The sequence below is a fragment of the Ixodes scapularis genome, unplaced genomic scaffold (genome assembly GCF_016920785.2).
Source record: "Ixodes scapularis isolate PalLabHiFi unplaced genomic scaffold, ASM1692078v2 PGA_scaffold3__209_contigs__length_174095766, whole genome shotgun sequence".
NCBI lineage: Eukaryota > Metazoa > Arthropoda > Arachnida > Ixodida > Ixodidae > Ixodes > Ixodes scapularis.
This window is the reverse complement of record NW_024609868.1, coordinates 122,622,178-122,694,266: the sequence shown is the minus strand read 5'-3', so window position 1 is coordinate 122,694,266 and position 72,089 is coordinate 122,622,178. Positions and strand designations below refer to the sequence as shown.

Here is a 72,089-nt window from a genome sequence, read left to right as displayed (position 1 = left end):
ACTAAGTGGGTGTGTCCGCCGGAGTACAAGATCTCCAACTTCGAATTGCACGTCCCGGTGGCCACGATTGTACTGCTCAGCCTGCTGAAGCCGTGCGGCGTCCAAGCTCTCCCGGGCATCACGAACGATGTCCCTGAGTCTGCGTCGTAGGCTTCCTGCAAACTGACCGTAGGAGCGAGCAGCGCCACGGTTGTTGGTCGTGCAAGTGTTTTCCAGCGGGAAAGTCAGCTCTTTTCCGAAATTAAGGCAAGCTGGCGTAAAACCTGTAGACCGGTTAACGGTTGTGCGTGTTGCGAACGCGAGCTCTGGGAGCTTTGCGTCCCAGTCAGGGTGACGTTCGGTGTGAGCTATTAACATCGATTTCAAGTTTCGATTCACCCGCTCTGTGATGTTTGCCTGTGGGTGATAGGGAGACGTCCGCTTGTGTTGTATGCCCAATGCGGCACATGAGTCTCGGAACACTTTGCTGGCAAAGTAAGTAGCGTTGTCGCTAATCAATTTCGCCGGAAATCCGAAGCGTGTGAACGTCTCCATGAGACACGACCAGATTCTTTTCTGACGTCAGCGGCCGTAATGCAAATAGCTCCACCCACTTGCTAAAGTGATCCGTGACAACCAAGAAGTACTGGTTTCCACGCGGACTGCGCGGGAAAGGGCCCATGACGTCGACAGCAACGCATTCCCATGGGGACCGACTCACGACTGGCTGCATGAGACCAGGGGGGCTATGTTGCGCTTTTTGCACTCCCAGGAGACTAGGGAGAGGGAAGTGACGTCAACGACACAGCAAATGCAGATTGGATGTTGATTTCGTTTTCTTCTGTCAACGTCCAATCTGCATTTGCTGTGTCGTTGACGTCACTTCCCTCTTCCAAGTCTCCTGGGAGTGCAAAAAGCGCAACATAGCACCCCAGGGGGCTGACCACCGCGCGTTTGGGCTTTCTGACAAACCGGGCATGAACGAGCGTACCTCGGGAGGCACTCACTTGATCGAATGACGTTTTAGCGAACGCCCACGTTTCATCGAACGACACTTTAGCGAATAGTCGGACGCCGCGAAGCGGCGTTTTCGGGTGGGCCAAATGAGTTGATATTTTTGTAATGAGTTGCCGCAGACTGTCGCCGCGAAGCGGCGTAAAGCGCAGCGCGACGGATGGGTTAACGCGCGCCCCCGTTATTCGCTAAAACGACCATTCGCTCAAATGTCGCCGTTCGCTAAAATGTCATTCGCTCTTGTGATATGGACCCGCGTACCTCAGCACGTCCTGACGAATTCCTGGCCAAGTTGCAGTACGGCTTAACTTTTCAAAAGTCTTGCAGCCACTACTGTGACCAGCCAAAGCAGAGTCATGGTAGTATCTGATGAAGGACGTGCGAAGTCGGCGAGGTATCACGGCTCGAAATGGAGTGTCTGTGGAGCCACCTTCCTCGTCGTCGATCTGAGGTATGTATCGGAGGAGCAGACCATCTTCGGCCAGCAAGTACGAGTCAAAACCCATGTCAGCGTCTCTGTTGCCACGTCGGTCTCGTGAAGATAACCACTCAGAGACCCTGCGACAAAGTCCATCGTTCTGCTGTGCAGCACGAAGCTCATCTCGGCTAATCAAAGTACCCCAGCGCGAGCCAGCATCTATCGCAGCCACAACATTGGCATCCTCGGGCACGTGCTCTTCGCCGAGCGGAGCGCGCGACAAAGCGTCTGCAACTTTGTTTTGTGAGCCTGGCTTGTGCACAATGGTATAGTCATATTTCTGAAGCGTAAGTGCCCAGCGTGCTAATCGTCCTGCCGGATTTTCCAGCCGCTGAAGCCAAGACAAGGCGGCATTATCTGACTGGATCACAAAGCGCGCGCTCCGCTCGGCGAAGAGCACGTGCCCGACTCTTAATCTCAGGGTCGTGGGTTCCGGCCCCACGTTGGGCGCCAAATAATGTAGGGTTCGGTGCTACTGCTCACCCGCAAGAAGGACCAACGAGGCGGATCTCCGGAAAAACACACCTTTACTTTCTGGTGGCAGCCAACCGACTGCCGAGCCCCCCGAGCCTCGAGCGTGGCTCGCGCGCACGTTGCGCGCCGGGCGCGGAGCACAGGTTCTTTTGCCCGATGATGGGCCACAAATCCCACAATATATATATATATATATATATATATATATATATATATATATATATATATATATCCTGGCTCCGCCGTTTTTTGGCTTTCGGCGGGTTCCTGAAAACTTGGATTCTTTAATTCATTGGATTAAGTACGGTTCATTCATCTGCACAAATTCATTTATATCCTCCTCGGAGACCACGTACGATGGTGTGAAGTGCCCGTGTTGTATATTCAATAACGTGGCTCTTGATTCTCGCAGATGATGATGATACCGTGTCTCTAAAGCTCATAAAAAAAAAAACAAAGAATACTACTACATGTACACGGGGCGAGACAAACAGTGGGAGGATTTCTGGAGCACAAACGAGCACGTACCACGTGACACTAAGCGTCGCACCGCGTTCCACGCGGCGGCGTGTGTTTCCAGAACACCTCCGATTGGATACATTTCGTTTCTTGTGCGTTAATAAGACAGGTAGGAAACGCCAGAAAGCCAAGGTGGAATGGTGTAGTGGTTAGCACACCCGACCGGACATTGGGAGGCCCAGAGTTCATATCCTGGCTCCGCCGTTTTTTGGCTTTCGGCGGGTTCCTGAAAACTTGGATTCTTTAATTCATTGGATTAAGTACGGTTCATTCATCTGCACAAATTCATTTATACATATATATATATATGTTTAGTACTGTCGCATATTTGTATTTTTGTATTAATTTCAAGTTTATTTCCTGTTGGTTTTACTTGGGATATCATTTGCATAACCATTTTGGATCGTCACCGTTGATTCGGGAGCCCTGATTCTGGGCTCCCGAATGGTCGCATTTTTATTTGTCTGACTAACAAAAGGGAGTTTGTCCAATTTGTTTTCTTCAGCGATCTGGTGCCTTCGAGTAAATGAACTCATTTATTAATATTTATTGAAAATATAAGAACACAGTACTTTATTGCCGCTAATTGTCAAGTTCTATCGCTAATTCAACAAAACTCGTAAAAGGAAAGTACAATACGTGAGATTTATAAAGCGATATTTAAGCCTCCTCAAACATTGGGGCAAGGAATGAACGAATGTATTGGATTCTATACAACTCATTTAAAGTTATATGGCCAATGTCGGGTCGCTCTCAAAAATAGGTAAATGTAAAGTAACTGCATTACCTTTTTTGAAAACTAATTTGTAACTGTAATGAATTACTTTTCACGTAGTAGTAATTGTAATTGTAGTAAACTACTTTTGGAGCAAAGTAATTGTAATTTTAATTAAATTACATTTTGAAAGTAATTTACCCATGTATGCTAGCGATAGCTTCGAATCAAAATATAACTTCAAAAATATATTATTTTCGAATGTGCGGATTTATATATCCAAACTATATATCACATCTAATTTTTATTGGCTGTTATAAACCATTCAAAAACTCCTCATTCAAAACAAAAAAGAAATTAGAAATTACCTTTTTTTTAAGGAAGTTGATGTTGAAATTTGTACTCCTAGAGATTCCTCCCGTATTCAAAGGCGTTTCTCTCTGATAACATTATTTTACTATAACGATATTGTACTTGTTGAATAGGTATCTTTTTAAGCTTTCATTTGATATATAATTTAAGTAATAAAATTGAATGTAATAAAAGTTATCATCATCAAAACCAGGTAAATTATCGTCAAAGGGGCCAGGTTCTACATTTTTTATCGAAGATTAATAAAAACAACAACACATTTTTATCTACATTTGGCGCTTTCGATGTAGTTTAAAAACCACGTAAAACGTTTCTTTGTTTCTCGAAAGGTATCAAAGCCTGGCCAAGGTCCCAAATTCGCGACCTGTGACGATCCCCCCGAACCCCAAAAGCCGCCCTTGTTCCTTTAGAAGTTAAATATTCGAAAACTACAAACATAAAACATTTTTTTTTTTTTTTTTAGTTTTGCTTTACACTTGGTCTCACCTTACCGGGACTATTGTTAACCGCGCATGAGAAAAGCGTGCGCAATTTGCTTCGGATGAAGTTTCGGCTACTGCATGAGCGCTCGTGCGACGAGTGCTCCAGTCAGGGCAGTCAAGGCCACGGTGGTCAGGCCACGGTGGTCAAGGCTACCCACTAGCGCTTCCACAGCCTGCGCAGTTAGACCATGCTAACATGAGAAGAAGTATAGTAAAGAATTTGCCAATCATATATATATGTATATGCAGGCAATTTTTGGCGACGAACTGGATAAATAAATATACATGCATTTTGTGTCTCGTTATTATGGACTCTTTTTCCCTTTTCTTCTCTTTGGAAGGGGGGTGGGGAGGAGGAGACGTTCATTTTAACGCGACATGACTTATATTTCAAAATTTCTTGTGACATGACCCTTTCTAACTGCACAATTTGGAATAATATCGAGTTAGAAGCTTGAACGTCGTCTCTTGGAGAACTATTTTGGTTGATTGTGACCCTTGCTTGTAAATACGTCGCGAGCTAAGCACGTGCTTTGTTGTAACAATATATGTACCTTGCCTATAGAACCATATAAAAGTTGTTCGTTTTCTGGTGGACTCTGCCTCCGTCCTCTTCTTCACGGTGCAGCAGCCGGTGACCGCTGGGGCATCGAAACAAGGGCCACGCTCCGGTCTTTGCGCACGTGAAATACGTGGAAGTCTCAGCCGGAACTGCGTCACTTTCTGAGCAGGGCGCTTCTAGAAAGTACAAGAACAATAAACAATAGCCGCCGCAAAAAGAAAAAGAACGTTACATTCTAACCTCCGATTCCGAATGCCCCCAAAACTAGAAAAACATGTAGAAAAAGAAGTCCAGTATATATATATGTGTTCAATCCAAAACGTCGAGGGAAAACGCGCCCGAATCGCGAGCGCAGAGCGGCACACACAGCGCGCGCGGCCGTTTGAGCGAGGGCCCCTTACACTGATCAGTTTAATGCTCCGGAAATGAGCTCCGCGAAACACTGATTTCTCGACTCCGCGCCCTCATCGCGCATGCAAAGTGAGCGGGGCACCAATGGCGGCGAGGACGCGATTAAATTCCGCCAGGAGGTAATTGGGCTTTCCCCGGTGACCGCGCCGCGGCGCTCCTGGAGGAGGGCCAGGACCTCGCGGGGGGCGCCCACTCGAGCCCTAACGAGGCGCACTTAGAGAACAAACGGGCCCGCTCTCCGAAACACCTTATTCGCCCGACTGATTTCCCGCCCGCGGTAATTGCCCCGCGCGGCAGCAGCAGCCCGGCCGCGCGAGGTGATGAGTGCGGGGGCCTGCGGGGCACGAACGTGCTCCGAGCGAGGCGGCCGCCGTCGGCGCGGACGATGGGGCACGTATGTCCGCAGATCGATTCGCCCGCCGTCGAATCGTGCCGCGGACGGACCCCTGCCGTTGTCTCTGCGCTTCTTGCCTGCTCGCGCCCTGGAGCACCGGCACTGGAGCTACTTAGCCCGTGCGGCGTGCTCACGAGGAAGGGAAAAGCTGGCACGCCCGAAGACGTGCCACAATTAAGGGAATCTTGTGGAGTACGCTGGGAGACGTGGATGCTCTTCGACGGGAAAACTCAAGGCGATCACGAGAGTTGTCTGATCCCCTCGCTACACGGGTACACTTAACCGAAGTTACGCTAAACCACAATGACCACACTATAATTTTAGACGTTATGTGGCTGTACAGTGAAAGCTATGGGTGTGCGTGCTTGCGCACCTTGAGCGCCCATGAATGCTGAGCACACACACTCCTCACTTCTGAGCACTGTTGGGTAAAGTACACATAAAAAGTACTTGAAGTAAACTACAAAGTAAATGAGAGGTTATATACTTCAAGTAAAGTGGTAAGTACACAGGGCACAATGTACTTGAAGTAAAGTACTAAAAATGCAATGTACTTTCAAAGTAAAGTACAAGTACTTTTGAACGCAATCTTTTATTATGTCTTTCCAATCCACTATACGGTGTTGTTTAAAAAGGAAATGTAAGGCTTGCGCGGTTAACAGTTTGATCATCTGCATCCGATCCGCATCCGCAAAGTTTTTAAATAATTTTATCCGATCCGCATCCGCAGACTTTGTATCCGCATCTGAACCGCATGCGCAAAATCAGGAACAACATTTGACTCTTAATCTGCATCATAAAATCAAGCATGAATCAAAATTAAAAAAACAAAAACAAAAAAAGAAAAACATCTGGATGGTAGTTTATAAGCCGTCTGCTTAACTTTGTACAAAGAAATCTTCGTGTCAGAGTTACGGGGAAAGTCATTTTATCGTATTCTATTTTATCGTGTTTATAAAATAAGCGATCATCCTTCCAGAGAAGCTTCGCATCGCTAGAAAGATGATCGCAGTTATGAGATTGTCTTTAGAGTCCGTGACACTGACACTCATTCCAGAAGATGCGCTCAAAAGGGAGAAATTTGTAATATTTTTTTCCTTTTTGCCTTGTAAACCCCACTTCAAGCAGACACATACTTTATAAACATAAAAATAAACAAAGGACAGACTATTGTGTCATTTTGTTTATGATAGACAATAAAAAAAGTGAAAGTCGTTTACAACTCCCTGAAAGGCCAAATTAGAGCGCAGCTCTTGAGGAGGAGGAGGGAAGGGTACTGGGGGGGGGGGGGGGGGTCAACTGACCGGGGGAGGGGGTCACGTGACCTTGGGGGTCACGTGACGATGACAATGTCGATGATGTCATCAGTGACGTCACTGATGACGTCATCAGTGATGATGAGGATGACGATGCGGATGTCGGTGACGTGATCAGTGACGTCACTGATGACGCCATCAGTGATAATGACGATGACGATGCGAATGCCGGTGACGTCATCAGTGATGATGAGGATGACGATACGGATGTCGTTGACGTAATCAGTGACATCACTGATGACATCATCAGTGACGATGATGATGTAGATGCCGGTGACGTCATCAGTGACGTCACTGATGACGTCATCAGTGATGATGACGATGCGGATGCCGGTGACGTCATCAGTAACGATGACGTCATCAGGGGGTCACGTGACCTCGGGAAGGGGGTCACGTGACCTCAGGGGAGTCACGTGACCTCAGGGGAGTGACATGACTTCGGGGGGTCACGTGACCCCGGGGGGGGGGGGGCTCGCGCGGTGCATTATGGGCCATTTCCCATAATGCACCGCGCGATTACGATGACGCCGACGCCGACGCCGCTCAAGCTGGAAACGGGCGCCTAAGAGCTGCGCTCTAGAAATTGTTGTTTGCGGGTTTTATGGCGCAACAACAACGGAGACCATACTGCGCCAGACTAAATTAACTCATGAAGCTCTATGATTACTTCATTGCAAAAAGACGATCCTGAAAACAACTGGGGCTAGATCTGGTGTATAAGGCCAGTACTAATAATAAACGATAAAACTCGATCAAGAGGAACGAGAGGGTGCTTTCCCAGCAAAATAGCGGGATGAAATGGAATACAAAATCTAAAAAACTCTTGAAAATGAGCGCGTCGTTCAGTGTCAAATTCCGGGCAGAGCCACAAAATATGAAGAATAGTAAGATTGTCTCCAAAGTGCTCACAAACTGGTGGATCCTCCCCATAAACGAGATATCTGTGTGTAAAGAAGGAGTGCCCGATTCGAAGCCGGCACAATACAACTTCGTGAAAGCGGTTCTTAAGTGAGGAGCTCTTCCAAGACCCAAGGACTGGTTTGCTTACATGGAGCTTGTTATTAGACTCCATGGCCCACTCTGTCTGCCATAGACAAAAAAGTGACGACTTAATTAATGACTTGATATCCTGATAGGGCAAGCTAGCTTGATATTGAGAGCAGTTTCCGGAAAATGCAGCGAGCCTGTCTGCCTCCTCATTACCCTTTATTCCCACATGACTCGGAACCCAGCAGAATTTTATATTGTGACCTTTACGTAAAGCTCCGTTAAGTTTACTTCGCACCTGTTCCACAAGCATATTCTTAGTGGCTTTTAGAGAGCATATTGCAGTAATGGCACTTTGAGAGTCCACAAATATTACGGCCCGTCTAGTTTTAGCCTTCAGAATATAATCCAACGCAAAAGACAGCATAGATTTCAGCAGTAAATATACTCGCAAATTCCTCTAGACGTTTAACTTTTACAAAACGACCTGAATGCACGGCACACCCGACAAACGATGAACTCTTGGCACCGTCCGTGTAAAAGTGAGCATAATCTTTATATTTCTCTTCCAGGTCGAGGAATTCCTGCTGAATAACAAGAGCTGATATGCTATTCTTATTAAACTTAGTGAAAGTCCAGTCACCAAAAACACGCACCACATTCCAGGGCGCCACGCAGACTGTGTTCTGAATTAGGTTAAGTTCGTCCAGATGAAGTTGAAGTGAAAAACGAAATTGCTCTATACGAGAACTTAAGGGTCTGACAATGCTTGACTTATTTTCAAATATACGGTAGAATTGAGATCTTTGTACGGAATGATACGTTGGGTGATCAGGGTTTGCTAGGATCCTAGACGCGTAGGTTAGGTTGAGGTATTGAAGTCTTTTACACAGCGACATCTCATTTGATTCCGCATACAAACTAAGTACAGGCGATGTCCGAAAAGCACCTGTTGCCAAACACAAGCCAAGATGATGTACAGGATCCAACATCTTTAGAGCAGATGGGCGAGCTGATCCGTACACCACGGCGCTATAATCAAGACGAGATCGCACAAGCGCGGTGTACAAATGCAACAGACATTTCCGATCCGACCCCCATGATTTATGAGCTAAAACTTTCAGAAGGATTATGGAACGAAGGCAAATTTTCTTGAGAAATTTCAGGTGGGGAATGAAGGTAAGTTTTTTGTCAAATATGACACCAAGAAACTCGTGCTCCTTCCTAACAGGAATCAGAGTACCGCTTAGTTCCAAAGCTGGGTCTAAGGAAAGCCCGCGACGTAGGGAAAAAGGCACACAGACTGTCTTTGCAACAGAGAACTTGAAACCATTTTCGTCTGCCCACTTACAAAGTTTGTTTATAGCCAGTTTTAACTGCCGCTCACAACTAGAAAGATTGCAAGAAGATGAGGAGATCTGCATATCATCAGCATAAAGAGAGTAGGAAATAGACCGAGGTAGCATTCGTGCGAGAGAATTCATTTTCAGTACAAACAAAGTGACGCTCAAAATGCCTACATGTGGGACTCCGTTTTCTTGAACAAAAGGTTTAGACAGGGTGCTGCCAAGCCGGACTTGAAAGGTTTTGTTTGTTAGAAAGTTCTTAATGCATTGGAACATCATACCACGGATATCGCAAGCATACAAGTCTTTCAGGATACCATATCTCCAAGTGGTATCATACGCCTTGTCTAAGTCAAAAAACACTGCAACTCGGTGCTGCTTGTTCACAAATGCCTCGCGTATAACGGTTTCCAGGCGAACCAAATTATCGAGAGTAGATCGAGCTCGGCGAAACCCGCACTGATTTTTGTCAAGGACCTTTTGTCTTTCTAATATGTATACTAACCGCCTGTTTATAAGCCTTTCAAATGTTTTCCCGACACAGCTCGTCAGAGCAATGGACGGTAACCTGATGGTAGTGAAGGGTCTTTCTGTGGCTTTAGGAGCGGGATGACATGTGCATGCTTCCAGGCATGGGGAAAGCAGGCTTTTTCCCAGAATAAATTGAAGAACAAGAGGAGACGTTTCAGGGACTCAGGAGAAAGGCGACGAAGCATTTCATAATGAACTGCGTCGGGCCCTGGAGCAGAAACCCTCGTTATGTCAAGTGCCATTTCAAGTTCACACTGCGTAAAAGGCTGGTTATAAGGCTCAGAGTCTCCTCCAGATATGGAGATGTTTGGTCGCTCTGCACGAGATTTAAATATACTGAACGAATCACTGTAGTTTGCCAAGCTGGATGTGTTATAAAAATGTTCACCAAGGATGTTGCCGATGCCAACTAAAGATGAAGAAGGGGCATCAAAAGTAGGAATTGCAAAACACCTATAGTCTCCAATTTATTTTCCTGTATCTATCCCAAACATCCTTGGCTGGCACAAAACTATTTATAGAAGGAACATACTTCACCCAGGATTTCCATTTTGACTGCTTCCTGGTCCAACGGGCTTTAGCTTTCCGCTGCCTGAACTCTGCGAGATTACATGATGTGGGATATATGCGAAGTTTGCCCCAAGCCCTGTTTTGATCCGCTAAGGTTGTGGCACACTCCTTGTTCCACCATGGTTTGCATTTTTTTGGCACATTACCAGAGGTTCGTGGAATAGACACCTCAGTAGCATTTAGTATCTGCTCAGTAATATACAGTGTAGCATCTTCGGGTGACATAGAAGAAAGCAGAGAAGGGTCCAAGGTGGAATGTAACTCAAAAAGTGACCAGTCAGCTTTATCTAACTTCCACCTAGGGATACGTTTCAAAAGTGAGGGCAGCTGAAGAACGCTCTCTAAAACAATCGGAAAGTGATCACTGCCAAAAGGGTTGTTGAGAAAATTCAATGTAAAGCAAGGAAACAATGAGGGGGATGAGATCGACAGATCTATGGATGTAATTGTGGTGTTACCTGCTCTGAGAAATGTTGGTTCTCTCCCATTAAGAAGGCATAGCCCAGATGCCAATAAAAAAATGAAAGCCATTTACAATTCCCTGTAACGCCGTTTAGCGCGCAGCTCTTGAGGAGGAAGATGGAAGCGTACTGAGGGATAGTTTACTCCTTGAGGTCACGTGACCTCAAGGGGGTCACGTGACTTCAGGGGGTCACGTGACCCCCTTGAGGTCACGTGACCCCTTAAAGTCACGTGACCCCACCAGGTCACGTGACCTCAGGAGGTCACGTGTCACCCCCACCAGGTCACGTGACCTCGCGGTTACGCCGACGCCGACGCCGACGGCGACGCCGACGCCGCTCAAGCCGGGAACGGGCCCCTAAGAGCTGCGCTCTAAAACGTTCAACTTCACCTCCACGAGAGTCTTGACGAATACTACCCCATAGGGGGTGATGGGAATTAAAATCGCCTAGAATCACAAAGGGTTGTGGGAGCTGACCTACAAGACCCTGCAGTTCACTAAGATGTAATGGGGTGTTAAATGGTAAATAAAGTGATACTGCAGTTATGAGGTGGTCTAAAAGAAGGCGCACTGCCACGGCTTCAAGTGATGCGCAGAGTGGGACCTCAGAGCAGGCGACCGCACCCTGTACAACCACTGCCACGCCACCAGAGGGAGTGTCACTAAGACGGTCTTTCCTAAAGACCCGGTGACGTCTTAAAATATGAGGAGAGCGATCATGAAGATGAGTTTCCTGAAGAGCAAGAGCTATCGGCCGAAGCTTATCCATGAAATGATTGATATCATCAATATTTCTTAAAAGGCCGCGACAATCCCATTGCATAAAATTTACTTTTGCCATTCATAAAATTTGTTTATATCGGAAAATATAAATCAATAAAAACTCGGTAGTAAAAAGATTAAAACTCGGGAGAGAGACCATTTGGATTACTTCGGCGCAGTAACCGGTTTTTTTGTTTTCCCCTGCACGGGTCTGCGTCTGCCACTCCATGCTATCCGGGTCAGAAGCAGGAGCAGCCGAATCGTCCAACTCCATGAACAAGCCTGCCTCTTGAGTCGTGTCGCTGGTGTTAGCCAGCGTTTTCTTCCGACTTGGATCACGGGGAGCCAGGCCCCGGCCGCGACCAGCCGAAGAGGCAGCGGAGGTGCTGGGCAGAGCGTCTTTCAACTCTGCCTGCTCCGGCCCCTTGGGTGCTGGGAGAGCAGCACAAGAGTCGTGCCGCTCTTTGAGGAGGCCCTCTCCAGTGAGTTGGGGCGAGAGTGTCGCTCCTTCTCACCGGGGGAAGGCGTCGAAGTAAGGACAGGCAATGGCGTTGCCTGCCTGTCCTTAGACTTGAGAGCAGCTAGTGTGCTTCCTCCAGAAGGTGGGGGGAGCTGCTGCCCCTGCGGGGGGGTTGGGGCCCGAAGGGCCACTGCCAGGGCTTCCGGCGAGACCTGGGTGGCCTTCGATTCCGTTCGCGGTGAAGGGCCCCTGCGCACCGCGTCGGAGTACGCACCTTTCGAAAGAAAGGAGAATCTTTGTTTTGCCTCTGGATACGATATATTTTCTTTGGCTCTCAGGGTAAGGATTTCTTTCTCTTGTCGCCACAAGGGGCAAGAACGAGAGTAGGCAGGGTGAGGACCCCTACAGTTGGCGCAGGAAATGGCATCTTCACAGATGTCGGTTAGATGGTCGTGGCTGCCACATTTTGCACACATCTCCCTCCCTCGACAGCTGCGTGATCCGTGGCCTAAGCGCTGGCAACGGAAGCGCCGCTGGGGGTTGGGGACATAGGGGCGGATGCGGCAATTAAGGTATCCTTCCTTGATGGTTTCTGGCAGTGTGTGTCGTTCAAATGTAAGAATGACGTGTTTGGAAGGGATTTCTTCACCATTTTTCCGGAATACAATACGCTTAACGGCAACAACACCCACACCTTGGAGTCCCTCGAGGAGTTCTTCCTCACTAGTGTGCAAGAAGTCGTCCTCGGAGAGGACCCCACGGATGGTGTTAAGCGTGCGGTGAGCGCTAGCCGACACTTTGACATCGAGAAAACTGGTCAACTTCAGGATTGCTTCACTTTGTTTCTTGGTGGTTATCTCCACTAAGAGGTCTCCGGAGTGCTGCCTTTTAGCCTTGTAGGAGAACCCGACAAGGTTTTCCAGTACCTTTGCAACAACAAAAGGCGACATCTTTGCAACAGGTCTTTGTTAATCGAGCGAATGAACAACGAAAAACTTCGTAAATGTTTCGACTTCAGGATGTTTGCCAATGGTCTTGGGTTCAAGACAACGCCTTTTAAAGGCTTGCCCTGAACGGGGTTTGGAGGGGTGGGGCGCCATAGGAGGGCAAGAGTGTTCAGAATCCGCGGTGCACCGCCCACCACCGAGCCCAACAAGGGGTTAGGTAACGCACCATAACAAGAAGGGCTTGGCTGGAGACGTTCCACTAACAGTGCTGCCGGGAAACTATACCCAAGTGTGGGTCAAGACAGAGGTCCATCGCCACCCAAGGTTAGCCCTTGCCGCCAAAGAGGGTTGAAAAAGGAGTAAGATAAGTGAAAGAGAAGTAAGAGAACCAGAAAAGGTAAAAGTGGAAGATCAGAGGGATCGATAGTAGAAGAAAAGGCGACTAGAATGAATCATCCTGGCCGGGCCTTGACTCCCGTCTAAAAGAAGCGAGGGCCGAAGTGGTGTATTGCCTCACCTGGGGGCCCCGAAGGGTCCAAACCTACCCCGGGCTCGGCTCAACCACCAGGACGCCCTTTTCCCCAGACACGGAAAAGCCACGCACAGCCAGACGTGGGCGGGCGAACCCGCATGGCTCGGGGTCCGTGGAGACGCCACTCTCCAAACAACTGCTTTCACAGGTGCCCCCTGCGGGGTGCGCTCTAAAAAGAGGGGGAGGAAAGGTGGTCACTCACCGCAGCAAAGTACTCGTGTATTCGCGACTCCAGCGACCTATTAGCCCCGAGAGCGAACACAAGCGTCGCTGCGGTCGCCGCGTTCTGATTGGGTGAGGTGTACCGTGACGTCAGGAAAAGGACTCCGCTCCGCGGTCTCGCATCCGGCTCGCTTCTTTGCACCGGTTTCCTGGTTTGGAGTTGAGTGCTGCAAGCACTTCGAGGAGCGGGACCTCGTTCGTTTACCCGGTGTACAAGACGTTGAGTGCTTCCGTACATTTTATAAGCCTGCTTGTCCCTTTTACCTTTATAATTAGGTTACAAATCCCAAAAGCTATCGGCAGAGGCAATTCCGCTGATGAACCTCCCTGTCGGTCCACACGACACAAGGCAATTTTACGAGGGATCGGTGAAGCGGTGGCGCAAGTGTTTCAGATGCTGGAGTTCTGTTCCTTGCATGTTCATGATTTAGGACGATATTACATCCCGTTTTCAAGGCATTTGAAGTGGCATTTATATCATGGGCCTTTGGGTGGTCGGCAAATTAGCTGGCGACCCCGACTTTGCGCTGCCACTCTGCATGCGCTGGTTTGCAGATGTTTTAAAGGCCCTGTGTCTGATGATTTTGAAGTGCTCGTGGAACAGGGTTGTTTTCCATAAATATAGCTTCTTCGTGAATTAATTATATAATTTATACACCTATGCAGGCATATTTCTTAGAAGATGTACAATTACTGGAAATTATTTGGTATGGCAGCAGCAAAACGGCCGAACTGCCCCCAGTGGCCTGTATGATATGTATTGAACTGCCCCAAATATGCACAGCAATAGTACCGTAATTTGGAATGTTTATACGTTTTCCTGACATTTTTATTCCACCCTTGGGTATTCGAAAATACGCCATTTAGTCTGAATTGTCATTTCCAATTAAAAGAGACACTGCTGCAGGTCTCCAAAAGCTTCCTCAGCCTCCAAACTCCCTACAGCTGGACCCTGTGACAACAGAGGAAAACAGGAGTAAAAGCAAGCATTCGAACGTCTGTCCAGTGGTAGATGCAGCACTAGTAGCAGAAAATGTTGAACCTGTGAAGGGCGACAATCTGCGTGAGAAATGCTTCTGGTTATTTAGCTCCAGGACAATCCGATTTAAGTAAAATCTCAATTTTAGGGCTTAAGGGACTAATAACGAGCTAGACACCTTCGCTTACGTTTGTTATACATTACTTGAGGGTTGATACAAACAAGTCCACAGATACCACCAGTGTAGTCCATTAAAATACTATCCGAATCCAGCAAAGGTCAAATGCGAGCAATGTATATAAGAAATGTTCCTTGTTTTTTTACTTTGCCCCTGCACTTGGGCTGTCTTACTTGTGATTCTCTCCCCATGGCCCAGGCTGTATTTAGCATGTTGCTCGAGCAGCATGCAGCTTTTCTGTTTCGGCGATCTTGTTTAGAAACAGAGATACAAAAAGAAAAATAGTATACATAACCTGCCAAGTCATTCAGACCATCAGCAGCACTTATTGGGCGAGATGTAAATCTATAGTGATGCTCCTGCAATTGTGGCCATACTTCTTTATTTTCATATACCAGCTGCGATTCACGCGTTGCCTGCCCTGTCAACCATGCTTAAAATGTTGGTTGAAGTTTCGCCTGTAGCTACAGGCCATACCTCAATAAACGCACATATAAAAATTTGCACTTCCTACAAAAAACACGCCAAAAAACAATTAAATTGAAACGAGCGCGCCGACAGCTAGCGTCGTCACAACCTCCACAGGGCGACCGGGGCGAATCGGGGAAAAATTCTCTCCTCGCCGTGACGTCACCCCGGTTAGCCGTAAGGGGGCGCCACCCGAACTTCTCGGGGCTAATAGACCGTTCCATTAGGGTCATAGCAGAGAGGGTAAAAGAGAAAAAAATGCGCTCCCCCTCTCACCCCGCATGACGTCCGCCCCGCCGAGTGGGCAGTAGGTAGCGTCCGGCTGGCGTGCAAACTCTGTTTAATATCGCGTCATTTTGGAACTTTCAAGCGCAGATGCGCAGATTTTGATATGCCAGTTGTCGTGTAATATTATGCTAGATAAAAAAACTCACGGGGTCCAATTGCGCTGTTACCTGCGTGCAAATAAAAAAAAATGATTGGGAAAACTGTGTCTGATTGGCCGGTCTATTTGGTGAAAAGTAAATCCGGTGGCTGTACCTTTTTTACTATACACAAGTTCGTACTGGTGTAGGCCTTTAGCGACCGTGAGTGGAAGTCTGAAATAATAAATAAAACGTGCTCTCCTGCCACAATACAAGCAGTAGTTGAGGGTAGTACTGCCGGCTGACTCAACTGCTATTTAAGTAACGGAAAAAAGATATGCTAGTTGATCATTTAGCAAAATAGAACAACAGAGAGCTATAGGCTGATTTTGGAGTAGCCACAACTATTCTAAGAACGCGAACCACTTCACAACGGCAGCCACGAGCGAGAGTTCGATGTTCGTTAGAGCCCGCCGATACAGCCCAAAGATGGAGAACGGCAACCTCCCGGTTTGTCATCTGCTAGCGGAGTCGCGCGCGTGCCCTCTCTCTCGTAAAACATAAAATAGCGCAACAGAAACAAGGACAAGAAGTAAACAGGACAGGCGCTGTCCTGTTTACTTCTTGTCCTTGTTTCTGTTGCGCTATTTTATGTTTTACTAAGATGAACCAACTAGCCCAACAACGTACCTCTCTCTCGTTTTACCCCGCCGAACCCGCTGAACTTCCCGGATGTGTGGAAAGGGCGCTGCGGTCGCACAAAATGGTGCCGCCCAGAGAGCGCTAAATGGAATGGTCTATAGGGGGCGCCACCACCAAACAAACATGGCGGCTGAGTCCAGGTCGCGGCGGCTCGGCCGGGCCGCCTGAACAGGTGGCGCGTTCAATTTAACAGATTTTCTTTTGTTTAATGCCCAATTTTATAGGTATTTGAACTGAGACGGTTAAAGGGGCGGTGCAACAATTTGCGGACTTTGGCTAATTAATTGCGGGAATCGATCCCGGCCACATATAAAACGAAGGACCGAAAACTATTCTTTCTTGCTTGCCCTAGTTTTCATTAAAAAAAATAAAAGAAATTGGTATCTCTGGCACCCCTCAACTCAACATTGAAGCGGCACCAGCTTCGCCTGTGACGTCATTGGGAGTAGCGTTGGTTTCCGGTTGGGTTCTTCTGGCTTCCGTTTCCCCAGCGCTCGCCGGCTCGCCAGGCTCGCCGCTCTCCCGCCGATTCCCGACCAACATGGCGGCATGGGCGGACGGCCTGAGCGACGTCGAGCGCAAGATGCTTGCGACGCGGCGGGCAGTCGAAGTCGAGGTCGAGACACCAGGAACAATAACGATACCACGATACTACGGACCACGACCAACGCACTCCGTCGAGCGAGGGAAAGACAAAACGTCCGGGTTGCTCGTGTAGCCGCCATAGCCGCCTCGGGCGTCGACGGATGACGGCGACGGCAGGTTTTGTTGACTTGCGGTAGATGGCGCCACAAATAATTCATACCCTTTTAGCGGCAATATTAGGCTTTTGAAGCGTTTCTGCATGCCTAAACAACAAGATTTTTTAAACTTAACCTTAAATCAAGCTCAAAATTGCCTAACACTATCACTTACAAAAACCACTCCGAATGACGTCACACCACAGGTTCCATTTGCGGCCACCATGTGGCCGCAGGTTGGGAAAAAAAGTGTTTTTTATTTTACTATTACGCAGCGAAATAAAGGTATTTCGGGGTATGGTGGCACTTTTTCTCTTACTTATGCCGAAGTAAACAATATAAAAAATACAAGCTGGACATTCGTTCAGTGTTAAAATCATTGCACCGCCCCTTTAAGTGAGGTAAAGCGAAGCGAAAGCCTCCTGCACCATTCGTTGCTGACTAACGCGCTCGATATCGCAGCTACAACGACATATTATTTCCAAAGCGAGCGGCGCTCACTCGCTTGGACGCCGCCCATGTTTCCCCGCATCCCTACCGAGCCAGTCACGTGACTTCAAAATGCCTCTCCTAGGTACTGCGGCTAACTTTAGCCGCGGTTAGCGCTTCGAGCAAACGGGCCCTGATAAACGTATAAAAGCCTATTATTGAATATGTGTTCAAACACTTCCATATATGTTCTCTCTTTTTAAGGTTTTTCGACGTCGTGCTGAGTCATATGGGGGCCAACCGCCTTGAGGTAGCGGCCATCAACGCGATACAAGCCATGATTCCCGGCGCTAGGGTACAGCGATGCTTTTTTCCCTTATCCCAGTCAGTGTACAGAAATGTGTGCTCCAGTGGTCACCAGAGTCACTACAATTCAGATTAAGAGTTTGCTGTTCTGGTATACGGCATTATATTTATCTGTGTTATTTTTTTTTTCTTAATTTAAGCTAATTGGTCACTTTATTTCTTGTGGACCGATACCTCATTCGTGCCCGACTACTTCGAGCACGTGTATATCAGGAGACCCCGTCGAAACGGCTTGTCGTCGGCCACTTTCCCTCCTCTGGTTGGGTCAGTCAGATAATCAACACTAGCAGAAATGCCAAGGACGAACAACAGCATCGAAGCGTGGCACCGGGGACTGCAGGTGAGAACTAACCTAATCCGCTGAGAGCTTGGAAGTTTTCTGTAGCGTACTTTTTTTCATTTGTGGCTCAAAATTTCAGTACGGTGCCCACTCAAAAAGCTTTGTCCACGAGTGTGTGTGTTCTTTTTTTCTTTTTATGCCAGAGCAGCGTGGGCTCCAGTTCCCCAAGGTCTGGGTGTTCCTGGGCTGCATCAAGAGAGAGCAGTCCTTGACACTGATGAGGCTGACTCAAGCAGAGGGCGGCACGACATCGTCGAGGGTGTCCAAGAGGCACGCCGATTGCAACCGGCATCTTCAGATCATTGCGAGCCGCTGCGATGGTCGCTACCGTCTTGAAACCTTGAGGGCGGCAGCTCGGAATATCGCTTTTTAATTTGTTTTCATTTCGCTCAATAAACCTGTTGTTTTCTAAGTACAACGATGACTAGTTTGGATGTTCCCTCTCTTCAGTAAAAATGAAATATAACGTACTTATCTTTATTGCATGCAAAGTCTAGTGAATATAAGTTGTTCAAATTCGCGAATATCCGGTTCGCACAGTGACAAACTTTCCTAGTGACAAATTCCCCTATGACGAATGTTCCGCTGTGACGAACGGGCCTATTACCAGTTGGCCTATGACGAATGCGCACATGACAAACGGGCCTACACCCAAATAACAAATGTACATTATAGAAGTGGTTGCATTGTTACCAGTCAAGCGACCTCAAAGAAAGTGACATTTCGGACTGTGACCTGTCTGCGATAAGTAGTTGGTCTGTTGTTTTGTCAGGCTGTTGCTTTTCTTGACGACCACGACGCACGGCGCACGGCTAAAATCTTTGGCAGCGAGATTAAGCCGGTAGCGTGACACACACACAAAAGGAAATAGTAGCGATTTTATGAATATATATTACCCGAAAAAAAAAATTGGAGTAGAAAGAGTCAAATGTGCTGGGTCAAAGCGAGATATTTTTTAGAATGGTTGTTTTGAAATGGGCCAAGGGATGGAAATAAAAAGATTTATTATTATTATTATTAAGGGCGAAAAGGAGAACGGCCTCAGATGAGGGGTCTTGAAATACGAAGGGCAAAATGGGAAAGGGCCAAATGCAACAGGTCAAACCGAGAAGATCTTTTTGAGAATGGTTTTGAGAAAGGCCAAGTGAGAAGGGCGAAACGAGAACGGGCTCAAATGAGGGGGGTTGAAATACGAAAGACGAAACGGGAAAGGGCCAGATGCGAAAGGTCAAAGCGAGAAGATCTTTTTGAGAATGGTTGTTCTGAGAAAGGCCAAGTGGAGAAGGGTGAAACGAGAACGGGCTCAAATGATAGCCACCCGAAAAATTCATTGCAACTCGCAAAACACAATCGCGTGAGTGCTGCGATGAAGGGTGGAGTTTCGGATACACTTGTGGCGCAGCTACTTTTACGTTTAGGGCACAAGTCTCTGACGAGATGTCTTACCTCATTTTGCCATTTGTTAGAGCGAAGAGGTTGACGCTTGAGCGTGAGATCCAAGGATGTTTCATGTAAGCGTGGAGGCAGCATATTAAATTGGCTTGATATTGACACTCTATTGTTGTTAAAAAAATGAAAGCCGTTTACAACTCCCTGTAACGCCGAATTTGAGCGCAGCTCTTGAGGAGGGGGAGGGAAGGGTACTGGGGGGATCAGTTGACCTCGGAAGTGGGGGGGTCACGTGACCTCGGGGGTCACGTGACCTGGGCGATCACGTGACCTCGGGGGGAGGGGTCACGTGACCTGGGGGTCACGTGACGATGACGTCATCAGTGATGATGACGATGACGATGCGGATGCCGATTACGTCATTGGCATCCGCATCACCATCGTCATCATGACTGATGACGTCATCAGTGACGTCACTGATGACGTCATCAGTGACGATGACGATGGCGATGCGGATGCCAATGACTTCATCGGCATCTGCATCGTCATGGTCATCATCACTGATGACGTCATCGTCACGTGACCCCCCCCCCCCCCAGGACCTCGGGTTCCTTCGGGAGGACCTCGGAAGCACCTCGGGTTTCTTCGGGAGGACCTCGGAAGGACCTCGGGCTCCTTCGGGAGGATCTCGGAAGGACCTCGCGTTCCTTCGGGAGGACCTCGGGAGGACCTCGGGAGGACCTCGGGTTCCTTCGGGAGGACTTAGGGGGGGGTCACGTGACCGGGGGGGTCACGTGACGATGACGTCATCAGTGCTGATGACGATGACGATGCGGATGCCGATGAAGTCATTGGCATCCGCATCGCCATCGTCATCGTCACTGATGATGTCATCAGTGACGTCACTGATGACGTCATCGGCATCCGCATCGTCATCGTCATCATCACTGATGACGTCATCGGCATCCGCATCGTCATCGTCATCATCACTGATGACGTCATCATCACGTGACCCCCCCCCCCTAGGTCCTCTCGAAGGAACCCGAGGTCCTCCCGAGGTCCTCCCGAAGGAGCCCGAGGTCCTCCCGAGGCCCTCGCGAAGGAACCCGAGGTCCTTCCGAGGTCCTCCCGAAGGAACCCGAGGTCCTTCCGAGGTCCTCCCGAAGGAACCCGAGGTCCTTCCGAGGTCTTCCTGAAGGACCTCGGGTTCTTCGGGAGGACCTCGGGAGGACCTCGGGTTCCTTCGGGAAAATTTACCCATAATGCACCGCGCGGTTACGCCGACGGCAACGGCGACGCCGACGCCGCTCAAGCCGGAAACGGGCGCCTAAGAGCTGCGCTCTAAAAATGAAAGCCGTTTGCAACTCCCTGTAACGCCGAATTAGAGCGCAGCTCTTGAGGAGGGGCAAGGCGCGGAGGGGGGGTCACGTAACCGACCAAGGGGGTCACGTGACCTGGGGGGGCCACGTGACCTGGGGGCCACGCGACCTCGGCGGGAGGTCACGTGGCCGGGGGTCACGTGACCTGGGGGACCACGTGACCTAAGGGGTCACGTGGCCTAGAAGCTCACGTGACCTTGGGGGTCACGTGACCTTGCGGTTACGCCGACGCCGCTCAAGCCGGAAACGGACACCTAAGAGCTGCGCTCTAAAACATCTTGTAATGAAGCGGATAACAATAAGGAAGAACGATGGGTGGCTGCCCCTGTTCCGGGGCTCCACCGGCCTTGGATGCTATTGCCGCTCTCGTTGCCGCTCTCGTAGCTGTTGGCTCAGGTCCTCGCTGCGTAACGCGGCCTCCCATCGTACCGTCATCGGGTTCGTTAACGACACTAGGCCTGGGATCTTCCGACAGGCCCTCACGACGTGATACGCATCGGCCCGTTCGCACCAGCAGGGCGTGCATGCGGGAGACGGGTGGGACGACGGGTACCACGCGTTAAGTCTGTCTGTCGTTGGTAGTGAGACCGTCTGGAGTCTTCGTATAAGGTGTTCTTCTCCCAAAAGATTCTTGTGCTGTAGAGGGAACTGCCGCCTGGCGAGTCGAATGGCATTCAGTCGTTCGGAGTATGATGCCTCGTCGTCAGCGTCGTCGCCGCGGGAGGGGGAGGCCCGGTTGGGAAATAAACCTCGGGCAGTGGCGTGAGCCGCCTCATTCCCCCTGTGTCTCACGTGGCCCTGCGTCCACACGACATGTACCGACTCCGGTGGGTGCTTTTGAACCAGTCTTGCTGCTACGGGTCCGATGGAGCCCGCCGCAAAGTTTCGACAAGCTGCCTGCAAGTCTGTAACCACGGTCGCTTTCGTGTTCCAAGCGATGGCCAGAGCTATGGCCACCTCCTCCGCGCGGGCCGCCGACTCGATCTTCTTCACCGACTCTGCACTGATCGCCTTCTCGCCGTCCGAGGACATCACGGCCAGCGTGGCGATTCCGTCCTGTCCCCGGGCCGCGTCCACGTACACGGTTCCGTTCCTGCGATCCCACGTGTGCCTCAGGGCCTCGGATCTCGATCTGCTCCTGTCTGCGTCTCCCTCCGGATGCATATTCTATGGTATTCTGCTGACCTTGATCTTGGCTCTGACTTATAAAGGAAGGTCCTTAGATGGAGGAGCCAGGCTCCCTTTAGCTTCCAGGTTCAGCTTCCCGAGCAGCCACCTGCCGTTGGCCGTCCCGTCCATTAGATTAAGCTGCGCGGCAATTTGTGCGTCTCTCAGTTCCTCCAAAGTGTTTTGTATACCCAGCCCTATAAGCCGCTCGGTAGATGTAACGCTCTGGCACGCCCAGTGCCGATTTGAAGGCCTTCTTGATCACGACGTTCAGCTTCCCCAGTTCGGTCTTCGTGAGGCGATGGTAGGCCGTCCCGTACGTAATACGGGAGACCGCGAACGCCTGCATCATCCGGATTGCTTCTATCTCCTTAAATCCGTGTCTCTTGTCACCTGTTCGGTCGAGCTGGCCAGCTTCCGAATTGTCACCATGTTACCTCTGTTCTGGGGAATATTCTACCCTAGGACCCGGACCACGCTAGGCTGCGGTATCGGTAGGTCGTCGACTTTGATGTTGATGTTTCTAATGGATCTTTCCCGGGAATTACGGAACACGAGCAGCTCCGATTTCTTCAGAGCGCACTCGAGCCCCCTGCTCTTCGCGTACGCCGTGACCGCGTTCACCGCCCTCTGCAGCCGTTCTTCAACTTCGGTGTCGCTGCCCGTCTTGCATCAGGTGGTGACGTCGTCGGCCTAGATGGCGTGCTCGATGCCCGGTATCTCGTTCAGCTTGGCCGGGAGGTCCCGCATGGCCAGGTTGAACAGGAGCGAGGACAGCACGGCGCCTTGCGGTGTCTCTCTCGGGCCCAGGGTGATTGGCTGGGACGTGATGGTGCCGATCGTCAGAGTGGCCTGTCTCCACGTCAGAAAGCTTTTCACGTAGTCGTAAATTCTCTTGCCGCAGTGCACACCTTTCAGGCCCTCGAGGATGTTGGCGTGCGTGACGTTGTCAAAGGCCCCCTTCAGGCTCAACGGGAGGACGCAGCGCTCCTGGCCCTCTGGGAGGTTCTCCGGCAGGTCCTTCTACATCCACAGGAGGGCGTCAAGCGTAGACGCGTGTGGCCGGAAGCCGAACTGAGTGTTGGCCAGGAGGGAGTGCTTCCCGATATACCTGTTCAGTCGGGTGTTGTTCACCCTTTCGAAGACTTTGCCCAGGCACGACGTCAGGGATATCGGCCTAAGATTCTCGAGCTTCAGTTCTTTCTTGGGTTTCGGAATGAACCTGACGTCCGCCCTCTTCCAGCCGGTCGGGGTGATGCCCATGGCCCAGTGCTCGCAATGGAAATAGTCCCCCAGCCCCTTTTTTGACTTGTCGTCCAGGTTGTAGAGATGTCGCGCCGTGATCGAGTCCGGCCCCGAGGCGGCCGTTTTGTTCATGCATGCCAACTCTTCGACAAGTTCTTCCACCTTAACGGGCTTGTCGAGCTTCTCGTTCGATCGCCCCCAATTGTCGGGGTACTCCACCGGTGGGTCCAGGCACAAGTACCTGTTGGCGAGTCGCTTTACGATCGTCTCGTCCGGGCCACCGATGCGATACGTCAGCTCGGAGAGGCGGTTTCGGGCAGCCGTTCTCGTCCCTCCGGGATCAATGAGGGCTCGCAGCAGTTTCCAGGTGTTGGAGACGCCGAGCCTGTCCTGCATGCGGTCACACATCGAGTTCCAATTCTGCCTCGTCAGTGTCATCGCGTACGCCTCGGCCTTTGTGCTCAGCCTCTTGATCGTCTTCCTGAGCTTTCTTTTGTGTCTCTAGGATTTCAAGTGCTTGGTGAGAGACCTTCTGGCTTACCACAAGCGCAGCGAGGGGGGGGGGGGGGGTCAACTGCCGGGGTGTCTTCCGTCGTGTCAATCACTTTGGTGAAGCAGTCTATGCTGCTCACCAGGTCCCTCGTCCATTTGTCTACTTTCTCGATCGTGACTTCTTGCCGGCTCCTGGGCTCCCTCCATCTGTCCCACTGGGTGTTGGCTGCACAGCGGATCTTTCTCTTGTATCTCTCGGTGTCAACGTAATGGTCGCTGCCGATGTGCTCGTCCAGGTTTCACCAGCTTGGATCCTTGGTGTTCTTCGTGAGCGTCAGGTCAGGGCACTTGATCGGACCGATGCGCTTCGGGAATTCCGCTTCCGTAAATAGCGGAGGGCCTTCCCTGCTAATTGCGTCCGCCAGCTTTCTTCCCTTGGGTGAAGTGTAGGTGTACCCCCACGGAGAGGTGCGTTGAAATCTTCGGCTATGACAACCGGCTCTTTCCCGGCTCTCTTCACGCCTTCTCTCAGCAAGTGATGTAGGTCGGATTTTGTATCTTTGGGATTACATTAGACATTGAGTACGTATATGCCGACTCTCTTTCTTTCTACAGGAGTGACTACGGCATGACAGTGCGGCACCTCTATACCCCCCATGGTGTCTTGCAGCGCCGCTGAGTACTGCTTGTGCGCTAGTGTTGCTACGCAGCGGTCTTTCTGGAACGTTCTAAAGTCTTTAAGCTTAATGGGTTTCTTGTTTCCTGGCTCTTGAAGAAGGATGACTGCCGGAGGGACTTCCGCCTTTGACACCTAGAGGCTCAGCCCAGACTGCTTGCGTGTTAAACCCCGGCAGTTCCATTGCCAAATGCTTAGTTTGTTGGCGTGAGGCCTGATGATGAGTCGGTATCGGAATAAAGGTATTCTGCCGTGGGTCTAGAGTCCTTGCGCTTCTTCCGGTCATGGATGCCCAACATTGCCTTGATCCCAGCGATCTCCTCCACGACGCGCGCCAGGGTCTGCTGGGTAGCCACAACTGTCTGCTGCAATTCCAATTTTTGCGCATTGTGTCTTTGAGTTTCCCCTCTGTAAGCACGAACTTTTTGAATGATCGGTTGGTATACGTCGCCCGGCGCCGGTCGCTTGTTAGGCCGCGCGGCGGGCTCGGTCGATCGTCTCTTAATGTTCCTGATAGTCATCTTGAACGATTCAATTTCCTTCTTCAGTCTGAACTTCTCGTCCTTCAGGAGCGAAGGCCACTTCGTCTCATTCGACAGGCCGAGCGTCTTGCGAGGACGCGCCGCGGGGGACTTCTTGCTCAGCTTGTGGCTCGGCTGTCTCGCTGTGGAGGTGACGGGCTTTCGGCTCCTCGATCGACTGTGGGAGCTCACGCGCACCTGGCGGCTCTCCTGTTTAGGCGGGGTGGTTGTCTTCTGTGGCTTGTAGAACTTCAATTCACATTCCTTGCTATACGTGTTGTGAGGGCCCTTACACAATGCGCAGCACGGTGTACAGGGGTGACCTTCCGCCGGGTTAGGCGTGCCACAGGTCGAGCACGCGTACTCCTGTGGCTTGGAGCTGGGGTACACGTCGACTCTGTGGCCGACCGCTCCGCAATTCAGGCACGCTGCCCTGGTACGCGTGTAGATGTAACACCTCTCCTCCATCGATTTGACGGTGACCGTGCATGGAACCTTGGTCTCGGTAAATATGATCATCGCCGAGTTGGTTTTACCCAGCTTCCTCGCCGCTAGAATTTCGTAGCCCCACCCGTAAGTGTTCTCGGTTATTTCCTTGTTATTGTACTGGGGCTTAATTCCGTGGATGATACCTGTGCAGGTGGTCTCTGTAGGCTGCGTTAGGTATGCCTTGACATCCACGTCCTCCCCGGAAATGAGTAATTGTTTGACGTCTTCGATCCCAAAGGCATTATCAATGTTGTTTGCGCATGCAATGAGGATGTTCTGATCGTAGAGAAGCCTGAACTTGACTTGTGGCGTCGAGCGTAGAACCCCGAGGCATGGCTTCACCTAGCTCGTTCTCGTGATGCCTTAGGTTCAGCAACTATCTAGGTTTGATGACGACCTTGTATTTGTAGTCCCGCAGTGTGGGCAATCGTAGAATAGCCTTGGGTGCCGCCGGTTTCTCGCGCCTAACCCGAGTGGGAGTTTGTTATTTCCCCTGCTGGCCGGTTGACGTTCTTATGGTAGGTTCTGAGCCAGGTGTTGTCGCTCGTGTGGTCGTCCTGACCTTTGGACCGGTCATTTTTATTCTCCTGCCGTTGCTGCTGCTGCCGCTGTGAAGACTCGATAGAGCTGTGCTCCATCGCAGTGGGATCATATCCCCTTATCGACGTCGACGTCACAAGGCGTATGAAAAGGCTGTTTTTTTTTAATTAAAACGTAAATTAGGCTGAGCTCTCTCCAGGGACGCCGGAAGAGGGGGGGCAGGGGGGGCCAGAGCCCCCCCAAGTATTCTTATGGGGGGGCTCAGCCCCCTTGCCCTCATAAGAATAGTTCGCGCGCGTCCATGTTAGGTGCAAGCCACGGAGCAGCAAGGCACAGTCTTGTCGCTCGTAGAGATTTTAGACAAGAACAATTAATTTCGGGAGCGCGCTTTTTTTTTTCTTTTTAATCCAATGTTTGTTGTTTATCAGCACGGCGGCTACGAGGGTTTAGAGCAAGCTGGATCCGATCTGCCCGTGGCAAGGCCGGGGAGTGGCGCGCGGGTGCCAACTGGGGCTTAGTATGGGGGCCTCTAGAGCCCGGGGATTATAGTTTTGTTGGTGTTGCTGTTGTCGTAGCGTGGGGGATACTGCGACGAGACATGTGTGGCGCCAGATTGTCGCCTCGGACCGGACGCTTTCTGTCATATTTGACGAGCTTTGACGGTTGTTTTCGTTTAGGAAGGTCTCAAGATGTCCTTGCCGGCGACTGGTCCGGTCGAAAGCACTTGATGATCTTCAGGTTTGAAATTATTGGCTCTTCCTTCGAGAGCGAGGGAAAGTTAGAGTTGTGATGCGAAAAGCGAGAAATGAAATTAGCGGAGTTCGTCTTAGACTCGGAACCAGAGAGGTGGTCGTCCAAGTTGAATGCGCTTAGATAAACGTTGAAGTTTACGAGAAGCAGCGAGTCAGAGCATCATTCAACAACGTGCCCGCCACCAAGCTCCAAGATCATCGGGGCTGATCCTACCCTCTCAACGACATCGGGAGGGTCCAACCCGTCAGAGGCGTATGCAGTCAGCGTCAGTCAGTGTCTCTTCGACTCCAGCATTACATGCAATGTCTGGCCATCCAAAGAAGATCACCAGCTTCTTCCTACCAGCCCCAAAGCGTACATGCCTAGGAAGCGGAGATTCTCAAGGTAAGATATTGCGCAGTTCTCTTAGCTCATCATGAGTTCCGTTTGTGTAAATGCGTCAATTCAATCACACTGCTTGTTTCCTCGCTTTCCTATCGCTACCAGATGCCTGTTCTGAAAGGCCTCTCGAGCAGTGTCATCGTGAAGTTCTCATGCAGAAAATAGAAACCGCACAGGACCTAGTGAAAGGAACAAAAACGAACCCGCAAGGATAGTGTTTTTTCTCAAACGAAACTCAGATGGTAATATTTAAATTCTTTTTAGTAAAAAAAAAAAAAATAGTACATTATACAAAAAACGACAAAAAGGAACATGGCTTTAGCCCCCCCACTCACGATATACTTCCGGCGTCCCTGGCTCTCTCTCTTTCGCTGAGCCCCTGCGGGCCGGTGAGACGTACTTGTGCCGCGCCTAGCTAGGCCTAGCGGGCGGCGGAGAAATTCAAATCCCCGAATCCCGAAATATTTCTGACTCACCTAGCTAATGATGACATCAAACGGATCCTTGTACTCTAAAAGTATTCCTATGCACGTTTATGCATTGCAGTAGGTCTTCAAACCGTTGAGATAAGAAATTTTCGAAGCAGCAGAACTGAATAGCATTCGATTCGGCTAACGTCATCATCTTGTTCCCCTAACACTGTATTGAAGTATTTTTCAATCAATTTCTCATGTCGTAGAATATTGAAAGCGTATTAGGACGCTGAGATCCCGGTAATCCCGTAGAGGTTTATTATTGTTCAACCGCCAAGATATAATGTAATAAGTAATGAAAGGTATCCAACGAGTTTTTTGTATTGTTCAACATTTCAAGGTGATTAGAAAAGAGCGATTGAAAACACGCGATGAATTACCAATCTTTTAAATTTATGGAAACCCTTTAAACGTTCATTGAACATGGTACCTAGTTTAACAAATGAAGCATAAATGAGTCTCCAGTTTATTGAAAGTAATACCAATAACTCTCCAATGTCGTCCAACATTGGAAACCCATTGAAATTTGGCATACAATTTACCTTATGGAATGACAATGACTCCTCAATATTAAACAATGTTGGACGCTCATTGGCATTTTATTGGAAGTAGTATTTCATTTATCTAGTCGGATGCCAATAACTGCCCAATATTGGGCAACACTGAAAGCACATTGTCACTTTATTGAAAGTGGTTTCCAATTTATCCAATCAGGTGCCAATGACTGGCCGATATGACAACTTTGAATGCCCATTGGCATCCAAAGCCATTGGCACCCAATTTATCCAGTAAGAAGTCAATTACTGCCCAATATTGGACAACACTGGAAGCTCGTTGGCACTACGTTGGAAGTGGTATATGCAATTTATCCAATAAGGTGTCAATGACAGCCGAATAATAGATAGCATGTTAACCATCACATGAGACTGTACGAAGGTCACGTGTGACAATGAGCAAAGAAAGCCAAGCTCGCCTACCGTCGCAGTCGCCTCCTAGCGCCGAAACTCGCTTTTTACAGCGATAGCTGTTATGAGACACTTCGCGGTTTTGCGCAGTTATCGACGCGGGCAATATTTGGCGTTCCGCCAATACATCCCACGGGCTGCTGATAACAATACAAAAAGCCAGCAAGATAACATGCATGGTCATGCATGGTAGCAAGAAAACATGCACGGTCAGTAAAACAGTCCCCGCCAGGCAATCTGGCAATGCCCCGGGAGATGTGCCAACGTGACTCAAAATGAGCACAGATAACAATTCTCGGGAGATACGCAGGTAAAACTGCCTTACAATTTTACGACGCATTTTGTATAAGAAAGCAAGGGGAAAGTAAGTGCGTTAGTGTCCCGTCAGTGCACCGTCAGGTGCACCCACGGGGCACCAGGTTACCTCACTGCCCTTCCGTTTATGATGTGATGCTATTACTTGTAGCTCCCAGGTGCAGACTGCGCGCGCTCTTTGTAAAAATACAAAGCAATTGCCAATAACAAAATGCCAAGAGCTTGCGCCGGAAGGTGCGCTTTCGCGCTCTCCACAATAAAAGAAACAAAAGCGCTCGGAACAAAACGGGGAGATGTCCATTTTGTTTAGAAGGCCTTTGTTCACGCACTCTACGAGGCATGAACGTCGATGCCCAACGACTTCTCCGTAACGTGTCAAACCTATCGCTCTGACTACTGCGGATTAACACACGACTGCTCGTTTTTAACGTTTCTCTTTGGTTTTTCTGGTGGGCTTTCCCGGCGGGTATCGTTTGGCAGTGGAGCATGGGAGAGCCTCGCGCTTCCGCGCTAGTTACTATAGAGCGCGGTTACCCGTCATTTTCTGTCGTATTGTTACTAATGTGTCGGGAAAGGAGAAAATAAAAGGGGGAGAGGGATGTTTTAGGCCCACCATCTTCATATATAAATAACGAAGTCTCCTTCACAGTCAAATATTTTTCAGTCTCACGTACTCGAGCTAACACAAATCACCCCTGCGGCTGAGCTGTCCCGTCCAGAAAAATACTTGGGTAAGAACTGGGGAGGCCCTGCCTTGCACTATCCATTATAAATACGAACATAAACAAAGCTTCTGCACTATGTTTGATTGCATATATTTCGCTGCGGGTCAGGCGGCCTGGAGCTTCGAAGCAATGAATGTTCGTACAAGAGCACCTGGGTCACTGCCGATCTTTGCTTTTCATACCTTGCCGCAGGCCTGGCATCTTTACTTGTGAAATCTTTGAGCGCCGATGTTTCGTGCTGGCCTTATTTTTGTCCAGTTGCATGTACGCTTTCGTCTCATATGAACCTCATGGTTTCCGCACGGTGCATTTGCGGGTCAGTGAACACGGCCAACTTCCCATACCGTAAAAAAGTAGTATACATTTTTCACGCAAACAGCCAAGCAGTCACTTAAATTAAACATCCGAGACAGGCATGTAGCCAGGATTTTGATTGGGGGGGGGGGGGGGGGGGGGAGGGGGCGCATATGACAAAATGCTGTATTAGGGGGAGGGTTATAGGAGGTCCCAGCAAAATGGAAGATTTAGGAAAGGGGGGGGGGGGGGGGGCGGGCCCCCTCTTCCCCTGGATTCGCGCCTGATCCGAGGTGAGTTGTGTGTACAGGGGCATATAGGAAATTGGGTCTTCTTTTGTTGCAACACGGAGCTCACCCTTCTCGAAAAGAAAAGGTGTTTGTTGCAGCTCTAAAACCGAAAGATGTGTAAAAAAAGTGCCATTAAACGCTTCAAATTGTTCAAGCTTGTCTTCTTCAGTATCATGTCGGATAAATATTTTGGTACCGGTACTGTTCGTCCTGTGTTGAGTGTTCATTTCCTTAGTCCTCGTCGTTACACGTATATCATGTTTAACTTCCGCCAACTAGCCCAGATCTCTAGTTTGTTATTACTTGTTCTCTGACTAGGCCGACCTACTAATGAGGTAATAACATAAAAAGCGCAGAAGCTCAAATATCGTTAGAGGGCCCCTTTAAAGTTTTATTATAATATACTTACAAAAGTGCACTAAAAGTATACTTTAAACGTTTATGTTTTAGTAGCTTGACAATTTGATAGTACAGTATCAATACAAGTCAAGTATACTGAAGTACATTACAATTTTTTTATTTACAAATGTTCTTTTTTAAGCTGTGTCTACAAGTATACTTTTTAAACACTTGAAGTATGCTTTTAGCAGACAACTCTACTAAAAGTAAGCTTTCAGTATGCTAAGTATACTTGTAGTGTATTGCTTTTTACCGAGTTTGCAGGTGTCCAGAATGATCTAACGAAAATGTGGAAAATGGTCGATGAGAACAGAAAATTTTCGTACATCGTACGCAAGAGCGGCACGTCACTATATTGTCACCATCGTGTTGACACGACGGTGATTTGGAAGCTTAGTCGTTGAATGTTTTTAATAAAATTGAGTTGTTAGTTCAGTTCTTATCCTGTGTGCCTCTTCTCTCCCGTGTTCGTAGCTTTGCGTGCTGTTTTATATATTGCTGAAACATGAAAAACAACTCGCCCACATCGCATGTCTAATTCTGTCACTATGAGCGCGGATGAGTACGTTCCCGCTGGGCTCGCAATCCGCACGATATGCTCGTCATATAGCTGTCTAAAAATAGAGTGAGAACCGTTTTATCCGGTTCAGCTTTCGACAAATTTTGACACACATTTTTCGTCGGTTCGTGAAGTGCCGCAAAGAAATAAACCCGCTAATTATAAAGATGCCCGAAAAACAGTACTATAATTCGTTTCAGCTTACGTCCAATCGCATGCGAGCCGGCGCAAACCGAACTCCAGCATTTTCACGTGACTCTGCCTCCACTTTGTACGTCACTCCGCGCGGCGCATGCGCTTAAAAGCTGAAGGAGGCGATCTCGTCTGCAACAGGAGAATCGACGGTATTGTCAGCTACAGCTTTAAAAGTGACACTTTGCTTTCTTTAACGCTACCAAGTGCTTACTAGTGTTGTACTTCCAGGCGGAATAATTCGTTCGAGGATGTTGAATCGAAAAGAAATACACTCATTTACTGATGGGATATTTACATATGTACAGGCAACTGTCCAGGGGAAGCTTTTCCGAGGTCCTCGCGCATTCAGTTCATTCTTTTCTTTACTCCTTTCTTCTTCTCTTTTTGCCCGCAGTCCCACGAGCTATTTCGGCAATTCGCAACACGCTCCCCCCGAAATGAGCGCACCATTAAACACTCATTCATTGTACAAGTTCTAAAAGGTACACCAGTTGCACTGGTCGCTTCAGCACTTGTGCACCCGGCAAGGCTACGGAGCATAGACGTACGACTCCGTCCCTCCCGTGAAAAAGCTCTTGGACACGTCCTGTGCGCCACAAATGTCGTGGTGTCTTTTCCTCTTCTATGAGCACCAAGTCTCCAGCCTGTCTACTCAACTGACGGTTAGGCGACTCGTGCGCGGACCGCAACTGAAGAAGATACTCGCGGCGCCATCTAGTCCAGAAGTGATCTAGCTGCCTTTGATGGTGCTTCCAAAGACGAGTGATGTCGTTGCTGGTGTCGATTTTTGTGTCTGGTTCGCATGATGTTGGAAGCGACGTCAGGCGCTTACCGGTCAGAAAGTGTGCGGGAGTTAGCACTTCCTGCTCACCTGAAGAGGCATGCAGAAACGTCAGTGGTCTAGAGTTGACGATGGCTTCCACCTGATGGAGAATAGTAGTGAGTTTCTCGAAGTTGTATCGATCTTTTCCCAAAACTTTCCGGAGGCAGGTCTTCACCGTTCGCACCATCCGCTCCCAAAATCCTCCCCACCATGCCACTCGTTCCACGATAAATTTCCATGTTATCCGATGCTTCGAGTAGTGCTCCTGGACACTTTTGTCTCGGATTGCATTCCATAAGTTGCAGAGATCTCTCGATGCCTTTTTAAACGTTAAGGCATTGTCTGTGTAAACAATCCTGGGCAGTGCCCGTCGTGATGTAAATCGTTGAAATGCCATGATGAAAGCTGCAGCCGATAGATTTGAGACAAGTTCAAAGTGAATTGCTCTCGTAACCGCACAGGTGAACAGTGCGATGTAAGCCTTCTCGTCGGACGGCTGGGACTTCACAAACAGCGGTCCGGCAAAATCTATCCCAACCACTTCAAATGGAGCGGCTTCACTCCCTCGCTCCAGTGGAAGTGGTGCTGTGGGAGCAGAGGCCCTCTTTGCTCTCAGTCTAGCGCAGCCATTACACCTGTGTATGATCTTCTTTGCGATCTGTCGTCCTCTCGGCACCCAAAATCGCTCTCGCAGTTGTGCTGTGGTGTCCTGGATACCTCCGTGGAGAGTTCGTAGATGACAGTCGTGCACAATGAGCTCTGTAAAAGGATGCTCAGGAGAAAGTAGGAGTGGGTGTTTCACTCTCACCGTTTCGTTAGCGTTCTGGAGTCGTCCACCAACCCTCAAAAGTCCGGTTGAGTCGACGAAGGGGCTTAGTGAGAATATAGTAGATTTTTCATTGTTGCCTTTGTTGTCAGAAATATCTTTCATTTCTTGTGCGTAAGCCTCCATTTGGGTTCGGGAGATCCAATAAGCCTCTGTTCGCTCGAGCTCCTCCGTTTTCAAAGGGCCGTGATGTTGGTTCTGTTTCCTACAATTCTTGGCGAACCTCATCACCCAGGCAGTGACGCGAAGAATGCGTCCAAGTTTGCTGTAGTCTTGTAACGCCAGGAGGGGCGGCTCCCGTTCTGTAGTCGTTTGGAGCGCATGATGCACATGTCGCCTTTCGTCTTCAATAGCCGCATCCGGGACAGTCTCAGTGGTAGGCACACCGGGCCAAGTGTTTTCATTCATTGAAAGCCATGTCGGGCCTTGCCACCATACTGGACTTGTCAACAAGTCTTCTGCGCTTATTCCCCGTGTTATTAAATCTGCGGGATTATCCACTCCAGGGCAGTGTTTACAGCTTGATGGTGTCCCTTTAGCTTGGATCTCGGCCACCCTGTTTGCAACAAAGGGCTTCCATTTGTTAGCATTTCCCTTTATCCAATGGAGAACGATAGTACTATCTGTCCAGTATAACGTGTCCTGACAGCTCAGGATGTCTTCGAGGTAATGCTCCATTCGTCTCCCGACCACTGCCGCCATCAGTTCAAGTCGAGGAAGTGTGAGCCGTTTTATCGGTGCTACACGTGACTTTGAGAGTACCAGATTTGCATCTACTTTCCCATCTCTGTCCTTGACTCTCAAGTAAGCACAAGTTCCGTAAGCCAGCGGGCTTGCGTCACAAAAGATGTGTAGCTGTAGTGAGTGAATGCATTTGCTTGGAGCCTTTATAATACAGCGACCTGTCACTACGTCTTGTATACGCTGTAGTTCAGAGCACCAACCTTGCCATTGTGACTCCAAATCGTCTGGTAGATAATCGTCCCAGTCAAGGTCCCTTTCCCAAATGCGTTGGAATAGTATCTTCACTCTCATTACGTATGGAGCGATCATCCCCAACGGGTCGAACACTCTGGCTGCTGCTTGCAGTACGTGACGTTTGGTTTTCTCGTTCGACGTGACGAAGTTCAAGATGTCAGTGACGGGAATTATCAGCTGATCATTTTCGCGTCTCCATCGTAGCCCAAGAACCGTCTTAGGTTCAACGAACAGTGTATCTGAACTTTCCTCAAATAGGTTTTGCAATTCTCTTGAATTGGTCGACCACTTCCGGAGCGTCATTTCTGCATCCTCCAAAATTAGTTTTGCTTGGTCATGTATGCTAGCTGCCTCTTCGGTAGACTGGGCCCCGACCAACAAATCATCGACGTAGAATGATTCTTGGAGGAGCTGAGCTGTGCTCTTCCACTCTTCCTTCACGTTTCGCAGGTGATGGACCAGCGTCGCAGTAAGAAGGAATTGGCTAGCGGATGTTCCGAAAGGAACGCGCGTCATTCTCCATTCTTCGATTTTAGGAGCTGTTTTCAATGAGCTCACCTCGTTCTCAAACCAAAGGAAGCGTATGGCATCTCTGTCTTCGGGTCGTACACTGATCTGCAAAAACGCCTTGTCTATATCCGCTGTAACGGCGATTGGATGCAGACAGAAGCGTATCAAGATCTTGACAAGATCAGCGTTCATCTTAGGTCCTTTCTCAAGGTTTTCGTTAAGGGAAGTAACCCCTGGCTCATGCGAAGACGCGTCAAAGACTACACGTAGTTTTGTGGTCTCCGACTCGCTTCGAACCACTGCTTGGTGGGGCATGTAGTATAAAAACTTACATGGAGACTCGGTATCTGATGATCTTGTGGGTACCTTCTCCGCGTGTCCAGCGGTGGTGTAGTTTCTGATGAATGCGTCATAGTCCTTCGCAAGAGGCTCGTTCCGCAAAAGTCTTCTTTTCAGTCCTTCGAGTCGTTTGACAGCCATCACTCGGTTGTCCTTCAACTCCCCTGTGTTTGGCCTCCAAGGCAGGCATACTTTGTACCGTCCTTCTGACTTCGAGATCTTTCGACAGAACTCTTTGTACACTGATCTGTGTTCTTCATTTTGGGCACAAGGTTGGTCTGTTATTCCTATACTCTCCAGTTCCCAAAAACTGCGCAGCGTTGATTCAGTTTGGTTGTTTTCAAACGCTCTGATGTTCAGAACGCAGGTCGTCGTGGTGGCACTGCAGGTCAAAGAACTTTGGAGTGATATAGGACCATGAAAAGTCCAGCCAAAGGTGGTATTGGTAGCTGTCATCTTTTCGTTGTTACAGCACCGTTGTACTTGATCTTTCGTGATCTTCCATAGCTGATCAGATCCAATAAGCATGCCTATGCCAGGTACAGACGGCATGCCTGGGAACAATAGTTCGTCCGCGATGTGCCCTTTTTTCTCCTCAGCACTACGAAGAAATTCGTAGTCTGTTGGCACTTGCGTAATGTCCTTGCAGATGAACGGTATTTATACCGCCTCAAGGAAACACTCAGTCTTACCATACTGACTACGTAGTCGTACTTGTACGATTCGTAGTTGTTGAGCTGGGGCGTTTGGGTTCCCAAACGTATTCAATCGAAGACTTGTCTGCTTCAGCACCTTGAGATTAAGTTTGCGGGACACATCCTTGCGAATGAATGTCCGCTGGCTCCCTCCGTCGATGATGGCACGAAAATAGCAGCTATCGTCGTCTGTAACAGCCCATGCACGAAATGTTTGGAGAAGAACTTTGTTGTCCAGGCAAATATCTACCTTTTTTGGCGCAGGTGTTCTGCACGCTTGTAATCACGGTCTCTTCACCAGTATCTTTTGAGCGCGGTTTCCAGTTGGGGTCACACATTGACGTGACATGTCTTCCGGAGCAAGAAGAACATGAGACCTTTCCACGACAATCCTTTGCTCGATGTCCCTTCTTAGTGCATCGAAAACATCGCATGTCACCGTATAGTCGCGTTTTCTTTTGCCCAAGGGGTAAAACGCAGGTCTCAGTTGAGTGCTTCGTTGATTTGCAGAAGAAGCAACCAGGTTCCGTGTTTGTCTGCAGCACTGCAGCTGCTGGCTTTCTGGATCGCCGTGCTTGATCTTTCTAATTTTGTCTCGACGCTAGGCTTGTCGTCTCAGTTAACCCGGCTCTTTCTCTATTTTCCACTTCGGCCCGAAGGAAGCTCAGGATCCGTGAAAGCTCCCCATCAACAAGCGGAGCTGTTGGGATGGTGCTGGCCGAGATAGCTGAGCTGTGACTTGAAGCTTGTGCTGCTTCAGGTCTTTGCTGGACGGCTTCAGTCGACGTTGTTGGGTATGTAAAGCTAGTTCGTCGGTAGTAATCGACGACTAGGTCTTTCGGTAGTGCTCTCAGTATAATGTCAGCCATCATGGTGGAATACGTGTCTGACCCTACCCCGAGAGCCTTCAGTCCGCGGATGTTTATCTGTAGGTGGTCGTACATTCGTCGTAGACCTCTGGTGTCGTTTGATGAACTGACGGATGGCAACGTCCGCAGTTTTGCCAGATGGTCTTGTTCGATTCGTCGTCTGTCTCCGAATCGACAGAAAGAATCTCTATGGCGTCATCGTAGCAGGCGTCAGTGGCTTGTAGCCCTGCGATAGCTGCAGCTGCTGGTCCGGTGACAAGAGTGCGCAGATAGTGAAACTTCTAGCAACGCGGGACGCTCTCGTTATCACGGATTGCACTAGAGAACTGCTCCCAGAAGCTCTGCCATCCACCAATGTCGCCGTTGAACGTCTGGAGACGTAGCTTGGGAAGCTTGACTCCCGTGGCTCTATTAGCTTGTGCTGTTTCTCCGGTCGCTGTTGCTGACTGCGTCGACACCGATGGCGGAGGCGGCGGTTGTCTTTCCTTCTCCCGGAGGGTAGCTGCCCTACTACCCAGCACGGCGATCATTCTCGTAGCTTCGTCATCGTACTCGACTACTGCAGTGTATTCTGCTACGAGGTCTCCATCGCTGATGTGGTCTTCGGTCTCGGTATTAATTTGACGGAGTTCCTTGTTGCTCGTAGTCAGTCGTTCGAGCAGCGATGTCAGAGTAGCCAGGTCTGCAGTTTCAAGAACTGCAGTAGCTTCGTTGATGAGCCGGGTGTTTTGAGAACGTCGGACGGTGCGCTTCGATTTCAGGCGTTCCATATGTATCTGTCCAAGATCCCACAGCAGTAGAGTGTAGTCGATCGGCAACGTTCGGAGTTCCGCTTACGCTATTCGATCCTCAGTCCCGGGTTTCGGCACCATGTTGTACTTCCAGGCGGAATAATTCGTTCGAGGTTGTTGAATCGAAAAGAAATACACTCATTTACTGATGGGATATTTACATATGTACAGGCAACTGTCCAGGGGAAGCTTTTCCGAGGTCCTCGCGCATTCAGTTCATTCTTTTCTTTACTCCTTTCTTCTTCTCTTTTTGCCCGCAGTCCCACGAGCTATTTCGGCAATTCGCAACAACTAGTCTTAGTTGAATAGAGCACGATGCGAGGCATCGTACAATAATATACTTATTTACGACATGCCCGCAAAAATTGATCGTTCTGTTTCCAAATTCATACAACGATTCATCGTTATTTGTTGCGCCTGAACCCCGAACGAGCCTTTGGAGAAGACCGCCTTAGAGAAGCTAAGGGTCGAAAGCGTCGGAGTACATGACTCGGCCATTGCAAGTACGAAATCACAAAAAAAAAAAAAAAAAACACGTGAGAAAAACGTGCTGAAATAGATTTACTGGATTATGCTAAAACATACCGGAAAAAAAGGCAAATCAGGCTCAACTTTACTAAGGCGGTGATGTCTCGATAATAGAGAGTTTCAGGGAACCGTTTTTGCACATCCGATACAGTACGATGACCCCCCCCCCCCCGGGTAAGCGCTGCGCATACTTCTGCGGCAGCGCATGCGCAGTTCGTACCTGAGGGCCCATCGTAGCTATCGGATGTGCGAAAACGGTTCCCTGAAACTCTCTAATTCGGAGCCTGTTAATATAGATACACCGCTATATAGACAACATTTTCGGGGACGAACTGGGCATTTTTGTACAACGAATGCATTTTGTACAGCATGCATTTTTGTACAACGAACCACTCACATTATATGGACGCTTTTTGGGAGGCACGGAGACGTCCACATGAAAGAGGCAAGAAAGACCCTCTTTCTAAAGGAACCCTTCCCCGGATTTTTACGTGGGGACTTCTTGAAGTATATGCTTGTCCCATGGTCTTCTGATTCAGCGTAGGTGGCAAGGGTTTCTGGAATGGCGCCGGCATTGTCTCCTGTGGCGTCTCATGGGGAAGCAGGAACATGCCTACATCTACACTTGCAGTCAGAGCAAGCGCCGGAACCGTAACGAAACCCTGAAGAATATCAAGCTTTACATTTTTCTCTATACTTCCTAACACCATCATACTTAAAAGTGGTATTTTTCTTGGTCGATTTACAATACCGAAGGTTTCTACGGAAAGTATAGATGGCTCCAAGATCGCATAAGTAATTGCAGATGAAAATAAACAATCTGGTTATCATGGAACCCAAATAATGAAATCAGAAAAAGTTTTAAAGTTGTTCGTAAATAAGAGCTAAATATAAAACAAGAATAGGGTTTTCAGAAAGGAAGAAAGAACGAATCAATTGTTTTTTAAACAATTGACTCGTTAATTCATATTTGCAAAGCTTTCAATTTTATAAATCGGTATATTAAAAAAAATTAAAAAAGGATATATACATTTTCTTAGGCTCGCAAATATAGATATATAAATTTTAAAACTCCATGATTGGGCTTGTACGAATGTTTTCTATATCAATCAAGGATGCTACATTACCGAATGACTGGCATGTCGTTAGGGTTGTCCCTAGTGACTTGCACTGCACGGCCTGTAAATTACTTGGACATATCATAACCAAACAACTCGTTTCTTTCTTAGAAATGAATAATGTTCTAAACCCCAACCAACATGGTTTCCACACTGGCCTGTCAACGGTAACCCTGTTGATTGAATTTTATCATGAATTAGCCACTTACGTTAACAACCGTACGCAGGTTGATGCAGTGTTCATCGTCCTGTCGAAGGCATTCGACCGGGTACCTCACTGCAGTTTAATTAAGGCATTAATTGACCTCAGAGTTCCCTTATCTTTTACTAGGTGGATCAATGCATATCATTCAAACCATCAACAATTTGTGGATATAAATGGTACTTACTCAGGGCTGTTAGACGCTCATTCTGGGGCACCCCAAGGTTCTGTCTTTGGGCAACTACTTTTTTTTAACTTACGTTAACAGTTTGTTCCCATTTACTGATGATGTCCTAAATAAGCTAAGAATGTTTGCCGACGACTGAGTCATTTACAGTCCTGTTTTTGCAATACAGGACCATATAAAAGTGAGTGACGCGTTTGATAACATTGTGTCTTGGGGTCGTGAAAATAACATGAAGATTAATATTAGCAAAACTTAAAACATGCATATTACAACAAAAAGAACTATCTTAAACTTTAGCTATGAGGTTGCTGGTGTAGGACTGACTGAAGTAGACAGTTACAAATATTGGAGAGTGATTTTGTCTTGTGACCTTGGCAACCTTGGCAACTAACAAATCGTGGTACCTGAGGAGAACGCTGGGTAAATCTCCCCCTTCCGTTAAAATTCTTCCGTATAAGACAATTATTAGACCAGTGTTAGAATACGCGTACGCAAAGTGGAGTCCATGGCAGAGCTCTCTGGTCAGAGAACTCGAAGATATTCAATCGCTAGCAGTGCGTATAGTTTTTTCAGATTTCAGACGAACTACGGTCTGTGACCGAACTTAAAAGAAGAGCCAATATAGGCCCTCTGTCAAACAGAAGAGAGAGCCAACGGTTGAAGCTGTTCTTTCAGATTTTCAAAAACAGTATAAAAATTGATAGCTCGATTTCCTTAAAACCAAAATGTTTTTACTCGGTACGCTTGCATCACTCAAAGACCGTAGCCCATATTAATGCTCGAATAAATAGTTATAAACAATCTTTTTTTGTGTATACAATTGATTTATGGAACAGCCTTCCCGGTGATGTTGTCGATATTGATTCACCCTCTTCTTTCGAAAAAGCCGTAGATATTATTTTTCAGTGCTAAGATTGCTTTTTATTGCTGTTATGACATTATTTTTACTGCCTTTATTTTTATTACTGTTATTACTGCTGTTACATTTAATGCTATACTGTTACCGTTATTACTAGTAGTACATTTTGTTACTGTATTACTGTTGATATTGATTGGTTCTCTTCTTTCAAATAAGTCGTAGATATTATTTTTCGGTGCTAAGATTGCTTTTTGTTTAGAACTGTTGTGTTTATAATTTGCATGTATGGTATCACCCCACTCCTGCCTTGGCCCTACATTGGGCTGGCAGTATTGATAAATAATAATAATAATAATAATAATAATTCATAATTCATAATCTATAATTTATTTGTGATGGAGGAGCATATCCACTAAACAACGCAGGTTCGTCAAAGCCTTCACGGGCTTGTGTGACTAAACCGAGGTTGCAAAGATATCAAAATAATTATCACAAAAGAAAGAAAAAGGAAAAATATAAAAAGAAAATTGTGAACTTGACCAGAATTAGCTATAGTTCCAGTTGAAGCTTAGGCTTCCGTACCACAAGAAAATATAAAATTCAATAAAAATAAAAAGAAAGTCAGGTTATGTCACTAGAAAAAAAATCACAGAATCGTTCCTTGAAGAGTTGCACGATGCAGGGTACGTCCAGGTGAAGATTGAGATTCTCAGTGGATGAAAACAGCCACAAAACGAGTCATGAAAACAAAACAAAACAAAAAAATATGACGCAGAATTTGACACAAGCAAAATTGAGTTACATCACAAATACACCAGATTGAGGACAGCACCATATTTGTGTCATTAATAGTAACCATAAATAAAAGAACTATTTTAATCAATCACCTTTGGACTATACGCAAGATGCACCAATCAAAAGACACATACCTGGTGACATTACTAGTGGGGACAAAAAAAACTGTCAAATAAAATCCAATAAGGGCGTTTAAGAAAAAAATACAAAACGCAAAAAAGAACACACACAAAAATGTTATACATTTTTAGATCGACTCATCGGAAGACAGGAGAAGGCGAAGCGATTTTCTAAGCTTTTTTCTGGAAGTGAAATTAGGGAAATTAGCAGGTAAAGAATTAAAAATCCGAGGAACGTAGAAGGACCGCAAGTTCTTGCCATATCGAGTGTAACATTTGATGATAACAAATCGTGGAACCGTTCGCAGTTACCGGATATTCGGACGAGGTGTTTTGAAGTCAGTATTCCAGTAATATGCTAGGACTACCGTTTCCACAAACAGAGATTGAAAGTTGGGCATAGATAATATTTGAAACATATCCTGAGAGGAAGTGGTCGGCCTGTAGTAAACATTACGCAGCATTCCTTTTAGAATATTATTGATTTTTGTCTGCCATAATCCAGAGCAATTTCCAAAAATGGTGATTCCGTAGCGGAGGGAGCCATATGCTAACGAGTGAACTATGAGTTTCCTGAGATTAAGTGGTAGAAAAGCCTTGATGTTGTACATTAAGCAAGAAACGCTCCTTAATTTAGAACACAGTCTTGTGAGGTGTGAATTCCAAGAAAGATCAGAATCAAAAATAATTACTAAATACTTCACAGTGTCTGAGAAAGCGATGGGATTGCACTGGCAGTTGACACAGTGCGACGTGCGGAGGAAAAGATTAGTATTTAGATCAACTAACTTAACGGGATTGTGAAAACATACTAACTTAGTTTTTGAGACATTGATATCTATAAGGTTATGGGCGAACCAGTTCATTAGTCCTAAAGAACATTCCTGGAGCATCTCCATAGCCCTTGAATAAGTAAGATGACTTGTTAACAAAAGAGTATCGTTCGCGTATTGATAAAGGGAGCAATTCGAAACAGAGGTAGACATATAATTTACATAGATATTGAAGAGTAAAGGCGAAAGTACTGAGCCCTGTGGGACACCAGATCTTAAAGAGACTTTGACGCTGTGTATGCCTTTGATTGAAACCAGCTGGGAACGATCTTGCAGGAAATTAGTTAGTAAGTACAAAAAGGCTGAAAGTTTTGCAATAAAATAGAGTGATTCACTGTGTCGAACGCCTTTCTTACATCAAGAAAGCAAGCGCAAATAAACAGGTTGTTCTCAAAACCCAAATTTATCTCATCAGATAGCGCTTCGAGAAGGGGTTGAGTCCCACGACCAGGCACGAAACCGTATTGGTTGGGAGATATTATGTTGCACTTCTCTACGAAAGAAGACATAGTGATGTAAATAAAATTTTCCAATATTTTAGCTATACATGGTAGAATAGAAATTGGCCGATAGTTTTGAACCTGGCCACGCTGACCTCCTTTAAAAAGAGGTTTAACAATAGCAGTTTTCAATTCGATGGGAATGGAACCTGTCTCGATCATTGTGTTGAGCATAAGTAGAAGAGTATCTTTTAAGTACCTAAAATTTCTACGGAGATCGCTAAGACATATTCCATCATAACCTGGTAATTTATTTGGCTTGAGCCCGAAGATTATTGACTCGACATCCTGCGATGTCATTTCAGGAAGAAATGCGGAAGCTGAGTTCAGGGAGGGACTAGAAAAGGCCGCTGTGGCCGATAGCCGGGCACTGCCCGAGAAGGAAGCAAAAAAAAAATTGTTGAAGGTATTTGCCGTAGCCAGTGAATTAAGCCCAAAGGTACTGTCAAAATGTTGAATGTGAGGAGATGTAACACCAGGTAACTCGTTGATTAACGACCACCTTTTAGCCAAGTTGCGTCTAGAATCAGAGAACTGCTTTTGAAAGTACAGCCGCTTAGCTGAGCGAATTAACGCGCTGACTCTGTTCCGGATAGTTCTGAATTCTGCTTTAAGGATGGAATTATGAGGAGACCGGCGGCATCGCTTCCAGGCTATTTCTTTGAGTTTTATAGCATACAATATGTTTTTATTTAGCCAGCGTATGTTATCTTTTCTTTGTTTTACAACAATAATCTTTTTTTGACGCTTCAGTAAACTGTCTAAACAGTTGCACAAAAGTGAAATAAATTTCAGGGCGTGAGACGGAATGCTGAAATGTGAGCCAGTCATAAGTAGAAATACAGTTGTCGAGACTATGGCGATCAACAATCTCAACGCGGTGCTTACTGTTGATACCTGTCACCGACGCATCTCTTGGGAATTCCAACTGACATCCTATAAAATAGTGGTCTGATAATTTGTATGAAATGACTGCTGCCTTTGTTGTTGATGTTGAAGATCTTAAATTGATATGATCTATAGATGATATTACAATTTTGTCTCCGAGGAGTTCTTCCCTTGTGGCGGCTTGAATCGCAGGCTCTACGCCGTTATTTGCCAAAAGAGTTAGATACTCGCAAACCAGTGCTCTCGAAGGCTTCAATAGGTCAAAGTTGAAATCCCCTACAAGACAGAGGGGCGCATTATTAGGCAAAGTTTGCAAACAGTCTCCCAGGTCAGAGAGGAATTCAGATACGTTTCCAGAGGGTGGCCTCTAGCAGGCTAGCAGGTATATATTATAGACAGAAGTAAGAATACGAAGTGAAATGATCTCACATGATCGGATTGAAAACTTAACCTCCGAGAAAAACAAATCGTCCTTCAAAAATACCGCGATACCACCGCCGCGCTTTTTGTCACGAGTATAGAACGTGCTATTAAACCCCGGCAACGAAAATTGACTTAAATCCTCATGATGAATATTAATTTCAGTCAAAACAAACACATCGGCAATAAAACGCACAGAGTCAATGGCTAACTGAAATTCACACCAGTGCTTTCGAATGCTTCGTATATTGACATGAAACAAAGTAAAAATACTGCCTGCCCTTGTCTTAAATATTTCTTTACGTGAGTCTAGGTTTTTTATCTGGAAAAAACTGTTCCTAGACATAATTCTAGGGATTTTATCTAACAATACTATTTTAGACGCCTAAACCAATTGTTCCAATGCATCAGTGTTGGGGATGCGAAGGAGTGGAGAATTCTGGTTTTGCTTTGCGAAATTTTTTCCGTGGCGCAACCATACAATTTTGTAACCCTTTTTTTTTGCCTCTAGTTCGTGCCAACCAAAACAGCTTCCTGTTCGCTTCGGTTAGGTTATCATTGAAGCGTATCATAGGATGAGATTCGTCCTGACGTATGTAGCCGAGGCGTCCACGACAAGCCATCCAACGTTCTTTTTGAGAGACTGTAGAGAACCGGACCAGGATGGGGGGGACTGTTCCCGGTTTAGCCGGCAATCGATGTGCTACCACGACATGCGCGGGTTCAAAACCCTCCACACCAAGTTGATCTGCTAGGTTTGTCATGGTATTCACGATGTTTTCTTGAGGCGAAACTGGTATACCGTGAATCTCTAAGTTAGGGAGGCGGTTTGTTTGATCTGAATCATTATGGTTTGTTCTGAGCTGACGGATCTCGTTTGTCTGCTCAGCTACAATCGAGCGCAAAGCGCTCGTTTCACTTTGAAGATCTTTGATAGTTTTGTCTTGAGACTTCGTTGTCAACACTAGTGAGTCGTACTGAGTGGAGTAAAAATTCATAGATGTTTGCATTTCATTGATGGTAACTCGCATGGAGTCCACTGTCTGCTTCAGCGTTAATAGCGCATCCATCTTTGGATGTAGTTCGTGCAGAGCACCGACGGTATCTTTCCACGAAAGAAGAAGATCGAGCTTTTGATTCACACTCGAGAGTTGCAAAACGAAAGAAGTGGGGTCGTCTTGAGAGGGTGAAAGCTCGACTTCAGTGTCGGACCTGGGCAGCCCTCCACGACAGGCGAGACAGCGCCATTTCTCTAGTTTAGAAGCGCTCATCCCTTTGAATGTACCATCAGACACTCCCGAACACTTCTTTCCCAAGTGGTAGGCTTTTGAACAGTCAACACATTTCATAAAACGACCGTCTGTTGGCAGAGAGCCAGAACAGACAGCACAGGGCTCCGGTGTAGGCATGGTACGCAGTTCACGACGAAGAAGAAGTTGAGGGTATAAAGGATAAATTAGAACCAAACAGAATGCGAGAAAAATAAACAGTTCCAGGCTCACCCGCAAAAGTGAAACACAGCTAAAGCTTAACACGCGACCAACCGTCAAGACCCAACGAGGTCAGTGTGTCCCAAAGTAATCTGGGTAAAAGGGTTTGTTGCGGTAAGCAGATGTTGGGCTCACTGCGATGGCCAGGAGACCCGGGTCAAAGGCTTGTTGAGCAAGGCGGCTGTCGGGCTTACAGTGTTGGTCAGAAGACGCAGCATCAAAAAACCGGAGCAGTGGTGGCGGACGTAAAGCGCGGAAAGGGAGGGTCGTCAGAGAAGTATGGAGTGCCAGTATGGGGTGGTCACGAGTCTTTGTCGCTCGGGGTAGCTAGGCTCGCAGAGATGAAATCTGATGCCGAAATAGATGATCGAGCGATCAGCCCAGATGACCTTTTTACCTTGAGCGGATGGAACGAACTCGGCGAAGACCACCACTTAATTTAAGCATTAAAAGTGAGATAAAATCTCAGCACGAAGGAAGTAATAATAATAATTATAATAAATAATAATAATAAATAATAATAATAATAAATAATAATAATAATAATAATAATATTAAATAATAAAAAAATATCCCAAGGTTACTGAAGTATGGTTTGACGAACAGATAAATTAGGCACGCGCTGCAAACCCAGTGAAGAAAAATATCTTGAAATATTAGACTTGCCTTTCTTCACTCTATGCAGACTCGCTAAAGTCCCATACCCTATTACGCTTCAAGACACGTGTAAGGTATATTACAGGTTTTTTGATTAGACAGCATAAAACAAACCCCAGAACTAACTGCAAACATGTTTTTTTTTTTCTAATACACTATTTATAGGAAGCGCACACAGAATGAGCGTTCAACGGTGCCTAGTTTATTTTTGTGGTAAAAAAAAAAAGAAAAAAAAACTTAATTTTTTTAGGACACCCTGGTCAGATCGGTGGCCTTACTAGGAAGGACCTCAAGAAGCTCGTCAAAGGCATCTGGAATGTCGGCAGGTGGCAGGAACGCCAACGTATGTAACATTCGCATCTAGAAAAGACAATGCTTATTGGCATATCCGTCGATGGAATATTTTGTTGGCTTAGGGTTACCAACCGTCCCGGATCTCGCGGGACTGTCCCGACCTTTTATAAAGCGTCCCCAGTCCCGCATCGTCCCTGGCAGGAGTCGCAGGACAGCTACATGTCCAGGATTTGGTTCAGACCGTCCAGTTAGAAATTTTATATATTATTCAACACACGCCCAACGACATGCGTCACGCTGTGAAACACGAATAGCACGAATCGCACGAAGCAATGCTGCGGTGGCTAGCGTTGGCTGCGAGAGGCTCTAGACATTTCAGCATGCAAGCCATGACAAGCCGAAAGTGGCTCCAGCGATATGGTGGCAAAAAGCGACACTGGTACCACAGGAGCCGCGGCGAGCAGCGCCTGTTATCATCATCATCATCATCGTTTGTATAAACCCGTTGTGTCTCCCAACGTTGTGACCCCCTTCTCCTCCCCTGCACTGCACTTATTGCATGTTTTCGCCGTTGCTGCGATATAAAGTTAGGAACATATGCTCTTCAGCTTTTCTTGTGTGAACAGTTTATGCCGGAGTTTACGCCCCTGTGGGGACGGTGTCTCGGCTATGAAGAGTTCGTGGGGAGGCAGAAGAAATCGTATGCGTGTCGAACTTCGCATCAAGTTCTTGATGCGAAGTTCAGTGTTCTTGATACTGCGCGGCCGTATCAAGAACACTGAGCTTCGCGTTCCCAGCGCTTTTATAGATAAGCGATAGCCACGATAGGGGGGTGACGTCACGGCGCGTCTGCATGACACCACATTCCTTCCTCCTGTATTACGTTACACAGTCTCTACGGTCTGTACCAATCAGGGGGCTTCTTAGTACGGGTACTGCGTCGCAGAGCTTCTGGCTGTTGAGGCGACGCAGCAGCTCGATGCGGTGACTGCGACGTGCAACTTGGGTGCGGATTTGCACCCCGCTGATCCGAAAAGGCGCATCTTCAGGTGGCTCAGGTGTTGGTGCTGCAGGGCTCGGGGTCTCCGTCGTTGGCAGGGGAGACCTCGTGGTAGATGGCTCCAGCATAAAGTCTGCAATTTGTGGTGGGGTTGCCTTGCTGCATGCCCATCCGGGAGGAACAACACGGAGCCGGGGTTTCCAAAACGAGAAACTACATTTATTAAAGTAACGGGAATGGATTGTTAGTATCAACGTAAAACATTGCCGGAGCGTTCGAACTGCACGCCTCCGTGGCCACGGTCCGTCTTCCCCCTCTTTTATGCACTTGCGCGGCCGGACGTTTGCGCGGCCCAGATGTTCTCTGGGCGGTCGTAGCGGCCTCTGGTGGTGGTGGCCGGCCCTCGCTCCCACAAATTGAACTTGGAACCGAACATAGAAACACACTCGGCACAGTTTCGGCACTTTCAAAAGAACACGGACGTAAACTGTCTGCATGCACAAACCTGTTTTCTTGTCCCACACGAACGATATAGGTGGAAGCACTGCACCGCTTTTCTACAACGCCCGGCAACCACTTGGCGTCACCAGGACGAAGACCTTGTACTAGAACGCGGTCTTGCACTTCGAACCATCTCCACAGGCCACTTCGTTTGTCTGCTGTCCTCTTCGCCTTGGAGAACCGCTCGTGCATGCGACCCTCCAGGCTTGGTTGCAGAAGGCTCAGACGTGTGCGAGGTTTCCACGAGAGAAACAGCTCCGCAGGTGTCTGCCCCGTAGTAGCGGTAGGTGTGTTCTGATACCTGAAGAGGAACAGGTCGACCCGATGCTGTAAGGGCTTTTTGATACCTGTTTTTCTCTCGTCGAGAAGCTGGCGCAGCAGGTCTCGTTTTACTGTCTGCACACAGCGCTCGGCGCTCCCGTTCGAGGCCGGATGGTACGGTGGAGTCCTTGTATGACGCACTCCGTTCTTCTGCAAAACGTCCGTGAAGGTCCTTGCGGTAAATTGGGGCCCGTTGTCCGTTACCACTTCTTCCGGAAGCCCATACGATGCGAAGGCACTCCGCAGTTTATCGATGGTCTTGCCCGCTGTTGTTGACGTCATCACAAACACCTCTACCCACTTCGAATGGGCGTCAACAAGCACCAACAACCACTGGTTGTCCGTGAAAGCAAAATCTAGGTGAATTCGCTGCCATCTGCGAGTCGGCCAACCCCATGTCTGTAGTGGTGCACTGGGTGGAGCATTTTTGCGTCAACTGGCACGTACTGCAGCTTCTGACAAGATGTTCAATGTCTTGTGTTAGCTGAGGCCACCAAACATAGCTACGGGCGAGCATTTTCATGCGCGTCATACCCGGGTGTCCTTCATGCAACAGATGCAACACTTGTTTACGCAAGTTTTGAGGAATTATCACACGAGTTCCCCACGTGACACACTGTTGGTCTACCGACAGTTCATGTCGCTTAAGAAAGTAGTCTGTCAGCTCGCTGTCAGTTACATGCGTGGGCCAACCGTGCATCGTGTACATCAGCACTTTTGACAGCACACTGCCAGTGCGTGTGCCTTTCTGGATCTCGACAGCAGATAATGGCACTTCATCAACAATTGAGAAGAAGTGTACGTAATCTGATACATCTTTCTCATTAGCTAGCGGCAACCGTGATAGTGCGTCAGCGTTTCCAACATCGCTGCCTTTGCGATACACCCACCGGTAGTCGTACGCCGCGAGCAATAAAGCCCAGCGTTGCATGCGGGCAGCTGACATCACTGGAACGGGTTTGCCGTTAACCAAATAACCAGCTAGTGGCTGGCAATCGGAATAGATGACAAAGCTGCGCCCAAACAGGTACTTATGAAACTTTTTGAGGCCAAATACCACAGCAAGGGCCTCTTTTTCGATGTGAGCATAACCTTGCTCAGCTGTGCTTAATGCTCTGGACGCGTAAGCGATTGGCTTTTCATATTTTCCGATCTCGTGGAACAGAATGGCGCCCACGCCGTAAGGCGACGCGTCACACACCAGTCCAAGCTCTTTTGTTGGGTCGTAGTCAAAACGTTTCCTTTTGTGAGCCAAGTTTTACTTTGCTGGAAGGCCTGCTCCGCTGCATGTGACCACTGAAACCCTCTTTCGTGATTCAGCACATTGTACAGCGGCTTCAGCATGGCAGCCATGTTAGGAACAAACTTCCCATAAAAGTTAAACAACCCAAGGTATAGGCTCGCAACTGGGTTTCGTTCTTTGGAGTAAACGCCTCTTTTATCGCTTTCACGTTTCCATCTGACGGCCTTATGGCTTTCTCATCCAGAATGTGCCCAAGGTAGGAGACAGACGTTTGAAAGAACTTGCATTTTTCTTTCTTCAATCGTATGCCTCTTTCCTGGAACCGTGACAGGACACTTCCTACTTTCTCGAAACACTCTTCAAGAGTGTACCCGGCTATCAGAACGTCATCTGAATAGCAAGATACGCGGTCCAGCCCTTTTAAGACGTCATCCATTACTGCTTGAAAGATCGAAGGCGCACTCGTGATGCCGTAGGGTAAGCGCGTGTACTTGAACAGTCCCAGGTGTGTGTTGACAACGACTAAAGACTGTGCTTCGGGATGCAGTGCGAGCTGCTAATAGGCAGTGGAGAGGTCAAGAACCGTGAAATACCGGCACCCCGACATCATTACAAATAAATCTTCCATAACGGGAAGGGGGTAATGATCCGCACGTAGGCACGGATTCAGCGTCACTTTGAAATCACCACACACCCGGACTTGGTTGTTCGGTTTTGGTACAACTACAAGGGGCGCAGCCCAGTCGCTTTGCTGTATACAGGTACAAGAACGTCTGTTTTTACGAGTGACTGCAGCTCTAGTGACACGGCTTCCCTCAACGCGAACGGCACTTGTCGGGCTTTGCAAAATACCGGTGTGCTACCTTCTTTCAGAACCAGTTTGATCGGGCTGCCCTTGATCTGTCCTAGCGTAGGCTCAAAAACCTTAGCATACTTTTCAAGCACCGCCGCCACTTTGTCTAGGCACAGTTCATGCACACTAGTCCAGTCTAACTTCAGAGCCGCCAGCCAATCACGTCCCAGCAACGCCGTGTTGTTATTGTCGCGTGTCTTCACGACAATCAATGGTAGATGCTCGCGCTGACCGTTATGCTCGACGAGAACAGAAAGCTTCCCAGCCACTGTCAGTGGTGTTCTGCCGTACGTTTTTAGCTTCAGGGGGCTCGGCTCTAAAGGTAGAAAGGGCCAGTACTTCTTGTACAATGCTTCCGGTACAATTGAGACCGACGCGCCCGTGTCTATCTGCATGCGAACATTCTTCTGGGCTACTTTCAAGGAAATTTCGTAATGTCCTGAGCGCCCCTCGCAAGAATAGACATTGTACAGCACCACTTCGTCCCGGTCACTGTCCTCCACCACTACGTTCGCGGAGTCTTTAGCCCCACCCCTGCACATTTTCGCTAAGTGTCCGTAACGCTTACAAGAACGCCAGCGATACTTGCGAAATTTGCAGGTAGACGACTCGTGCGCTGATCCGCACCGGAAACAGTCCGAGGATTCCAACGCTCTTGCTCTCGATGACTCAGCCGTAGCAGACGATTTCTCCCGTCGCTGTGGGCGTCTCCCGCTGTCTGGCTTCTGGCGCAGCGCGCTGACTGTCCCCTGGGCATGACGGGGCTGAAATGCATTGCTTTCTTTGCGTGCGAGCTCGATACTCTTCGCGATATCGCAGGCATTTGCGAACGTCAACGTGCTCTTTTTCAGCAACTGCGCTTGGGTTTCTCGGTCGCTCAGCCCGGCGACAAAACGATCCCGAAGGGCGTCGTCCAGAAATGCACCCAAGTCGCATGACGCAGCCAATCGCTTCAGCTCTACTGCAAAAGCTGCCACCGATTCGCCCTCTTGCTGGAAACGACGGTTAAACTTGAACCGCTCCGCTATAACTAGGGGCTTCGGCGAGTAATGTCCCTGCAATGCTTGCACCAGTTGTGCGTAGGTCTTGCATTCAGGCTTTACCGGCTCGAGCAAAGTTTTCAGGTTCTTGTAAGCGTTTTTTTCCTATTGCTGTTATGAACGTTGAGACCTTGAGGTCGTCGCTCACCTTGGATGCCTTCAGGAAGTGTTCAAACCTCTCCACGTAGGACTCGAAGTCCTCGTCGCCGTTCTCGACGAACTGGTCGAACCTTCCAACCGTTGTCATCCCGGCGTCTCGTCGCGGCACGCTTCAGACACGCTGCTAGTGGCCTTTTTCAACCCGGCAGAAATCCCATCCCCGTCGCCATTTATGTTGTAGCCGCAGTGGACGAGGCAGGAGACAGAGCGACTAACGCAACATATTTATTCGGCAAGCGCGGCCGTATCAAGAACACTGAGCTTCACGTTCCCAGCGCTTTTATAGATAAGCGATAGCCACGATAGTGACGTCACGGCGCGTCTGCATGACACCACACTATATATGGCCAAATTGGGCTACGTTTTTTTTCTTCTTCTAGTTAGCGTCAAAATTTCGTGGTTGTCTATGTGGCTATTTTTGGGTTATTTCTAAGGATGCGGCGAACTTTCGTCGAACCTCCGGTTCGACTAGTTAATTTTGAAACTTCTAACTAGTTTCGAAAAAAAAATTCTTTTGGCTAGTTGAGAGGAGAGGGAGGAAGTAGAAAGGCTTCAAACTTCTACAAACTTCGGGGTTTTCACAACGCGCAGGATAGGAATGCTTGCAGAGTTCAAGCGGTCTTCCCACAAGAGCGTCTTCTACCCGGACGTAGACTGAACTCTCCAAACGCTGCTTTAGTGTTCATTGTGAAAATCCTTAGGAACCCAAGTTCGTAAAAATGAAAAGTCCACAGCTTCACCGTTAAACAATTGACTACCTTCCAGTCGTCGCCCACACCAACAAAGCACAACACAATCAGAAATAGTGTGAACCGGAATGGGGCCCGACACTCATATTCGACACAAAGAAGAAACGGGTGGAATATTGGTAAGAACCCCAGATATTGAGGGTTCTGGTTTGAAACTCCCAGTGTTCGGCTATTGTATTCTGTTCTTTCACTGTGTTATTATCTCCCGGGCTTCACAATCAAGCCGTCTTTGTGTGTTTTGTACTTCGGAAGACCTACGAATGAAGGGTCAGTGTGGTACGAATTTTCATCCGTCCAAAGCTTTTTTGTTAAAATTCTCAAGTGACATAATGTACACACAAAATGGCGCATCTGAGAGTTAAGAGAATGTAACGTGTTTGTATTTGTCTGAAAAATTGCCAATAAAGGGCTTAAAAAACATTGTTATTAGTCTTGGCTATTTTGGCTATATTTTTTTCCGACTTTGGCGGTTTTTCTATAGTACCCTCTGGCAACACTGGCTATAAAGAAGCTGCCACGGAGAGTCTGGAAGTAACGAAAACTCAGCGTGGGGTTCCGTTGCTATTGTACGAGGTGTTTTCCTACACAGTTAGCAGAAGATGCGGTGCTGGTATTTACTGGGTATGTCAGGATCGTACTATCTGCAAGGTGAACATAACCTACTGACGAGTCCATTTGTCACACTCATGCTGGGGATACAGCTGAGACCAACATACTGAAAGTCCGCCAGAGCGTGAAAAGAAACGCAGGTAAGATATTTTGTCTTTTTGTATTTTGGAAAGTGGCAGTGTTGTTTCTAAACTGTTTTCTTGTGCGCTACTTCATTGCAGAGGGTGAAAGCTACCCACCCCATCGAATCCTTCTTGATGCGGCCGCTACTGTCAGTGAGCATACGGCTTTCCAGATGCCTTTGCCAAACATGCTAAAACGTACCATTCGGAAGCAAAGACAAGCACGCCGAGGTTCATGCGTTCTCCCAAAACCGCGAGAGGACATAATTCTAGCAAACGAGTACAAGGTGGTTCAAGTCTTTGTGCCATAAATTCTCCTTGAACTACCCAGTTAATTAATTTTGAGCAATACGTTTTATATCTTTTCCAGGTGTCGGGGCTACACGACGAACCCTTTCTTGCTCATGAAGGCGGTTCTGGAGACAAGGACCACCTTCTAAATTTCGGCACACCGAAAAATTTTTGTGCGGCTTTCTACTACGAGGGCGTGGTTCATGGACAGGACTTTCAATGTGACGCCGTCGCTATTTTACCCCGTGTAAGCTCTACGTGGGCTGTACCATCCTGCTGTGATCTCGCTTCTGTACGTTTTGCTTCCGAACACGAGGGAGGAAACCTACCGGCGGTTGTGCATATTGCATGGCTCGGTTTTTCTAATGTCGCACTTTTTATTTCGCTTTCTGACTTTTTACGGTGCTCCCCGTCCTCATGTCAAGTGTGGAGGTCGAGGTAATCTACCACGACTTCGAGGTGGCCGTGATCGCAGCGTGTCGCAGGTATTTCTCTTAAAGGGATTGTCCGGTCAAATTTTGTATTCGAGAAAACAATTCAATATCATTGTTATTGCCTCGAGAAGCATCGTACGTGCAATATCTGAATTTTTGTATGCCCCTCTGCGTGAGTAATTGAATTTATACTGCTCATATCGCATTCTAGCGTAAACGCTGTTTTCGTTGGCAACAGGGATGGGCAAAATACATGCAAATATGTATTGAAATACAAATACAAAATGCGTCTTCAAAAACGTATTTAATTACAAATCTAATTACATTTCCAAAAAAGCATTTAAGTACAAGATACAAATACAACCAAATGTATTTGATCTCCTCCAAATACTTTTCCAAATACATTCCTCAAAATTTGCGTCAGCGATTTCAGGGCACCTGCAACGGGTTTCTGGGTATCTCATTTTAATTTTGCATCGCACACTCGCGAGTTAGTGTGCGAGGCCCTAGTAACGTAATAGAAATATAATCACAAAAAAAAAATGTAATCAGCTTGGACGTAATAGGTGAAAAAAGTACTGAGCTTCAAGCAGCTTTTTTTTGTCGATTACATTTTGGTATAGACCAACAAAGAACCGAGACGACCAAGACGCGCAGCAGTAGGTAGATAATTTTTTATTGTTACAACTCCCACCAGTTACGAAAATCTGGACGACCCGCGCATTTAGAAAGTTCCAGGCAAAAATATGGATGGAAATCAGGCTGGAAAGCATCACAAGTTGTCACAGGCACATATTTAGCCAGTCTGCCTGTGAACGTCGATTTCGTCACTATTCTTGTCCTGGACTAGCACCGTAATCACAAAGTCACTAAACGCTTATGCTTGATTGAGAGACACTGCAGTGCATTCAGTGCAGAACGTAGTTTTCTTCCTGCTCTGGACAGTGACAATAAATTTGAAGGATGTATTTTCGACCACAAAATTGTATTCAATTACAATTGTATTTGAAATACCCACGTTTTAGTATTTAAATACACACGTCAAATACATTACCCATATTGTAATTAAATACAAATGCAAAATACAGAAAGTATTTGAAATACGTATTTCAAATACTTGTATTTGAAGTACTGCCCATCCCTGGTTGGCAACATTGAAGCTCTGACGTCACAAAACACAAAGCGAGCATTTTTGTCTCGTTGTTTGCCTGCGAGTGAACGCTTCAGCGTGCTTCATTTTTGTTGCTGCGCCCGACTTGTTTCGTGGTTAAATGAGATTTTTGTTGCGCGGTTGGGTGCCACAACCACCGGGCAGCACATGCGAGCCAAGACATGACGTTCCACACTTTTCCGCGAGACGTGCAGTGACGAGCAAAGTGGATCGTCGTCGTGCGTAGGGACTGGGTTCCCGTCCAGATCGAGATCCTGCTTATGCAGCAATCGTCTCGCAGAAGAAAGCTACGAGCTGAGCTCTCAGCGGACAGAAGGCTTGTAAGCTGAGGTGTGATGCTGTGCCAACGATATTAAACTACGTCCACCCACTCCTCGCCCAAATCGGATCAGTCAATTTAGGTCTGTTCGATTCGCCTGATCTGGCTGAACTAGTGCAGCAGTGCAGGAACTGGTGCATTCGATTCAACCGTAAGTTGCACGACCGCTGCACTGGCTCGTTCGATTCATCCCAGTTCTGAACGAGTTCAGACCCAGTTCCTCAAAATCTTGCACCGGCTCCGGACTCTGTTCAGCGTCCGTGCAGAAGCAGACGACAAGAGCAGACGGCGATAGCAGAACTCCTCAACCGTCTCTGCTCGCGGTGCCATTTTTCGCAGCGCTTGCTCAAATGTCTGCGATCTTTAACAATAGGCAGTTTTGGTAGACCTAGGGTGCCTTCATGTGCGCTTTGCTTAGGGTGGTGGCATTTCGCCATTTTGTCCCACACGTTTATTTTAATTTTTTGTTCAGAAGCGCGTGAAAGAGCGTGTCCCTGCACGCGCTTGTGGCGCTGACTGTACTATGGCGACATTTTGTTTTCGTCGATTTCTTTGTATTTTTTCCGTGAGCGCGTGCTGTCGGCATCGGGTACTACAAAGGGTGGCATCACCCTAAACAGAAGGACATTGAGGCACCCTAGGTAGACCGTTTTCAATGGCACGCTACCGCTGCGGGCGCGTGCTTCAGAGTATGCATCCAAGTGGCAGCGCGAGCTCCCGCTACAAATAGCGTGGCCTGAAAACACGATCTACTAAAACTCACTAATAACGCCGATACGGAGGTTGCATTTCCTTTTCTTTATGATAATAACGTACCCGCGGTGGACGCGGAATTGAGATCCTAACTGAGGGTGGAAGTTTGCTTGATTATGATATTCTAAAAGCGTTTTAGGCACCTGCTCGCGTAGGTTTGGCTCCCTGTGGTGAGTGTTGAAATATTGGCTCACGTAAATTGTTTCTTTTTGATGCTATGTGGGGATCCACAGTGTTGATATTCTTACAGACACGGGAAAGGTGTCTGTAAGTAAGAATAGTCTCCGCCTTCAGTTGCTCTTGGATGCATATTGTTGACTCCGATACATTGTAGAGGTCTGGGATTTAGTGCGTTGGCACTCGCATGTCCCCGTAGCTGAGCATAATACTGCATGCTTTGTCCGCTGGTATCTGTGGACGCCCACTAACGGGCCTGAGAAAAACACCGAGAATCGGCATTTTTTTTTTTTGCCGATTCTCGCTTAAGCTTGACGCCAAAGTTACGGTCGATAATTGTCTTGGCCAAGACGCTATCGTCAGGCCTTCGTCTTCGAGGTGACCGGTATACCGACCGCGCGCTGCCGCCAGTGACTCCGACGCAAAATCATCCTGATGCAGCGAACCTATCGTCGAAATGCAAAGATTCTCTTTGAGGGCATTTGCCGCTACCTTCTTGACTTGTAACCGAGTATAGTTCAGAACTTCCTGGCCAAATCGAACAGACCTTGATTATGCAGCTAAACCGAAACCAACAGCTTGGCCATCTCTAAATGATACGAAAAGTTGTATTTAGCACGCGTGCAGCCCGATATCTGTTTGACCCGCGTGTGAAAATGGAGCGTAGCTACGATTCACCAAGCTCGTCCAAGTCAAGTGACGAGTCCGACATGCATTTGAACGGTTCGCCGTTTGCCTTCGACCCGCGGACGTCGCCTCTGAGGGAATGACCCGCAGCCTCATCACCGATCCAGGTGATCCGCCGAAATGTGTACCCAGATGCCGCTTCGTGTACCTAGGTGCCGCTTCAGAGGCGAAATCTACATCCTTTGCTTTGCAAGCGCCCCTAGTTCGATCGGCGTCCGTCGCAGTTGTGTTTGTGCGAAACGGCATACGTTTGCTCGAAGCTTATGGCTGTCTGCGAGTAATATCCTGCTAAAAGGCGCGACTTTTTTTGCACGTGCTTGGGAACTGCATTAAAAGAACCGTATTTCAGTAGGGTACTGCCTAGGAGACTATATAATTCGAAACAAAATACAAGATATCCATCAACCAACGCTTGTTATCCCGACCATCCGACAAACCTTTGCGTTTTGTGACGTCACGCAGCACCTACGGATGTCAGCCATTGACACTGGCGAAATTCAGGGTGCAGTTTCGTACATAGGATCACGAAAGGTTTAATTAATAACGGGAGATCATATATCAAAATAAAAATGACGTTTGTCTATATGAAGGCTCCCTCGACGTAACGAGCGCAAGAACTTAAGTACTTCCGGTTTCGACCGGACAATCCCTTTAAGCGAGGGTTCAAGGATGTTTCTTTCGGGTCTAGGAAAACTCGTCACAAGCCCGGTCGTCACAGGCCAACTGGTCATAGGTGAACTCGACAAGGAGGCCAACTCGTCAGAGGGCATTTCGTACGAGGAATTGTCGTCACGCCGGAATAATCGTCACAAGGAACACCCGTGTCACGGCGTGGAGTTTGACTGTGGGACTACGAATTTACTTCTGTTTATTTCTATGAATTCCTACGAACCGTGTTGTTAGCTTAGATCAAAACATGGCGCTGAAATTGAAATTAACATAACTAGATGCCATATGACACGGTTTAGAAAAAACGAACGACAAATGGATTGTGATGAGAGGGCCGGTTCCCACCAATTTCATTGAAGCCGTTTCATAAACACTGTTTTATCAAACAATATGGTTTCTGACCAGATCGTTTCTCGTTTTTGTAAAGTTTTTTCCTGTGCATCCAAAGGTTAAAGCTTATGTTCCTTTTTCTCCTTTGCTTTGTAGTAACCAATGACCTCTTTCAGTGATGTGGCCTAAGACGGAATTGGTACTTTTTATGAGGACTGTAGTCGGGTGCACAGACGGAGATCACATTGTTGCTGTTCGCAGAACTCAACTTTGAGGCAATGTCCTGTCTCCATGCAAAAGCTAAAAAAAAAAAAGTCCCCCGTTTTTTTTTTTTTTTTACATTTTGCAAAACTGGATTCGTGTGCCCCTTCCCCATGTTTTTTTTTAGAAAGTAAGCGATTCCTCTGGGGCTGAACGAGAACATTTTGCTTTACAAATATACGAACACGCAAAAAGTGCAGCATCAGCGGTAAGGAAAGTGCGGATGTGAGTTTTAAATATAAGCACCGCAGTTCGGACAATGCCGATAATATTAAATTTTAAATATTAAATAGAATATTTTATACGTGAGCTTTTTTCCGCATTTTTTGGTTTTGCGGTGAGCATTTCACCGGTGAGCTTCTCTCTGGTGAGTTTTTCTCCGCCACCCAACAATAAAAGCCGACCAAGGGCTGATCGCAGTCAAGACAGCCTAATCGACGAACACCACAATAAAATGTGTGCGGCTTCTTGTCTAAAACGCTCGCCTCTATTTCACAAAATACTAAATCAAGAGAATGTTGGTTGGGGTCGAACAAAGAATCCTCAGCGCGAGACTTTCACAACTTCCAAATAGCAACGTGTGAAGCCTACTACCAAAAAGCTTGTTCTGTTTTTAGCTTCACTGAATAAATTTTCTTAAGGTTTGCTTTATTATAGTAGAAATCAGCCTCCACAAGTTGATATGCAAAGCGAACGTTGAAGTTAAAACAAAATCGACGAACTAACGTATGTTTCCCCCGCATGTAAAATAAGTAAACATTTTAAACGCATCTCTGCAGAATATTTGAAATCACCAGATCAAATCACCTCTCCACCTCGAACAGAAAGAAATGTTAAGGCAGTATCGACCCTTTGACGCTTCGGTAGCTTTTGTCTGCCTGCAGTTGCTAGCTTCAGCCCTCACGCAAGGACCGCCGGAAGCGTGAAATCTTGCATCCCCATTTTCGAGACCCAAAACGCCAACAATGAACGGAACATCTTCCCAAAGACACGCTCGGGTGATTGACGACCTACGGCTCACACCCGCTCTAGCCGCAAGATATCTTCGGCGCCGAATGAAAAATGGAAAAAAATGAAAGCCGCTTACAACTCCCTGTAACGCCGAATTAGAGCGCAGCTCTTGAGGAGGAGGAGGGAAGGGCACGGGGGGGGGGGGGTAAACTAACCAGGGGGGGGGGGTCACGTGACCTTGGGGGTCACGTGACCCCCAATGCCGATGATGTCATCACTGACGTCACTGATGACGTCATCCGTGACGATGACGATGCGGGTACCGATGACGTCATTAGTGACGTCACTGATGGCTTCACCAGTGATGATGACGATGCGAATGTCGGTGACGTCATCAGTGACGTCGCTGATGACGTCATCAGTGATGATGACGATGACGATGCGGATGCCGGTGACAACATCAGTGACGTCACTGATGACGTCATCAGTGATGATGACGATGACGATGCGGATGCCGGTGACGTCGTCAGTGATGATGACGATGACGATGTGGATGCCGGTGACGTCATCAGTGATGATGACGATGACAATGTGGATGCCGGTGACGTCATCAGTGATGATGACGATGACGATGTGGATGCCGGTGACATCAGTGATGATGACGATGACGATGGGGATGCCGGTGACGTCATCAGTGATGATGACGATGACGATGCGGATGCCGGTGACGTCATCAGTGATGATGACGATGACGATGTGGATGCCGGTGACGTCATCAGTGATGATGACGATGACGATGTGGATGCCGGTGACGTCATCAGTGATGATGACGATGACGATGGGGATGCCGGTGACGTCATCAGTGATGATGACGATGACGATGTGGATGCCGGTGACGTCATCAGTAATGATGACGATGACGATGCGGATGCCGGTGACGTCATCAGTGATGATGACGATGACGATGTGGATGCCGGTGACGTCATCAGTGATGATGACGATGACGATGTGGATGCTGGTGACGTCATCAGTGATGATGACGATGACGATGTGGATGCCGGTGACGTCATCAGTGACGATGACGTCATCGGGGGGTCACGCGACATCGGCGGGGGTCACGTGACCTCGGGGGGTCACGTGACCTCGGGGGGTCACGTGACCTCGAGGAGGGGGTCACGTGACCTTGAGGAGGGGGTCACGTGACCTCAGGGGAGTCACGTGACCTCGGGGGGGTCACGTGACCCCCCACGAGGTCACGTGACCCCGGTGGGGGGGCTCGCGCGGTGCATTATGGGACATTTCCCATGATGCACCGCGCGGTTACGCCGACGGCGACGCCGACGGCGACGGCGACGGCGACGGCGACGCCGCTCAAGCCGGAAACGGGCCCCTAAGAGCTGCGCTCTAAAAAGAAGAAAAAGAGACGTTCCACTCGCATTTGTGCGACCCTAAAACACCAACAAAGAACGAACCATCCTCCCAACGACGCGCTAGGGCGATTGACAACTGACTAATCATATCTTACCCGCCGAAAGAAAAAAAGCACCCCTGCCTTTTGGGAGGCGTTTCCCCTCAAAATCCCGACCGTGAACTGAACGACCTTGAAGACGAAAGTAATCCAGGGCGCAATAACACATTGCGCAATTTCAAGACGAAGTATTGCCGACACACTCATAGTTCACGCCAGCAGATTTTGATGGGCTACAAACTTCGTTAAAATATATCACAATGAGAATCTCTGCAAAAAATATATTGTTAGAGATTTATTCCAAAAGTCATGGTCTTTAGTATTGGGGCGCCTGGATTTAAATTTAGGCCCTGGTTTCCTTTTAAATGTTAATAAAGAACGGAAAAAAAGGTCATTTTTCAGTAAATTTAAGTTTGCGTAAAACATTTTGAACTTTCAGATCGGGAAATGTAGCGTCACAATATAGAAGATGACAGTTTTTCATTATCTTTCTAATAAAACCGTTCCCAAGTCAATCCGTTCCGTGGTTTCTGAGAAATAAGGCAAAAAATTTGCAATTGGAATCGCACAGGGCTCGAGAAGCTGCAATATCCTCTTTCAGTGGCCCAACACTATTGAGTTAAAATTGTAGACTTGCCGCTCATTCACACTGGAAGCGGATCCGCGTTCGCAAAGCGGTTGCGAACGCGGTTGTATAAAGATCCAGTACAATTGCACGCGCACTTGATGTCATCAAGTGCGCCTGCAATTGTACTGGATCTTTATACAACCGCGTTCGCAACCGCTTTGCGAACGCGGATCCGCTTCCAGTGTGAATGAGCAGTTACACTAACTCCCTGGCGCCCTCACTGTGTTTTCGTTAGACACACTCACATTAATTCTGATTTTGGATTGAAAAGATGGAGCCCCGAGGGGCTTGCCAAAAATTGCCATGGCCGTCGGTATTGCACGACGTCCCGGCGGGGTATTGGGAAAAGTTTTCAACTAGCAATAGTCGCCCCTCAGTTGGCTTCCTCGGGTACGACACTGCCTCTGCGCAAAGCTGAATGCTCTTGGTAGAAATGTCAATCCCATCAAAACGTGCCGCCTCATATACGCATTGACCGATGTCATAAAAGTTGTGCTACCGTATAAGGAGTTTTGTGCAGTACGTATTAGTTCTACTTAGTACATTTCTAAGGGCAGTATATGCTAATCTCTTATGTCTGAGTTCAATTTTATAATAGGTTATCTATTATATAATCAAAACATGCAAATGGTGGTGAACGAATTTTTATGCGCGCTATGAACTTTTTACAGCGCAAATACACGGCGCATAGCAATCATCATAACCCAAGGACGGTCTACTTGATGAAGTGCTGTAGTCATGTTCCTGGGTAGCTAGGTAATGTCGTCTTAAAACGTACTATCGGGTTCGAATGAAATGCGAACAGTGGCGGAACGAGCCCACTACCGGCGTAACTTCCAAGCTTGAGTTTTGCTTGGGGAGGTTCAAACACATCGGAATAGGGCGCTGCGAGGTTGTGGGCCCTACTCCGATGTGTATGAACCTCGCCAAGCACAACCCAAGCTTGGATGTTGCGCCGGTAGTGGGCTCAAAGTTCCGTCACCGTTCGCATTTCATTCGAACCCGATGGTACATCTAATGGCGCATTCACACTGGAAGAGGATCCGCGTTCGCGAAGCGGTTGCGGATGCGGTCTGCGAGCGACCCCGTTCAGACACACCAAGAGGCGGTTGGCGGTTTCTCGGCGATCACGCGTGATCTTTCGAGACATGCGTTTGGCAACCCTGTTTTACAATCCAAAATCCACTTTAATCCACGATGCAAAGCCGAACTTTTGCTGTTTTGCCACTCTGAAGATTTTTCCCGGGATGTTTGCTCGCATCACGAGTTCAGGGGGCGAAAAAAGAAGCATGGGCCCGCCAAACTCGCCTGTGATTCCCTCGACGTCGCCCACAAGCAAAGCCCAGCTAGGCGCGCCTTGCTGACTCAGAACAGGATGCCACCAACCTTTTCTTCGAAGTGCATCCTTCCCGCACGAATAGCTGACCTTGTTTTCGGGATAGAGGGCCAGTTTTCCCCCCTCGTTGTTCGCTCTTATCATTTTTGAAGTTGTGACTGAGCGGTGGGGTGGACCGTGCTGCGGGGAATGTGTTCGGTGCTAGCCGGTCGTGGCTTCGTTACTGGCGGACTCTCCTCTCGTCACTCGCACGTCGATCAAGTCTACTGTTTGTTTGACATTAAGCTCAAATAAACGCCGCATGGATTACCTCTGCATTGTCTGGTACGTACACTTTATTCCTTGGTTAGGTTGCCTTTATTTATTTTGTTAGTAGTACACGTTACAGGTCGAGCTAGCGCAGGTACCCTGCCCGCTCCGCGGTAGTACGTTGGCTACGCAATCAAGCTCACGACGTCTCTATCGGCCTTCGTGGTGGTCACGCACGGTGTCGAAAGCTTTCAATAGTTCACGCGACTATCTTAGTGGATAAAAAAAACTGACGTTGCGGTCGATCAGGGGCGGGTTCCGACGTTCTACGGGCAGAGACTAACAAGGCAGCGTAGCGAGCTTGGGCTGTGGCACCCGCAATAATAAACAAAATCTTACCCGAACCAAATCACCGCTGCGAAGCCCGTTAAAATTGCGACTCAATTCTTTTCGCGGCGAATCCAAGTGACGGACGTGAACATCACGTTTCTCCGTTGATTTGTCGAAAGCTAGGACTACAGTGCTAGGACTACAGCGCTTGGACGCCTCACCAGCGAAGGGTGCCATCTTGTTTCGCAAGTCACTGACGTCACGTCAGCGTCGCGTTGTGATTGGTTGCCGCTTTGCGGTTCGTGAAAGCGGTTGGGAGAAATCGGTCCCGAAGCGGTTGGCAAAAACGCGCTCCAACCGCTCGATCCTAGCCGCTTTGCGGTCGAGAACGCGCGGATCCGCTTCGCGTTTGCGGATCCGCTTCCAGTGTGAACGCGCCCTAAATGTCCAACCTAGCCATCCTGGGTCGGTTTTCTCGAAGCGGTGGTAATCCCATTTGTGTAAACCAGCGTCCCAAGAAAGGAAAGAAATATACCAAGGTACTGTAAAAAACGGCTGGATACATAACAACTAATTATTTTTGATTGGGCAGCATTACGCGTCATTTATCGGTAAAACGAGGCAGTCGTTCTACTTGTTTCTTGGTGTTTTCGATGGTTGTCGATCTAGTATGGTATTTTAGGTCAAGATATACTGATGTTGTAGTTAAAGACTACATTTACAATGTCATACGAGGCGTTTCTTTGTGTCTGTAGTGACTGAAGGACTAAATCTGCCCATAAGTTGTTCCCTTCTCGCCCTCACTTTCTGAATTAACTGCAACCTTTCGTCTACTGTAATGTTTTTTTGTTTTTTTTTTGCCGCGATGCGCAATCTTTTGATGCTGACGCTTGTTCCAATTTTAGTCGACGTTTGCAGAAAGGACACAATCGTGTCTTACTTTGACTTTCCCACCGCTGCGATTCGATATCGCTATAAGACGCAAGATAATTATAAATTCACTTTTAAAAAGGAAAAAAAAAAACGCGAAATGGAGATCTTGTCAAATTTCTTTGTAGTAAGTATTTGTTTATTTCTCGTTTCTGTGACTTTTGCAGACGACGTCGACAAGGTTGAATCGGACATCGAGCTCGAACCTTTCTCATTGGTGGATGTACCGATCGTGGCGGCCAGAACCAGACGCAGGGGTTCTGCCTCAGCCTAAACTTGTGCTTCTCGTCACCGACGAACATCGTCGTCATCAGCAACACCGTCGTCATGGTGTTGGTGGCAGGGTTGCCGGGTTGGGCTATTAATAGCCAAATTGGGTTACTTTGTCATCAATTTGGCGTCGAAATTTCGCGGTTGGCTATGTGGCTATTTTTCGGGCTATTTCAAATCTTAACGCAACAAGTTTTTTTTTCTTTGCTTGATCTAGAGTAAATGTACAAAAGAAACTTCAGTATATACACAAAGCGACGGTCCACCCTTTCTGGATTCCCGCCTTCAGGGATTTTCTACGGGAAGGTTCGTGGGCGTGATGCCAGAACCTTTTAGCTCAAGTGAGCTACCGTGACCGAGATTCAACTCCGACGATATCGCTTTTGTATTGTGGCTTATTTTATGCTCCCAAGTTCTTTCTGCCTTCTACTGGCGTCTCTTATTTCCTCGAGTTCCCGACCATTCCCCTACAGGAGGAATTTCATCCGAGGAAAAATGATACTAAAGGCAGCTCAAGACATCCTGCAGAATTTCATGTCGCCCGATAACGCGTGCTGTACGGATTTAACAAAGGAAGCATTTTCGTGAAACATTGAAGTTTCTTAAAGCACAATGAGCCATAACAAGAAACAACAGATTTAGGACAATAAATATACCGAATATGGCCAAGATCGACGCGCAGGACCAGCCCTATTTCCGTTGCCATCCGAGCTTGTCATCGCGCTCCCGACACAGTCCATGTCGAATGCCGTCCTGGAGAGTGTTCAGTCACATGTGCCTCACAAAGTCAGGCCTAACGAAGAACATGTCCCTTCCAAGTCTTCAAAACGTCCTCTATGTTAAGTTTGCTTTCCTTGGGAAGAACGAGTGCTGTAAGGACATGAACCCTACTGAAGCTTTTGCCCATTTTAACACGAAATTCATGCATGAGGCGAGTAAGCCGGGCACGAGCGAGTGCTTCACAACTATGTGACTATAAAAACGCCCGTGGAAAAGTTTTGTACTTTTGTGTTTGACATAAAGCGTTCAATACATTTCAAGATGTCGTAGATCTTGCAAGCTGCTCCTAAACCCTAGTATGCAGACGCAGGGCCTTCGCATTGAGCTTGCACATTATAGCGCACGATTTTTTTGGCTTTGCAGAACGTGGCTACTTTTGGGCTACATAAATCTCTTGCATTTGGCTACTTTTGGGCTACACAGTCTGGCATTTGGCGGTTTGAGCTAGAAACTACTTGGCAACCCTGGTTGTGGGCACCGTGAATAATGTTAAGATACAACGCTGTCAAAGCTACTGGCGAGAGCGAATGGCTTCGACTATAGTTTCGTTTGCGGGAAAACGCGTGCAAATGATTAACGAGATCAAGCCCCATGCTTGCACCTGTAGCTTTGACAGCATCGTATACACTAAGTGTGAAAATGCTTTCGGCGCCCTGCGAGCACTAAGCAAAGGGAAATGTACCAACTCTGCACCCCGAACGAAGGCTTTATTGTCGCTCACAGGTTGACGTGCATAGGGCGCAGAATTTTACGTATATATTGGTATAGATATTCTCTAACATTTGTTTGTAAAACATTTTAAACGCAATAGCGGTAAAAAGCAACTCCGCATTTTTTTTTTTTTTTTGAAAATAAACGTACTTCTTTTCAGTATCATCTAGGTAAACCACATGCCAAATATTACGACCTAGTTCTGGCTAAATGTTTCTTAAACGGTACCAATGAGGTTATATTTATGACTTCAAGAGTGGCGGTGGCGCTGCGGAGCTGACGCCAAAAACGGCGACCGTCGCCATCTTACTAAAGGTAGAAAGCGGATCGGCTTTCTACCTTTTGAGCGGCTTTTAAGTCCTCTAAAACAAATTTAAAAAAAAAAAAATCAGTTTTGTTTTTCTTTTGATACGCAGCTCCGAAAGCAACGGTGCACTGCTACTGCCGCTTTGAGCGCCGTTTCGTTTCAACTTTAGCTATAGCTGGCCGGCGACCGGCAAAACTGGCTTCACCCGGTCGCATGGGAGAGTGCGGAACACCGCCACTGCAGAAGTCTTATTAATATAACTTCCTTGAAACAGCTTGCCAATTTCAGTGCGAGCTTGAAGTTTAATTTCGGTACTTTGAACGCGTGGGCTGCTGCTGCTGCAATGCATGATGTACATCGTACGTATGCTGCTGATGATGAACCAATTAAACTGCTCTAGCAAGTTTTTATTGCTTCATAGAGATACATAACCCGAAAAAAGATGAGGCCTGCACACAGTAGCGTTCGACTCTGTATTCTGTATCATGACGTTGATTGAATATACGTGTATTGATGCGTAACTTATACGGCCGTCTCTCTTGCGGAGGAAGTCAAGCTCTCAATGGTTACTGTATATATAGATGGGCCTTTAGCAAAATACGAATTCACCGCTTTGACACGTTTCGCTCATACAGTGTCAAACAAGAAATTTCACTGCATAGCTGAGTTCATAAAAGTCTCACATCACAAGGTCCACGTCCGCCGCGATCTCCGAGAGGTTGGCAAGGTGGTGGCACAACGTGCTGGCGATGAGCTCCGACACTTGCCCAACGACCTGGGTACACTGTGGGTTGCGACACATATGCCAGGTCGCCGTTTACCGTGCACATGAGTGTCTCAGCGCCGTAGAACTGCAGCGCAATCGAGAGTTAGAGCATTGGAGAGACCGGCAGACCACGGCTGTTCTCGCACTTCTCCGGCGACAGGGACTTCAAATGGCTGGGCATCGACGCTTTCGTAAGGCATGTAGCGTGCAAGAAATTCGCAGTCGTGGAACACCTCCATCGCATTTATCCGGTTCCTTAAACGACATCGTGAAACTGGAAGGCTCTCGTTTTCGCTTTTGTGCATGCGTTTGTCGCTTCTGAGCGCAAAATCATTGAACTCGGTGAACCATACGTGCCGGCCGCCATGCACACACAAGAACCAACTCGGGTCTCGATGAAAATCTCGAGATAGCTCCGAAGCTACCTTGAAAAAAAAAAGGGGGTTGTGTGTGTGTTTGTAGAGCTTAGAACTTGGTCTGCCTCAACGGGTGACGGTCTTCCAACTGTAGATGAGAAATTTAGCCAGTGCAGTACAACCGCTATCCTGGAGTCTTTAACGTGCATCACGCAGTAGTGATACACGACCGCGCGCCGGCACGATGCTCATCCATATCGAGACGGGCAGGGGTTGAGAGCAAGCTACCTTGAGATTTTGGACGAAAGTGTTTCCTCAGACGAGTGAAGTGCCAAATTTATAGTTAGAACTATGAAGCTCAAAACCACCTTCAAGTGGAGTTTGAGTAAAGTTTCCAGTCGAGTATACGTCTATGAATTCGGTCGTAAACATCACATCTTCTCCTCTTTCTTTTACATTGTCAACTAAAGAACCGGTGTCGGCTTCGGCTGTTCTTGCAGCTAGTTTTAGGGTTCCATTTCCTACAAACTCTGGTGGAAGCTCGGTGGCACACCGTATAACCCCAACGAAGCGAAAGAGAAATACTCCTTCTGGCGGTCTTCCTTACCCGTCACCAAAGTTACCACACTATACTTTCGAACAGCTATCTCAGAAGCATTGTTGGGAAGTACTTTAAGTACATAGTACTTGAAGTACTACTTCAGGTAGGTTTAGAAAACTTGTACTTTACTTAAAGTACATTCTCTGAGTATGTACCTGTACTTTACTTAATGATTTTGTTTCTGGTACTTTCCGAAGAAAGTACAATTCCCTACTTCAGAGTATATTCCTCCAATTTGGTTTCAGTGAAATTTAGCTCTTTCAAGAACCACGCGCTAGTGTCATTGGCTTTTTTGTACTGCAGACAACTTTCTGAGGTCGAATGTAATAGTTCACCAACCTTTAACAAAACATATTGCCGTATAGTCATGTGAAAATGCACTATCGCCTTTCGAGACGTCATCCGGTCATTTTTTTTTAGTGAAGTAATGGCGGCTATAAGACCGATACAAATAATTCCCTTTTAAGTTGATTGTGTTGAATAGTTCATAAGCGAGAGTAAAAAAACTACTCTGTGGCCGCTTGACTTCATCCGAAATTCGCCGCCATTTCCTAAAATAACTGATGCACCGCCATTACCACTGGGGCAATGCATATCAGTAGAGCCATGCATATCCGCAGATATCCATAGTAAACTGGCGGATGCGGAAAAAATTTAATCAGATTTGGCAAATTGCAGATCAGATCCGGATTCCAGGGGCTGTGGATACGTATCGGATGTGGATATCCGAGTTTCCGGATCTACATTTTTGCCCAGGCGGCCCATAAACTTGTACGACCGCACACTGTAGAGTAAAGTAGTGAGTAATACTATGAAAACGCAACATCAAATGTATTGCGGGAGAAAACTACTCTCTTAAAGAAAAGGTGCCAATCGGGGAAAACATATTGTTCTTTGCCACAAGAAAGGTTTCATTCTCACCAAAGATTGCTTTCGAACACTCTATATCTCGCTAAAAGTGCTGTTTCTAAAAAAAAGTGAAAGCCGTTTACAACTCCCTGTAACGCCGAACTAGGGCGCAGCTCTTGAAGAGGAGAAGGGAAGGGTACTGAAGGGGGGTTCACGTGACCTCGGGGGGGGGGGGGGGTTACGTGACTTCGGGGGGCGGGGGGGGGGGGGGGGGTCACGTGACCTCAGGGAGGGGGGTCACGTGACTTTGGGGAGGGAGGTCATGTGACCTCGGGGAGGGGAGAGGGTCATGTGACCTCGGGGAGGGGAGAGGGTCACGTGACCTCGGTGGGTCACGTGACCCCCCTCCCCGAGGTCACCGAAGGTACCCGAGGTCCTCTCGAGGGAACCCGAGGTCCTCCCGAGGTCCTTGGGGTGTATCAAGTACCTCGGGACCCCGGGGGAGGGCGGGGTCACGTGATCTCGGGGGGGGGGGTCACATGACCCCCTCCCCGAGGTCACCGAAGGTACCCGAGGTCCTCCCGAAGGAACCCGAGGTCCTCCCATGGTCCTCCCGAAGGAACCCGAGGTCCTCCCGATGTTCTTGGGGGGGGGGGCTCGTGGTTACGCCGACGCCGCTCAAGGCGGAAACGGGTGCCTAAGAGCTGCGCTCTAAAAATATAAAGAAAACAAGGGCATCAGTCGTCGCGGGAAAGCGTGTTCTTGTTTGGCAGGGAATGAGCAGAAAACGTTTTTTGAGCAAAGAAGCCCAAAACGTACGAGACACAAAAAAGTAGAAGAAACTTGCTAGTGGCTTCTTCGCAGTAGATTGAGGAGACTGAATTCAATCCTCTGGAGTGGCGGAACTTACACCAATAAGAGCTTCCGCACCTCATTCTTGCAGCACAGTTTGTGCATGCCAACCCAGCATCAAGTGCACCAACGGAGAGAGACTTTACAGTAGTGGGTATTAATTTTAGAAAGGCAAACCAGCCTGAATGCGTTCATGCTGACGACATTCTGTTTTTTCTACACAGCAGCCTTGACAAGTAAAACGTTGCGTGCGTGTGCATTTTAATGTGAAAACATTAACTTTCTCATGAAGCGAGCTGCCGTCATCAGTCTGATGCGCGATAACGGCAGATAGTTTCCTTCGGTTCCATTGGCTGGCGCGCGTCGACGGGGCTCCCATTGGCCACTGCACTCGTCAGTTTCCACGACCGCTCACCCCATGGCACTGCGTGTCCATCAGCGCGGAGCGTCCAAGGTCACGGGGGGAGCACACGTGCCGACCGGCGACGAAAAGTACGCAGCAGACGAAAAAGGGAGCGGACGAGCGGCTTGCATGCTTTCGCATTCACAACTCATAAGGAATGCTTAACTGTACCTCGATATTTTTCTTTTTCTCGACAGTTGGCACTGAGTTGTATTTAAGTATATCATCCCGAGCATGCAGCAGAGGGTTTGTGTTTAAAACTGAACCAATAGGAGGTGTTGCCATTGTGATACTTTCTCAGTAGTGTACTTGCGCCTTACCACATATAGACCGTTTTACCGTGGGTAGCGCCATTTTGAGAGCGAGAGAGAAAAGGGGAAAGGGCTACCGGCGCTTTCCCCCTTTCTGATTGTGTAGAAAGAGTAAAAGTCCCGGATGAGAGGCTTCGCCGGTGTTGGATGTCTGCAGCGCCCCAACTTCGTTCGCGCTTTCTTCTTTGTTTCAAACTCCCAAACTTAATTAGAGCCATGGTCTTCAATGGCGACAGTCCCCCGGTCATCGGGACACCATTGCTGGGGGATAAGGTGCACGAATAACGACAGAAAGCGTCGAATACTGTCCGAGGACCTATAGTAGCTTGCATGGAATCCGGCAAGGCGAGTGCGGCTGTAATGTTTTTTAAGCTCCATCGCTTTCCGCATGACTGGAAATGGTGAACCATTTATCAATTTTTCCTTGCAATGATCCTATTTCAATGTAGCCATTTTTAGTAATCAACAAGCGATACACGAAACGGGAACCTCAATTAACTTTTGTAAACACCCGGAGCTGCTACTGATCGTTTTGCTGCGCTGCTTTTATCTTCGTGTCCGTGTTCTTATATTTCCTTGTGGATGAAGAGGACGTTCTAGATGTACTTATATGAACCCGCAGCAAGTCTCAAAGCAGCCACGAATAATTTTACTATTTGATGCAATAGTTTGAGTACTCACCTCCAATTTCTATCGCTGGCACGTTCGCTGCCGCTGTTCCCCCCGTCGCCGCACTGACGGATGCCATGACTCGAACAAAGAAACTTGCACACTGGGCTCGAAAACGCAGATCGCAACACACGAGACGTACCCTGCAGCGACTGTCCGGCGTTTCAAATCGCCCAATCAAAGGAAACAACAAACCAGCGTTACTCCAAGGAGCTCTTTTGCCGGCTCTCTGGTATCACGCAGGAGATCGCGATTGAGGAAAACCGATAGAACTACCATTTCAAAAATTTCTAGCCTCACCCGGCGGCGGAAACGAGCCTTCAACTAAGTGTTGTAGATGATAAAATCGAGCCAGTCACCACTGGAAATTATCAATATTAAGATATATTCAGTTACAAAATTTCACAGGCTCAAACAGCAGTTATCACGAGAAAACTCGCACGCACCTTGCGAGCGTACCCCATGTTCATCGGCTGTACAGCGTTCGGTGCGCGCTCCATTCACAAAATGTTCCGAGCACAGTCGAGAGGTTGGCGTTGAGGAAACGCCTTTTCGGTTTACGGACGCCATCCACTGCCGCCTGAAACCGGGGTCATATGGAAAGCGATGGAGCTTTCTAAATGATCCCGACATTGCATTGCAAGACATTGCAGCCGCTCTCGCCTTGCTGGATTCCTCGCAAGCTACATAAGTCCTCGGACAGTATTCGACGCTTTCTGTTTTTATTCGTGCACCCTATGACCGAGCAATGGTGTCCCGATGACCGGGGGACTGTTGCCATCGAAGCCCGTAGCTATAATTAAGCTTGCGAGTTTAAAACAGAAAAGAAAGTGCGAACGAAGTTGGGGTACTGCGGACACCCAACACCGGCCAAGCCTCTCATCCGGGACTTTCACTCTTTCTACACAATCAGAAAGGGGGAAAGCGCCGGTAGCCCTTTCCCTTTTTCTCTCTCGGCCTCTTTCAGTAAAACGGTCAAAACGGACGCCGCCAAGCGGGAAAACCGGGAACCAGCCGGTCCAGGTCGCTCCGCGCCCCTCCGCGTCTCTGGTGGCTTTCGCGGAGACGTGTTGTCGGCGCGGTGGCGAACAATGTAATTTGACGAAGGTCCGAATATTTCTTAAGTTTGCCTGAGTGATCATTAGTGTGGTGAAGCCTCAGTAGGTTGTTTTCTTCTATTACGTGTTTGAAAGCCCGTTTACTCCACAGCACACGGTCACGTGCTTTCGATTTCTTGGATGGGGAGGAATCACGGAAAAACTTTTTGATTTCTTGTCTGTCTCGAATCACATTCAAAGTTACGACTGCTTGGTAACTGATACTGGAGGGAACATCAATGTTGCAGTCAAGTGAATGGGAAGGTTCGATAGCTGCTTTTCTTGAGTTTGGTTGTGTTCGGTTAGCTTCAAGTTTGAGCCACCCACGCCGGTCGGTGCGTTGGCTATTCATCTTGGCTGCTTTTCGCCGAAAAAGCCTCTGGACCACACTGAAGGAGTTGGGCTGATTTCGCAATTACTTGATTCAGGAAAACCTGCTCGGTGCAAATGATGACTGAGGGAAAT

The 72,089-nt window shown here is 47.8% G+C and overlaps 1 non-coding gene and 1 pseudogene across 1 annotated transcript; both read right to left on the bottom strand.

The window, feature by feature from the left end:
• Positions 1-36,671: 36,671 nt before the first annotated feature.
• Positions 36,672-51,276, bottom strand: LOC121047430 (annotated as a pseudogene).
• Positions 51,277-61,083: 9,807 nt separating this feature from the next.
• Positions 61,084-61,223, bottom strand: LOC115308901. The gene has a single exon (XR_003916597.2). It is a non-coding gene; the product is annotated as a U4 spliceosomal RNA (small nuclear RNA).
• Between the last annotated feature and the right edge of the window lie 10,866 nt (positions 61,224-72,089).